This window comes from Triturus cristatus, chromosome 3_1, assembly GCF_964204655.1.
Source record: "Triturus cristatus chromosome 3_1, aTriCri1.1, whole genome shotgun sequence".
Taxonomy (NCBI): domain Eukaryota; kingdom Metazoa; phylum Chordata; class Amphibia; order Caudata; family Salamandridae; genus Triturus; species Triturus cristatus.
This window is the reverse complement of record NC_140583.1, coordinates 1101835935-1101908023: the sequence shown is the minus strand read 5'-3', so window position 1 is coordinate 1101908023 and position 72089 is coordinate 1101835935.

Here is a 72089-nt window from a genome sequence, read left to right as displayed (position 1 = left end):
TTTCCATAGCCCACATTTAAATCAAATGTATTCCTGACAGTCTATGGCAGGACTGATCATTACCCGATATGCATTTTATCCAGGTAAGTGATGGGAGATGCAGGGGTCACAGCCTACCTGTTTCTCCAAATCAAGCTATTAAGTTGGTTGAAGCCTGTGCTTACCTAAAGGCCCAGGATAGTTTATTGGGCTTTATGTAAAGGCTGACCTGTAAAAAGCATCAAAGTAACCTTGGAAAACAAATATAGGCAAAATGGTAGATCATGTTGGTGTTAGGCTGAAGTAAAGAGAGCAGTTTTTATTATTGTATGCAGCAAACCTTTTCTTGTCTGCCTTTCTGCTGAAGACACAGCTTTTAGCCTTGTTCTTTCTAAGCCATAGGGTAATCTACCTCATTAATCCAAACTTTGTCATCAGATGTTGGCAGTACTTGAAAAACCAACCATGTGGTCTTGCTATAATTGTAGGGCTATGACCCTCAATACTCCACTTTGACTGCTATTGACATAAGTCCCTATGGTTCGACTCCATCTTATGTAGCACCTGACTATTTTTTGGCCTATGGAGGTTACCGTCTTTCTTAACTTAGACAATATAGGTAACCATGCTCACTGATTTATGCAAAATCATTGTCATGTCTGCCGATGGACGCAGATATCACCTGGCCTTCTCTTTCTAGGAGCTATGATACCGTCAAGTTCTTTAATTGATGACATGGATGCACCATCTATTGAGATATTCATCTGGGTCAAATGTCTTCCCGTCTCCATGTCAAGGTTAAATAAGAACACATACAGACAAATAACCACAATAATATGGGCTGAACTGACATCCTTTTGCTTTAGATCTTCAAAAGGAAATGTCTGGGACGCATACCTTGATGCACATAATCTATGTCAGAAATTCCTAAACTTGTGTCGGAAATTCTAATTTCTGAGAAGATTTAGAATTTAATAACGGCCACTTGCCAGAAGACGTCCTTCACCTAGATTATCACCCAAGATTCTGCCAGAGATGGTCTCACCTGTTGCCAGAACACTTCGCACCTCGCAGATGCTACATTTCACTTGCATCCTGAAGCTGATAAAGTCAAGTTCATGAGGAAGTCCAACCGATTGCTACAGCAGCATGTGTTTGCCCTATATGGGAAACACTGTTTTCATGCCTCCATTGATAAAGACAGCCTTTGATGCCAACAAGGTATGCAGTGCTCCCTAAGAAACTTTAGACTGCAAGTTGATCTACCGTCCATGCTCTCATAGTCTAGCGCATTGAAGTAGACGTTAGGGTGTTAGGTTTCAGATGACATTTAAACAGTGTTAGAAAGGATAGTTCTATTCTTGTTATTAATAATGTTCCTGGTTGCTGTTGTTATAATATTCTGTGTAGTTGTTTTAGATGTACTAAGAAACAGATTGTTTTCTGTTTTCTTTAGTAATAAATACTTTTAACTAAAAGTGTTTATTCTTCTTAGTGCAGTGTGTGTGTGTGAAACTGTGAATAAAGAAATAAGTTGATTGCTGTTTCCACAGTGCCCTTGATCCATTTATGGGATTATTAGTAACCTAAAAGCAATACTTCTATGCCAATTACACATTCAATAGGATACTACGGGCCACATTAACCTTATTTTCACAGTCATCATGTCATTGTGGGACATTGACCCAAGTTCGCCTGTGACACCCGTAGGTGGGAAGGTACCCTTTATAGAGTTTTGCTAAAGTCATAAATTACTCAAGACCATGACTAAGAAAGCAGAATATAAAGTCCTTTACCCCCTTTGGCATATTATGAAAAGGAAAACAATTTGTAATTGATAATTGAACCATTACTCACCTGTCAGACACCTAAGATCGCTTCTCAGGAGACCAAAAATTCAAAACAACCACACAGTTGTGTCATGTGCCCTTAGAATTCAGTATATAACTCACAAAAATAAATAATAAATATAATTCAAATCAGAAAACTCCTCAAGATCTGATTATTTTTATCCCAGCCGTCTAATAAATAATATTAATGCTCTACAATTCTACTTTATCCAGGACAAGGAGTCCAATTCTGCTTATCATGTGGTCTAGAAATAAAAAATATCATTCCAGTCAATCAAAACTGATTTATTCAATGTTCAATCCTATCAAGCACTTTCACCCTTGTATGATAAAAAAAAAATATTAAAACAGTGAATGCAATAATACATTAACCTAAATAACAATAGTTACGAACTCTACACATCGGGAAAACATAATAATGTACCTATTTAATATTTAGCACTATATTAAAACTTTTCTTTTACCCAGTCAGAAATAACTTTATTTCACCAACACGACAATGGCATAAAGAGTATTCTACAAACACATATACATAAATTTCCACTGTTATTAAGATATAAAATTACATTTATTAAAACAAGTTTTGTTAAAAGAGATAACAATTTGTTTGAAAAGTTGATCATAGACTAAGAGAAAACATTAGTTCATAAATACACTCACAAATATTGCACAATCCAACGCCTTAATTTGTATTTTAAGTATTAGAAAGACAATATGATCTCCTTTTACTCAAAGCAGATAAGAAGAATGAGGCCATAGAAAAGCATGTAAGGAGTCAGACTGTAACTGAAGATAGTATAGGGCCACACAACATTGTTAAAAAATAATTTTCTGAATAAGGGGGACAATGAATCTTTTTCTTTCATCACCATAGAATTTGCAGAAGTGCAAAAAATGGAGATCATTCTGAATGGATCGCTGGTCACAAGGAAAAAGTGGAAGTTTGGAGATCACCTAGGTTTTGGGTGGAAGACCTAACATAAGGGGGATATAATTTAAGTGTAATCTCATTAAAATATATCTATGTTGAAGATGTGGAACAAACGATAGATAGGTAGAGTTCACATTGATCATTGTTGTACGCGGGACAGCGTGATATAATCTGACTGTAGAAAGTTTAGAATTAGTATCGTGCCTCCTCACCTGTAAATGAGTCAGTAGATGGGTTTTCAGCTCTCTTTTAGAAATAGACCGACACATCTTCGGGTCCTCGTAAAGGTGGTGTAAATCATACGCCTGAAGGATGGATTTAACATATTTTAACCAACTAATATTGTTCGCACCATTTAATTTCAGAACTTCATTTACAATCTCTCTAGTCAACAAAAGGAAGTCCGGTTAGCGGAAGTCCTTCCTTGGTGCACTGGTTTCAGGGAAGTCGGGAGGGGTAGGTTCCCAGGCGTTCTCCAGGGAAGTCCAGGAGTCCAGGAAGTAGCAGGAAAGAACAAAATAAAGAAAAACAAACCAAGGGTCAGTGGTTGACGTCCACTATTCTAAACAGAGGGAGGGAGCGGGAGGGGTTCACCAAACGTAATTGGAGCGTGGAAACCAGAAGAGAAAATGTGGTGTCTACCCCACAAACTAACGGTTCCCTCCCCGTGCATTAGTAAGCCCCAGTAGACGCAGACGTACCTGCTCCAGCCACCCTCCTCCTGGAGCATGGCGGAGCGAAGCGCAGTGTTGATGTCCTTGTGTTGTCACAGCGTTTTCAGAGACCGCCTGGGCAACATCTGCTTCAGTGGTGATTGGATCGACTTCGGTCCTCTCCATCCACGGCGTCTTCCTCTCTCTGAGCACTCCTGTCACCATCTCTCCCCACCTTGCCGTGCCAGTTGCTTCCTCTTTCTCCTGACTGGTTGCCTCCGATTTGTTCCATGAGGCCGAAGTCACGCCTCCGATCTCCGCCCCATGACACCGCCAGGGATAGTTAAATGGGCTGTTCTCGTCATTTACCTGTAGCAGCAGGACATTGCTGTCAGTGAGTGTCCCCGAATCCTGCTCCCCGGGAGCCTCCCAACACACCCTCCCCCAGGATTGCTTCGATCGGGGGAAACAGGAAAATGGTACAGAAAGTCAGCATTGCCCTGTTTGGAGCCCTTACGGTGGCGGATCTCAAATAGGAAGGGCTGCAGGTCCAAAAACCACTGCAGCACCTGGTCGTTACAGCCTTTGTTCCGTTGCAGCCAAGTCAGCGGGGCATGGTCGGTATACAACACAAAGGGCCGGCCCTCAAGGTAATATCTTAGCTTCTCGATACTCCACTTAACTGCCAGGCATTCTTTCTCAATGGTGGGATAGACACGTTCTCTAGGGAAGAGTTTCCGGCTAATGTAGAGGATAGGCCGTTCTAGGCCCTTGTTATCATGTTGGGACAGTACTGCTCCAATGCCCACTCCGAAGGCATCCGTTTGGAGGATAAAGGGTTTCTGGAAGTCTGGTGTTAGTAGCACAGGCGAGGTTGTTAGGGCTGTTTTCAGGCCGACGAAGGCCGCTTGCTCAGGGACCCCGGGAGAGCGGATCTGTGAAGCAGTGGCTGATTTTTTTAACAGGTCTGTAAGTGGAGCAGCTAAGTCCACAAATTGGGGAATGAACCGTCTGTAATACCCCACCAACCCCAAAAAGGCTCGGAAGTCACGTCTGGTGGTGGGGAAAGGGGTTTCCCGTATGGCCTTCACTTTTTCTATCTGTGGTTCTATCAGACCTTTCCCCAGCATATACCCCAGATATTTCACTTTCTGATAGGCAAAACAGGATTATTTTGCATTGATATGCAATCCTGCGGCTCTGAGTTAATTGAAGATAGCCCCTAAATGGCTTAGGTGTTCTTCTCAGGTCCTACTATATACCAGTATGTCAAGGTATGCAGAGGCGTAGGCCAGATGTTGTGCTAAGAGGGTATCCATCAGTCTCTGGAAACTGGCTGGCGCCCAGTGCAAGCCCAAAAGGCAGGACGGTGAAGTGGAATACACCGTCAGGTGTGGAGAAGGCTGTTTTCTCCTGATCGTTGGGATTCAGGGGTAACTGCCAATAGCCCTTGGTGAGGTCGATAGTGGAGATGTACTGAGCCTCACCAAGGCGCTCAATCAGTACATCCACCTTGGGAAGGGGATAACCATCCTGCTTGGAACTATGGTTCACGGCTCGGAAGTCGATACAAAACCGGATACTGCCATCTGGTTTTGGTACCAACACAATTGGGGAGCACCAGTCACTACGGGAGAGAACTTTAACCCCAGACTTTCGCATCTGTTTCACCTCCTTCTGAAGAGCCAGTCGTCGGGCCTAGGGGACCCTGTAGGGTCGCTGTGTACTGTAACATCCTCTTGGGGGGGATGGAGTGCATTGCCAGATGGGCTGTCCCGGGTTGGTCCGAAAAGATATCCTGAAAGGAATGAAGCAGGGTGTGTATACCCTTTTTGTGATCCTTGGCCAGGTCATCGTTAATGACGGTGTCCTTAACAGTGGACAACCGGGTTTCCACCGTGGAAACCGTGTTGGCCTTCTTTGGTGGTGGTCCTAGCCACTTATTATGAAGATTGATGTGAAACATCTGAGTTTTAGTTGCGGAAAGACCCAGAATATAAGTGGTCTTGCCTACCCTCCGTATCACCGGAAAAGAGCCCTGACACTCTTATTTTAGTTTATGGGTGGATGAGGGAAGCAGTATCAACGCCCAGTCCCCAATTTTTAACTTTCTCAATCATTTCCCTTTGTCATAGGACTGTTTTTGTTTTGTTTGAGCCCTCTCCAGAGACTCATGAGCGAGGGTCCTCAATTTGTGAATGCGAGCTTTGACTTGGTTGGCGTATTCCAACAAAGCCTGGGCTTCCTGAATGCTATCCTTTTCCCAACTCTCTTTCGTGATGTCCAAGAGGGTACGGGGCTTCCTTCCAAAGAGAAGCTCAAATGGGGATACCCCTAAACAACTCTGTACTTGGCTTCTGATGACGAACAGGGCCAATGGAAGGAGCTGGTCCAAATTTTTTCCGTCCCTGGTAAGAAGCTTTTTCAGGGTGAGTTTGCGGTTGCCGTTGTAGCGCTCCACCAGACCGCCGGTCTGGGGATGGTACACGGACGTTTTTATATGTCTGATATTCAGTTGCTTACAGACCTGCCTCATAAGTCTTGAAACGAAGGGCGTTCCCTGATCCGTGATTATGTCCCGGATCCTGGAGAATACCTCTATGAGTCTCTGTGCTATGGTCGTGGTGTTGGCAGAGCGTAAGGGAAAGGCTTCGGGATACCGGGTTGAGTAGCCAACTAACATGAGGACAGATTGGAAACCCTTTGTTGACATGGGGAGGCGACCTATAATATCTATACCGACCCTATCAGAAGGTTTACCTATGATAGGGAATAGATTCAAGGGTGCCTTTGGAGGTGTATATGGGTTTTTCTTCTGACAAATCGGGCACTCCTGATAGTACTTCTGTACTTGGGCATATATCCCTGGCCAATAGAAACTGTGGAGTATGGAGCGTGATGTATTTTCGGCGCCACAATGCCCCGCAAGGAGATGAGAATGCGCAAAGAACAAGAATTGGTCCCTGAAGTCTGTGGGCACTAGCAGCTGGGTTTCGTCACCTTCCTTGCCCACGCGATATAAAAGGCCATTCTTTTCCACAAAACAAGGGTACTGCTCCCTCGGAGACAAAAGGGCGTCTTTGGCGCTCTGCCAGGCATGGCTGAGACTGCTGTGGTTGAGTTGGGCGGTTCTAAAGTGATTATCTATAGCCCACGGCTCAGAGACCAAAAGGCTGTTCTGTGGTATTTGGGTAGCCGGGCTGTTTTTCAGTATTTCAAACATCAAACCAGTAAAACACGGGTTATCTATACCTAAGATAAGAGGCTCAGGGAGAGATGGTAGGGCCCCTACATCAGCGGTAACTTCCAGACCCTGCTTGGTTTGGAGTCGGATTCTGGCTAGGGGGTAGTCCTTAATGTCACCATGTACCACCTAATGCTGACATGTTTCCCAGGGAGAAAAGAAGAGGGAGGAACAAGCTCCTGCTGTATAAGAGAGTGTCTACAGCCTGAGTCCAGGAGGGTGGATATGGGTTGATTATTTAAAAACAAACTCACATAGTATACAGGACCGGTCTCCTGGGCATACAGTATGGACAGGGGCAGATAACTGACGTCCCTGGGTTCGGCTTCTATTTTCTCCTTCCTCCTCCTGCAGAACCTGGCAATGTGTCCCCTCTCCCCACATTCGAAACATTGGGGACCTGTGGGAGGGGCCATTTCTGATCGACCCGGACTTGGTTTTGGAGGCTCAAGGGGAGGTTTGATTGTTTTCCTTTCACTTTTAGCGCCTTGGAGAGGTCTTGGGTTTTTCTCAGGCTCTCTCACAAAACTTCTATTCTGTGCCCATGCATAGGAAGTGGCCATTTCTACCTCATGTTTGAGAGTTAAGCCAGCATGCTGGCGTAGCCACCTCTGAGTCCCAAACAGTAGCGCCTCTAGGTATTGCTCGAGGTATATTTTTTCCATTATCTCTTCGCTCGTTGAATCCAGAGGCTTCAGCCAGCGGTCTGTAGCATCCTTTAGTTTATAAAAAAGAGTCTTTAGGGTGTCTCCTGCCACACCCCTTTCTTGCCTGAAGCGAAGACGGTGAGCTTCGTCATTGACCCCCAGACGGTCGAGTATGAATTGTTTAACGTGCCCAGAAGCGGCTGTCCCATCACGATTGGCTATTTGATAAGACGCCTAAATTTCACCCGTGAACAGGGGTGCCAGGTAGAAAGGCCAACGGTCAGCCAATGGTCAGCAGGCCAGGCACTGGCCCTGGCAGCCCGTTCGAAGTTCAAGAAAAAAGAAACAGGATCATCTCCGGGGACATATTTCTGTAATGGTATCACTGTTCCTGGCAAGGAAGGAGCTCTCCCTTATCCCAAGACCTGCAGGAGTTGTGTTTGTCCTTCCGCCAGCTTTGTGACGTTCTCTGCTTGGGTTTGTATAGCCGAGGTAAACACAGCCCTGTCTATCTCGGCTTGATTGGCGGACTTCTCCATGGCCCACTCCGGTTTACTCTCGGCCTCTCTCATCTGGGCGATCATTTGCTCCATCTTGCTTCAGAGGAGGGCTGCCCGCATTCTCCACCACTTTGTCAATCCCCAGAGAGGGGGGAGATAGTTGCCCCAAAGGAACGGCTTGTATGCTTGGAACTCGATTTTAAGAAATGGTTTATTAGCACCACTGTTTAGTCAAAAATAACAACAAAAAAAGAAAGTTTGGTTAGCGGAAGTCCTTTCTTGGTGCACCGGTTTAACGGAAGTCGAGAGGGGTAGGTTCCCAGACGTTCTCCAGTAAAGTCCATGCGTCTAGGAAGTTGCAGGAAAGAACAAAAAAAAAGAAAAACAAACCACGGGTCAGTGGTTGCCGTCCACTATTCTGAACAGAGGGAGGGGGCATGAGGGGTTCACCGAACATACTTGGAGTGTGGAGACCAGAAGAGAAAAAGTGGTGTCTACCCCACAAACTAACCGTTCTCTCCCCGTGTGTTAGTAAGCCCCAGTAGACGCAGAGGTACCTGCTCCAGCCACCCTCCTTTTGGAGCGTGGCGGGGCGAAGCGCAGTGTTTATATCCTTGCGTCGTCACAGCGTTTTCAGAGACCGTCTGGGCGGCGTCTGCTTCAGTGGTGATTGGGTCATCTTCGATCCTCTCCATCCACAGCGTCTTCCCCTCTCTGAGCCGTCTCTCCACACCTTGCCGTGTTGGTCGCTTCCTCTTTCTCCTGGGCGGTAGCTTCCTTTTAGTTACATGAGGCCGACGTCACGCCTCTGATCTCCGCCCTATGCCCCCGCCTGGGATAGTTAAAGGGGCTGTTCTCGTCCAGTACCTGTAGCAGCAGGACATTGCTGTCAGTGAGTGTCCCTGAATCCTGCTCCCCGGGAGCCTCCCGACACAGACTAAACCATTTCATTGGGAAATGAGCTTAGAGCAGCCGCTTTGAATCTACCCTCCCTATCGGCTTCACAATCCAATGCACCTTCACACTCCCTCCAAGCAGTGGCCAAAAATTATGCTAATTGTTTCTCTTTCAAGTTATATGACAACAACGACATCTCCAAAATCCTCTCGTCGACAAAGCCGAATAACCACTTCAACGATCCTCTCCGTGGGAAATTCTTGAAGACAACCAGCCTATTTGTTGTCCCCATCTGGACCACGATAATCAACGCCTCTCTGTCTCAAGGCTCCATACCAGACTGCCTAAAAACTGGGCAAGTCATCCCCATCATAAAAAAATCAACATCGAATGCTGCTGGCCCAAATAATTTCAGGACAGTATCCAATATTCCCTTATTAGCGAAAGTGCTAGAAAAATGTGTGCATCAACAACTGTGCCAACACATCTATAAATGTAATCTTCTGGACGGCTGGCAAACAGGTTTCAGATCGGACCATAGTACGGAAACTACACTATTTCATATAGTGGATGATGCCTTGCAAGCTCTAGACCAAGACAAAGCTTGTCTTTTAATTCTTCTGGACCTTTCATCTGCGTTTGACACCGTAAACCATGATAAACTGCTAGATTGACTCGGAAGCAGGATGGGCTTGTCGGGAACTGTCCTCAAATGGTTTAAATCTTTCTAGGAGAATAGATCACAAAGATTTTCAGTTAATCAAAAACTATCATCGCCATCCCATATTATGAATGGTGTACCGCAAGGATCAACTCTTTCCCCAACTCTTTTTAACCTCTACATGGAACCGCTGGCTGAGAGTCTACGACATGCCAACATCTTGTTTCATATGTATGCTGATGACACACAGATCCACATTAAAGTCTCGTCACTGGAGGAGAGCAAGTCAATGAATGAAGCGCTAAAGATGACTACTCAATGGCTAACAAGTTATTAACTTACACTAAACGAGCAAAAAACGGAATTCTTATTAATTTCCCCCACCATAATCTGTTCTGATATAAAGGAATGGACCACACTGATCACCACGCTTAACTGCTCCCCGACCTTATTGGACTCAGCCAAATCACTAGAAATCACGTTGGACAAGAACCTGAACATGCAAAGCCACATCAACTTGATGGCTACAAACGCCAGGTACCACCTGAGTTATCTTAGAAAACTGAAACCATTCCTAGAAATGTCAGACCTCAAAATGGTGGTTCAGGTGTTGGTCATCGCGAGGATCGAATACGGTTGCTCAACTTTATCTGGCCTGCCCAAGACCTCAACAGTGCATCTAAAAGCTTGTCTCAACGCAGCCGCAAGACTCATAACTGGATCTAGAAAATGTTATCACATCTTTCTACACTTCAAAGCTCTGAACTGGCTACCGTACGAAGTCAGAGTACAGCTGAAACTGGCCTGTATCACACATAAGGCTCTACACTCAAAAACACCGGCATACCTTGCCCAGAAAGTGATGATATCCAGAGGAGTCAGGTACTCCAGAGGCGCAAAAGATCTTGTGCTGAAACTGCCGCGCTTCCAGAAGAAGAAAACATACAACAGAGCTTACTCAGGCGCCGCACCCAGAATCTGGAACTCGCTACTGCCAAACATTAGAAGAATACCATTCTATTCAAAATTCAAGAAGGAAGCTGAGATCTTCCTAATGGGGAAATTCCTACCAAAACTCTTTTCTAAGAATCAACTAATTCATCGGTCGATCGAATCACCTTCCGTTCGCTACAGATTTATAATTCAGAGGGTCCCACAATGACTTCCTGAACCGATTCGTATTGGGATCTACACAGTCCTTTCCTGGGTCCCCTATCTCGTTAAGCTACTGAGACGAATCGCTCAGCTAAACTTTGAACTCTGAGTCTTTTGATGGTAAAAGATAATTTGTAATTTGACGTATTCGTTCAGTCGCAGATATTATTATAAGTCCTGAGAACTTTTACTGTCCACTGTTTTTATACTGTTTTATGTTATCTGCATGTGTAAGTTTATGTTGCTTGCTATCGGTCGCAATGGAAGTGCTATATCTCTGTTAAGTGCTTCGACACCCTAACGGGTCACGTTTGCGCTATTTAAAACAAAAAATAAATAAATACTTCAAAACTGGAGTAAACAAAACTAGGTCACTCTGTAATATCTTTCTTTTATAGTGTGTGAAAAAATGGAGGAGGGTGGGTCTGTAGAACAGTGTCATAGTTTGGTATAATGCTTTGTTATGTGTCTTCATCACAATGGGTACAATTAAAGGGTACACTTATAACGTGATTTAAATGTAGGCATCAAGCATCCACCACTGCAAAGGCATTCAAGTCCAGTGAGAAATGAAAAAGTTTCTTGCTGACGCATCTAGAATTTTCAATTCGATTAAGGACTCGGAGGCGAGGATTGTACTTTACTCTTTCTTTGCTGTTTATTAATAAAATTTCACAGCAGCCAATTAAAATGTATGAAACAAAAAACTAAATTTCCCAACATTCTCTTCATCAGTCTTACTCCAATCAGGCTCTGAATATGCCGATAAAACCTTGGAGCACCATTTTCGTTCCTCTTTTGACAGCAAACAGTTCATAACCTTGTCCCTTTGTAACGTCATAACAGTGAAACTCAACTGCACATTCGAGATCAACCAAGACAAGTATTTGCCATTATGTCCAGAACTATAACTGGAGACAGGGTCAGCCTGCCGGAGCTTTCCTCTGGTCTGAGCCTGCAAATGAGAATACGGGTAATTGCTGACCTAAAACTGATATTACCAACTATTGAGAGTTACGTACAGTCATGTTAAAATAATAAATTGACCATTGAGATAACATTAGTGTTCAATATAGGGTGGGTAAAACATCATTAACATTAATTCTACTTCATCAACAATGAGAACATGGTGGGATAATCCTCACCCAAGTCCTTAAGAGAATTGACATTTCCAGACTTGTTAGCTGGGAAAACTTTGATTCTATGTCAGGACTTTGGATTATGCTTTTTTAAATCTGGTCTAATACAAGTGAATCAACATCTTAAATCGGTATATAGTAAAATATTTTAAATGAAGAATCTGAAGCCCAATTGGCAGCTCTCATGATATCTTGTAACTGAGAGCCCAAGAGAAAAGACTTTGAGGCCACGGCCCCTCTGACAGAATGAGCCTCACATTTGATGTATCAATGCCCGCCTCCCCTAAAAGCCATTTTACCCATCTCACTAGGGTGGCTGAGGAGACAGCAGTAAATGGTTTTTGAAGGGAATTCAGTAACTGACCACCAAGTGACCTTAGGAATTCTCTGGTGGGGTCTTTCTGCTTCTTTAAACATTGAACTATGCACAAAGTGTGGATATCAAATCTGTTTTGAATCAGTTTTTGTCCTTCTGGATAATGTAAAAGAAACACCATTGGGAGTAAATACTATACCTGTTATATCCAGAGCCTTCACATCAGAAACTCCTCTGCATGATACCAAGCAGAGCCGCATAGTGAGTTTTGCAGAGAGTTGTTTTCAGGAGAGATCAGAATTAGCTGGCCGCCTTTGAAGGAACGACAGAACCACATTGACATCCCATAAAACTGCATACTTTGATCGCAGAGGATTGTTTAAACAATACCCTCACAAGACCCTGCTCACTAAGGGATGATCCCCGACAGGTCTGTTATTTGCTAAACCATGTCCTGTGAACATTGCTGAATGGTAATTATTAATGGAGAAATACTCCAACCCGGAAGATAAAAAACTTGCTAAAAAATTGATTATAAAGACAATGGGGCCCCCAACAGGTCCAGAAGAATATTTGGGATTTGGATGATCCAGGATGGGCAGTCGCAGGACATTTACTTGAGAACTGGAAATCATGGGTGGGATCTCCATAATGGGGTGATGAGGATGCGCTCTGCCTGATGGAGGCGAGCATGGGCTGACACCTTTGGAATCAAGAGGAAAGGAGGGAAGGCATAGTGTAGGGGACCATGCCAGTCCTGGAGAAAGGCGTCTGTCATGGTGGCCATAGGGTCTGGGCACCAAGAAAAGAACTTGGGAAGTTGATTGGATTGGCGAGAGGCAAAGATGCTCAAGTTGCAAGGACCCTACCAGTTCAGGAGAAGAAGGAACCTGGTAGGAAGGGTTTCCACGCACTGGTACTGAAGATGTCGGGAATTCCAGCCCACTACAGTGTTCTTGCATTCTGAGAGGTACTCTGCAAGGGCCATGATATGGTGTTGAAGACCGTAGTTCCAAAATTTCTTGGCAATCCCAAACTAGAGTTGAGATGTGCTAGAGTCTTGGTGGCAAAAGAGCCGATCAAGAGTTCCAGGCAATGTATGTGGAGATGGGATTCCTCTGGTTTCCAGTGCCTGCCGGTGGAAATGCTTCCACATCTGGCTCCCCAACCCCATTGGCTGACTTTGGATTCAATGACTCCATCTGGTTGGGAGCTGAAAATGGCCCTGCCGTTCCAGGCTGACAGGCTCAAGCCACCAATGCAGTTCTGTTCCGGTGTCCGGTGTGAGAAAGATTGTCTCTGAGTAGGGGAGGCCATGTTGTAAGTGTTGAATTTTGAGCCGTGGGGGGCTCGATAGTGTAAGGGAGCAGGAAATATGGCTTGTATTGAAGAACACAGAAGGTCTACAATCCTGGCTAGAACTCTCAGTGAGACTTTGTCCTTGGATAAGGCTGCTTGAATTTCTTTCTGGGACAATTTTATTTTGGACACAGATGAGAAAGAATGACTGATACCAAATCTAGCTGAACTCCCCAGATATTCTATGCACAGGAAGGGGCACAGTATGGATTTCATCTGATTGACTTGAAAACCCAGATCTTGAAGTAACTGGATGGTCCTATGGAGATAGGTCAACAGCATCTGACTGTCCTGCACAATCAAGAGGATGTCACCTAGGTGGATTATAAGCCGGACTCCTCTGGTGCGAAGCTGTTCCACGACAGGCTGCATTACCTTGGTGAAATATCATGGACTGAAGGACACACCAAAAGAACGGACCTTGAGGTGGAACCATTCACTCTCCCACTGTAACTGGAGGAATTTGCAATGAGGGGGAGAAATGGGAATGGAGAGACAAGCATCCTTCAGGTCGAGGCAGCCCATCCAAGCAAGGAGTTCTCTGAGTAGATGAAACCCTTCCATTTTGAAGTGCCGATATAAGGTCCAAGTATTGAATTCTTTCATTTTGATGACCAGTAGAGACCCTTGTCTCTTATTTGGGGACCATGAATATATATTGCTGCAAAACCCCAATGGGTCAGATTGGCAGAGGGAGATTGCCCCTTTCTGGACTAACTGAGCTAACTTGTGTCAAATAAATGCTCAATCTGGTACTGAAAAAAGGAGAGGGGTAAGAGAAATTGTTGATGAAGATTTCTCAAAATTTCTATCTTGAACCCTGAGATGGTGTCCAAGCCCATGGGTCTCGTGTAATGACTTCCACTTGTGGAAGAAGTGTTGTGTTTTTCCCTTTAGCTGAATGGAGGAAACAAGAATTAAGCTCACCTGTCGCATTGGAGGAATTGATGTAGTTTAGTTGTCCTCTTTGAGGGCCACAGTTATGGTGGTTGTAAATTCCAAAACCCCCAAAGGGGTAGAAGGATTATCGAGGTTCTGTATTGTAGGAGCAATTTCCGCCCTGGTAAGTTCTGGTAGGGGCTGAAGGATATGGGTGGCCGGTCAACCGCCCTCTGTATCAGCCAGCCCATCAAAAAAAATGTTGGTTACAAAATGCATTTTGCAAGGATAACTGTTCTTTATCTAGCACAGTGAAGATCTGCACAAATTTCCCTATATAGCAAACAAACTTGTTGCCAAAGCGGAGATTATTAGCTTTTGCGCAGTTTGAATTAAAATTGACCTGCAGTGTTCCTTCGAGAGTGCAGAATAAGCATTTCCCAGAATGCATAGAGCCCTCTGAATCATCCCTGCCAGAGTGTCTGGGTCAATGGGGCAATTGGACTCTTTGGCGAAGATCGCCAACTCTAAGATATTACAGAGTGGGCCAGTGAGGTTGACTAGTTTATCTGACAGATTTTCCATGATCTGTCAATCCTCTTCTTGGGATCCTTCAAGGATCTCTTCAGGAATGACCCCAGGTTGGGATCCAACTCCGGGGAATCTGTGACTCTGTCCATAATATCCGGGAGGGGACACTCAGATTGCAACCTATTGGGGACATCCTTGTCATAGTCTTCATAGATGCGGCCATGGACATAGTCAGCGACTGGTGTAAAAGGAGTCCAGGCTGAGGAACGGAGGTGGGCGATAGCATTCGGGTCAAAGTCCAGAGGGGTGGAAGGGGGAGGAGCAGAGTAAGGGCAGGGACGCAAGCCATCTCGTTGGGCTTTAGCTCATTTAAGAGGAGGCGAAAGAGAGTCTTCTGTGTCCGAGGGGGCATCTGAGTCAGGAGGGAGGGAAGTGAGGGCGTAGTGTTGCAGGTGGCTTGTGAAGGGCTAAAGGGCGGCCACTAAGGCCCTGTAGACTGATTGTATCACAAAGGCATCCAAGGCCTCCCCCAAATTGTCTTCAAAGAAGCCCTGCTCTTCAGGAGCCTCAAAATCTTGCTCATCAACAAAATATTGGTGACCTTCCATACCTAGGAAAGGGTAAACACAGCAGCTGACCAGAAAGGCTGATGGAAGCAGCTTAGGGGGAGGGCAGCCGAGGTCAATGACAACAAGAACACTACAGGTGGGCAGCAGAAGGCACCATAGGTGACAAAAAGCCCCTCAGGTAAAGCTTGTAGTAGAAGTGGGTATCTTGCCCAGGCAAGCATAGGGAAGCATTAGACAGGCCCTCTGACAACTTTCCTGCAGCACAGAGGGGCAGGCTCTCTTCTTGTGAGGCAGCGTGACTTGCACCACCCGGTCTCACAAGGCTATCCCACCACTCAGAAAGCACGTGGGCAGCGACCTAGAAAGAGGACCAAGGTCCAGGGCTACAAGTGATCTGCTTGCCACCTCCAGAGCACCCACGTCAGGTGCTGACAAGTGGTGTTAAGCTAAAAGGGCGTTTTTAAAGCGTGCGTGGTAGAAAAGCACAATGCAAAGTAACATATGGATGTGAAACGGTACTTATCTTTCTGACGGAGTAGGTAAGAAAGAGGAATGAAAAAGGCGCTCCAAGAACTTATTGCAATATTCAGGGCCTAATTTGTGAAACACTGATGATGTCACATTAAGAGAATGTTGGGAAATTTAGTTTTTTGTTTCATACATTTTAATTGGCTGCTGTAAAGTTTTATTAATAAACAGCGAAGAAAGAGTGACGCATAATCAGTAGCCTCTGGTCCTGACACGAGATTCCGAGGACAGACCAGGCTAGTTGAGCCCCGAGTGAGTAGCAAACTACGTGAAGAGTGTCCCCTGAGGCAGGTCTCAAGCCATAGCAGGCTACAGGTCCCCCCTGCTTCCCACTACTTCATTGCCCAGTGACCACCACTGTTTTCAGCCCAAGGTTTTAGCCAGGATGCTGCAGGCCTCAAACCACCAGTTCATCGCTGCCACCACCTCAAGCCAGGCGGTGCCCTGCTTTGACAGCATCATCATCATTCCTTCCCCGTTTCAAGTTTCAGTGGGGTTGGAGCTGTAACTGCGGGAAAACTAACCTCCTCGTCCCTGATGCCACTTTCTCTCATTGTTTTCACCAATATCTTGCTGCTCTTCCCTGCAGCCCTACCTTTTCCACTAGGACCCAAGGAGTTTTGTGCCCCAGGAAAAAGGTGAGGAGACGCAGAGTGGAATGCTTGGAAGAAGGCAAGCCCAAAGGCAGATCCAAAGCATCTCCACCAGTTTCATAGCAGATTTTTCACAAGCCACCACCCAATGCTCTCCTCTGAATCCTAGGGGGAAGAGGTGAGCCAGAGCAGCAGAGCACTCACACTCATGCAAGCTGGGAGGAGCAGTTACACGTGTTCCCTGGATCCTCATTTGTGTGGCAGTTTTTCCATCTTTAGAGAGCAGCACCAGCATTTTAGCAGAGTAAGGTGTGGAGTCCACAGAGGTAGGGAGACTGTGTGACCTTTTTCAATTTGCCCATTTGTGTCTTTGCACCCTTGCACTTCCTGTGCCTTTGTGCTATGAAGACTGACTCTAAGTAGCAGCAAGTCCTGGATGTTAGATCTGGTGATGAACGGTTGAGCCCACAGAAGATCAGCACAGAAGCGGTCAGACTAGGTGCGGCTTACACTACAGGCCGGGCTCACCCACGGCTCTAGAAGACTCGGACACTGTTCTCTTGTTTGCTGTTTTATAAAAGTACACAGCGCAGGTTTTGATTGTCTGCAACACTCTGGTGCGAGGAAGTCTTTCAGAGCCACATAGGAGAGATACATGTTGCAATAAGGAAGCTTTGCTCTGGAAGAATGATCCCTATAGGAGCCTGTAAAAAGACCAAATCTATTTCCTTTTGGAATAGGGACACTCATCTAAATGTGGTAAAGGCCCTTAACCCCATCTTTGCCTTCGTTCTAAAGAAGGATACTTGGATTTGTGGTGGCAACTTAAAGTTGATTAAGCAGGAGGCTTCTTCAGCCTGCTCCATTGCAAGGAGCCCCACACAGTCGGCCTTTCTTACCCTACCAGCACAGATGCAAGAAATTCTGGTCCAGTCAGCTGATAGTGAGAATTCTATTCATCCTAATGAGGACTTTACATTACCTGATGCTGATATTGAGTTTATAAATAAACAGAGGAGCAACTTCTTCCTGCTACCCTCTGTGTAACATGCAAATATCAGCACTAAAGCCCTTCAGCAGTTACCTGAGCTAGTGAGATATTGCCATCTTCTCCAGAGACCTCGACTGCCCCTTATTTAGAGCTAATTGTCAACTCATCTTGGAATCTTCCGGTACAGTGTATTCAATTGTATTTATTTATTTTGTGTTTTATATGGCGCAAACGTGACCCGTTAGGGTGTCAGAGCACTTAACAGAGATATAGCGGTCCCAAATGCGATCGATAGCAATCAACATAAACTTACGCATGCAGATAATATAAAACAGTATAAAAACAGTGGACAGTAAAAGTTCTCAGGACTTACAATAATATCTGAGACTGAACAAATATGTCAAATTACAAATTATCTTTTACCATCAAAAGACTCAGAGTTCAAAGTTTAGCTGAGCGATTCGTCTCAGTAGTTTAAGGATAGTTTGAATCTCCTAAGTGCCTGGAAAGAATGCTGTCATCCATTCTCACCCTTTAAGAAAATTCTGTAAATAATGCAGACCACATCAAGATTCTCTTTTAGCAATTTTTAAGGTATTGGTGGAAGCAAAAATCGAGTTGTGCAGTTGGTAATAAAATGGAGGGACGGAGGCAGCCCCCCAGATTGCAGGCAAAGGCTTCATCTCATTCTCCCCAGCAACCGTGGTCCGTGCAGGTAACAGCGGTGGAGCCGTGTAAGGGGGGATTTCGAGGAACTATGCAGAGGGGAAATTAATTATTTATATAATTTTCCTTGGCATCGTGCCTCGAAATATCCCCTTACATGGCCCCACCACGGTTACTTGCACAGACCGCGGCTGCTCCCAGGCAAAGATATCGCTCAAGGACCATGTGATTGAAATTGGTAAACCCTAATGTAAGAAGTCGCAAAGGAATATTAACAATCCTAGGAGACAGTATGGTCCTATTTATTCCTTAAAAAAATCTTTTTGACTCTAGCAGATATAGACACCCTGGAGGTCGTCCGCTGATCTTGGCTCGACCTCTTTGAAATTTTCAAGAACATAGAGTCTGGCACGAGGGTAATTTTGATGCCCCAGTGTAAAGTGGAATAAAATTGTGAGCAGAGAATCTCCAAAAAACGTTCAAGAAGGCTTCCCTTTCAGGACATGAGGGGGCGATTGTTGAGTTGGATGGCGGGGATAACAAAAGACAAAGGTGCCCCAAATGAGCAGAAGCTTTAGGATGTATAACCTTTAAAGGAGGAATATTATATCACCCTGTATGCAGCCGTAAGGGCTGAAGACTGTAACTCTAAAAATAGTCTCTATGCCTCAGACGTTTCGTCAGCTGGTCTCAGTCCTTTAGCAAAACCCTTTCTCCACGTCACGGAAGATAATGTAATCCACAGAAAGGTTTGTGGGAGAAAAAGTCCCTCTCATCCATGTCTATGGCCATATATACTCTCAAATTTTTGACAATGTTTGATCGTAATATAATTTTGATTCGTTCTTTTCAATTATCATGTTTTGCTGACAATGAGGGTCTTAAGATTGTTCAAAGCAACGATGTCTCTTTTGTAAACATCTTGGGGCATATTTACAATAACTGGCGCATCCCTGCATATCAGCAGGGATGCGCCAGTTATTGTGCGCCACAGCTCCGCTACCATGGATGCGCCGCATTTACAATGCGGCGCACCATGGGGCAAAAACGGCACAGATGCTTGACGCATCTGTGCCGTAAAAGTGGCGCATTGCTGGAGTTGCGTCGCAAGCGCGACACAGCTACAGCAATGTTCTGGGGGGCCCTATCTTGTTAATGGTGCGTCAATCCTTACACCTGCTTCAGGCAGGCACAGGATTTTGACGCAGCATCGTCCTAAAAGTGACTGAGTGAAATCTTGTAGATTTCACCCAGCCACTTTTAGGAGGCGTTCCTGCGCCGGAACGCCCCCCCTGCGCAGGAACTCCTACATGTGGCGCAGGGCTTTACAACATGATGCATCTCCCAGATGCGTCACGTTGTAAGTACCCCGCACCATGGCGCAGGATTTGCGCCGCCGCTGCGTCACAAAAGTGACGCAAAGGCGGCACAAATGAGGCGCAAGGGGCTTGTAAGTCTGCCCCCTTGTATTCTAATATCGTGAACAAATTGAGAGCTCTATTCCACTCTAGGGTGGTTGCAAATTTGATTCTTCAAATTAGTGATTATTTTATATGCAGGAGGATTGATGTAACTCCAGTATTATGGGAAAATAAAAGATACGAGTTCCACCTTGAATATTTGAATTGCTCCTTATGTGAAAGCCTCCTCTTGGTTAGGAAAAAGATATATGGTGAGAGCCTAAAACACTTACTGGAGACAGGTCTCGGGGTTAGTTAGATACTAAGGAGCAAAGGCCGCATCCTGTAGTAGAGGTAACTTTCCAAGTGGGTTGTTGCCTTTTCAGGGATGGAAAGGTTTGTGTAGCCAATTATCCAGTCATCTCAGCACAGTTCCTGTTTTGCCAATATCGGTAAAAGGTAACTCCAAACGGAAGAGCCTTAGAACGTAGATTGTTCCGGAACAAGAAGTAGGTTCATTGGGAGCTGTGCCTCTCTTTATGATAAGCAATGACGATTTTACAGAGCTATGATTGTAAAAGTTAATATACTATAATCATCTTTAATGTTTTGTAGTACAATAAAAAGCCTCCATTCAACAAGTGTATTTGCAATGGAACATACTGCATGGCAACCTTGTCGCTTTGGCAAGATTCACACATTATGCTGATGCACACACTCAATGTCCATGAAGAGTATAAAAGTTATCAAGATAACACAAAATTCAATAGGGCTCCTGATCTTTTAGTCTTCTTTTATTTCAAAGTCTTCCATTCCCAACGCATTTTGTCGCTATGGTAAACAACCTTGCGACTTCCTCAGGGCTGGAAGTAACAAATAACCACAATTGTAATGCCAATAATGTAAAAGAGTTCAAAATAACAACTTAAGATGAGCCCAAAGAAAACCTCATGCATGAGGACTACATATTGTGCTCATAACAAAAGGATAAACAAACTAAAAAATACAGTTTCACTGCTAAGTATAAGGACATGCACCTCTTCCACTAACCTGTGGTTCCTATTTGGATAATATCAAGGAATATAGCAAGGTGTCCCTCATGTTAATGTGTATATGTCATACCATAATCCTGTAGTGAGTGCCAGGCTAATAATTTGGAATATTATCATGCCACCATTAGTATCTAATGTGCGCCAAACACATATATAAATTAGTTGATCAGTACCTGAACTTCAATTAGGTCAAATATCTGAAATCAAATAAAATGAATAGCAACAGGATAAGTTATGGAGCACATGGGGCAAGGTTTCTCAATACGCAAAAAGTCACCTCTCATTTAAAGACCGAACCATCATACCTCTCGTATTCATGTATGAGTTCCAACTGTGATGTAACTCCACGTTTTAATAGAAGATATTCTCTGCAAAAAATATATGCAATATAATCAATCCCTAATATAACTGTTTATCTTTCTAGGATATTTTGTAACTCCACTATGTGTATCCATCATGAACGAACTCTTACCTCATCTGTTCTTAACGTATTTCAAAGTATATTTCTCCACAAAAAAGTCAAATTTTTTCTATTAGTTAGGTGCACCGCAAAAAATCAAAAGTGGTAGCTCACACGTCCCTGAAGTACGGGGACTTGCGAGTAGGTGTACGATGTCAGTATATAAATCAAGCAAATCAAAATTGTGCTCATTGCTAAGAATGCATTTGGACTCGTAGAGTCAACGTACCTTTTAGGTTCTCAGCACCCGATTACAGGTGAAGCAGCGGCGGTATGATATTACCAGCGCTAACAATATATACCATCATAGACAGCGACGACGCCTACGGCAAGAGGCATGCATATGTCGCCTCACCCAGCCGGCGCCCTAAATGGGCGCCATCTTGAAACGATAAAGGGCTTACTATTAATATTGTGTAAAAGTTTCTTCACGCAAATAATATACACCAAAATTACCCGAACACAACATAGGAATTCAAATCTCCGTTTGTTAAATATGCAATAACAAACGTAATAGCTGTTATGTGTAATACTGCTAAATTATCGAGCGATCTGTTTCGTTCAGCGCCATCTTGGAGGAATGACATATTACGACGAGTTAAAAAAAAAACAAAAGAAAAAAAACAGTGAGGCCTATAACTAAACAATAGAAATGCATACTTTATCACTTCAAAATATATCTGCACTATCAGTATATTGGGCTTATAATTGTCTCATTTAAGTAATAGCCCAGTGTGAACAAAGAAGCCATCTATAGGCGCAAATTCCTACCCTTTTCAAGACTCATAAGCACCATTTGAAAATATTAATTATCTCATAAATTACTGGCTAAATCCACCCAAATGTGCTTCATACTCCAACCCTATAGTCAGCAAACTCTTCAATTATTAAGCATTTATACAATGATTCAACCTGTACTTTACCAATAAAGCATATCATGGTAGCCAGAGGATTCGATACATCTCTGCAGATTAATCCCCTAAGAAATATTGAAGTTCCTGGTCATAATTAAGACCATCTACATGGCCTGCAAGCGCATGATCCACATTGCCTCATGCCACCGCAACTTTAATTACCTGTTACCTCCTCGAGTCCAGTCTAACATGTTCGATACCAAAGAACTGAAAGGTTTTTGTTGGGCCTTGTGCCATGCAATTATAAACATGCTCTGCAATAGATTATCTGATATCGTTGTATTTCACTGCTCATATGTTCACTTACACGGTCTGTCAAAGCCCTAATTGTGCTGCCCACATATATTTTGCCACATTTGCAAGTAGTAATATATACAACATATTTAGTGTAGCAACTGATATTCATCATTATATTGTAGACTTTGCCATTTTTATCTGTAAAGTATTTTGTCTTATCTTTCGCATATCTACACATGCCACAATGGCCACATTTGAAGAAATTTCGGTCGTTTTGGCACTATGATGCTTCTTAAGGAGTATCATTTTGATGACTCACAAATGGACTGAATTTCCTGAAGCTTCTCAGTTTCTCAGAACTTTTCTGCAGTGGTTTGCAGAGTAAATGATGTTGAGTGCTGGTAAAGAGGCCTTACACATACTCGGCTGAACATGTTTGTACTGTCACATTTGTAGCTCTGTCCAGTGGCTGGCAAGGACAACGTCTAATAATATATTATGTAGCTATGTAGAGGTTACTTTGTTAGGAACCGTTTAATGCAACTTATAGAAAGAAAGGGCAGGTGTGGAAAGTTAGTCGAGAAGAAATACCATAAGATTGACAAGATGAGCGAGATTTTGAACGATGTCAGTCTGTCAGTCATTGTCTCAAAGTTTGCAGCAAGCAGAAACTGAGCCCTCCAATTTCAAGACCGAAATGGTTTCTGGTTTATGGTATCCCCAGACACTACTTTCATAGAGATAGATAGTGGTGAGAGTGGGAAAGGTCAAGGGCAGAGAAACTTCAAAAAGGAAAAAAGGAAGAAGTACGGTACTATTTTCTCAAGAAAATAATGATCAGTTGGTTAATCTTTGTTCGATTAAACTTGTTCACAAATGCTCAATCCTGATTTAGAATACCCACTGATTTTGTATGTTTTTAACTAGTTTATTTTTCCACATGTCCACACACCTTAATGTTAGCTCATCCCTGCGTGTTGCGGTTTGTTTGAAGTGCATTACTCACGCACCTTGACTGAGTATGTTCTCTCCGCAACTGGCTCAATGCTGCTGTCTGTAATGTGACTTTACTGATGTGCACTGCTTGTATGATTTTTAACAGAAGGTATTTTACCATATGCCCATATGTCTCAAGACCTCTAACAGTGGCATAGCTTGGGGGGGGAGGGGGGGTTCAGCCCCTGACGGCACTCATTTTGGGGGCGGCAGAATTGAGCAAGTCGTGTCTGTCGACTACCACCAACCCCCGTGAACAAGTTGTCCGTTGGCCGCCAACCCCCCTCCCCGGAACAAGTTGTTTGCCAATTCCCCCGCTCTTACCCTGCACCGGGCAGCAAACTTAGGGGCCGCCCCGGGTGGCAGTAGGTCCAGCTATGCCACTGGCCTATAAATAATGTCTGCCAGATTTTGATTCATTGGATAGCATGACAAACCCTCTACAGCCCTATCTCTTTTAGGACTTTTTAGAGGCTTTTGATTTTTCCTGGTTTTATTCACTCTTACCAGGAGTTGACTTTGTCTTTAGAGTGCCTTGCGACAATTGCAAATGTTGTTATTGCTCACTGTTTGTTTTAACATGTATTGTTTGTAACTGCACTGTACAATTTTATGGTTCTACTGAGACAAATAAAGTTTATTGAATTTAAATTTACTCACTTATTCATTCTCTCTCTTATTCAGACTCTAGGTCCAGGCTGTTCCTTGTTTCAATAAAGGAACTGACTATTGCTTGAGTCACAAGTATAAGGATAGCTGTTGAAGAAAAATGAGATCAGATTTTGCATACCTAATGCCATGGCTTTGTAAAATAGCCAGTAGCTACAGTTCATGAATAAATTCATATATTTCATGTAAAAACACAGCTAGAAATGGAGTTATGATTCCGACTAAAACGCATGAAACCACAGATATCGCCAGTTATGGTTTATGGCACAAACAACTCATAACTCATGTCACCTGCATTGTTTTACTCTTGCTAGACTGCTGTTTTTATGGGTGTTGTTGGTAAATGGTTGCCTTGAGCATAGCGGGTGACATGAGTTATTGAATATGCTATGTACACCAAAAACTATAACTGGTGATTTTAGTAGTTTTGCTTGAGCCAGAACCATACCTCGGTTTCTAACTGTTTTTTTCATTGAATTTCTAGAGTTTTTAAATGATACATTTCTAAATTCCACCCCTAGTACACACATCCTTTGACTGTATGCTGCGGGGCTTGCTCGTAGTATCTGGCCTGAGTTCTGTGCAGCATGAAAAAAGGTAAAGGGGGGGTTAATAAAATATGCTTTTTTCTATGTAGGCATCAAAGGAAATTTTGCCAGCTGCTACAGCAAAAAAACACTTAATAGATTTTCGGAAAACATTGTTTGAAATTGGAACTTTATTTAAAAAGTGTGCTTTTTGGAGGTGGGTGTAACTCTGTTAGTAGTTTGTGAGATATTGGCATTTGAAAGATATTGGTGTTTGAAAGGTGCCAAGTACCTTGAAAGGGTTAGCACTTTTGTATATCTCGACAGTTCAAAAGGCATTCACTTTGCATGTTCTGCATGCTGAGTTTACTCTTTGTATTTTTTAATTCATGCAGAACCATCCCAGGCACAAAAGTGTTCATTTCCTAATATCATTTTAACTGTGGCACACATCTGCAGACAATTTGGCAGAAGTAGGAAGGATTCATGTTCTATTAATATGTCAAGTTTTGAACCAGTCCTTCTAGTAGAGTGGTGCTAAAGTAGGGACAATGTATGAAATCTGGTGGCAGTTAGAAATTTACACTGAGAGCAGGTATTTCAGGGATCATACAGATCCAATGGGGGTGGGTACATTTAAAGGGAGAGCAGAAATGTTTGATTTCCTATTAACCGTGCACCCTTTTGATGAATTTGCATGTCATTTGTCAGAAGAGTAGCTTGTTTAGCTTGCTCTTGGGATCCTCTATTTCATGCATGCCCTGGTGGACCCAGCAGCGAACCACCCAATACACAAAACCAAAGGCAATTTGCCATCTGCATTGATGGCTGTTCAGTGTCACCCATGGGACTTGGTCAGAAGGACTGGTCCTGTGGCTATCCTGAATTTTGCCCAAGGGAAGTGAAGTTCGATACAGCGAGAATCCACTGCATTTGTTTTCTAGAAAAAAAGCTTTTTTCTAGAGACCCCTCACCCACCAGGGTTGCCCCTAGGTGGCATTCTTCATCATTGGGGTTCATCCCAATCCTCAACAGCTTGAGGCGTGCTGCAACTCAGCGATTACGCAGTAGCACTTCCTGGTTTACTATCGAAAAATGAAGTGGAGGGGAGTGGACAAAGTGAGGTTAAAAATGCCTAACTAGTGGGCCACTATTTTATTCCCGCCCCTAGTTGGCAAGGTTAAAATCAGGGGTGAATTCTGCAAGAAATAGACAGTAATGAGTCTAGTTATCTCAGTAAAGTGGTGTCAACATGTTTCGAGCCATTACCCTATTTGCTCTTCCGCAGGACTACATGGAAACCAGCCCCGTTTAGTCCCACTTCTAATAAGTACATTGATAAGGACACACTCGCACACACATAATATGCATGCACTCAAAAATACATATGGTTTGAAAGGAATTATCCTATATCTGTAAAAGAAAGGAAAAACATTAGAGGATAATAGACTTTTCAGCACCGCTGGCAGGTCACAATGGTCAACCTTAACCATGTCTATAAACCACCCGTATGCTGTGGGTGCGCAATAATTGTAACCAGTGATCACTCATTTAAGCATGGAAAAATTCTCGCCACACTCTGTGGTTAGTGGAGATAAGCAACACTCGTGGTACAATACAAGACAAAACAGAACACTTAACATTAAGGAAATACTTCCATAAACATACTTGGAGAACGCTATACTTGAGCGTCATGGTCAAAACCAGGGCCGAGGGGCCCGTAGTCAAACCCTGACGGAAGAGAAAAGGGAAAGAATATCCCTAATGAGGAAAAACAGACTGCTGTTTGGCTGTGCAATTCGAGTAAACACGGCGTCGGCCGTTTGGGCTATACTTCCGTTTGGAAAATACCCTCATGAAATGGTGTCCGCTGCGTGGGGAAAAAATATCGCGTAGGGAAAGCCCCAGTTACCTAATTCTTCAAAGACTGGCTTGGCTCAATCACCTACTTTCTGCCCTGGGGAGAGCATCTTGGCTTGATGTTGCTTCGGTCCCTTCTTATCTGATCTGTTCGCACTTGGGTGACATGCACTGGAACTGAGCCATGCGTCAGCCCGGCTGACTAGAATGCTCCGTAATTTCAAAATGTCCAACGTTATTGGCATAACAAGTGCCGTTTTGGAGGATTAGTTGATGCCTGCTCGGTTGCAGGCAACTTTTAAAGAGACTTCTAAGGAAAGGACCTAGTGATTGCTTTAAGTTGGGTTGATATGCTAAAAAAAAGAGATGTTCCTAATCACATCACCGAAAGGTCATAGAATTGGAAAGGATGAGACCTGGTCTTAATATGGAAAAGGAACATTGGAGTTCCATATAAACCAAGGATAATGAGAAAGTTGAAACAAAAGCAAATACTAAGAAATAATAACAGAATAAAATTAAAAAATGAAATAAAATTTAAAAAAGTAAGAAATAAAAAGTAAGAAATAAAGCTAGATACACCCGGTTGCTTCTGGGTTTACCAGCTTTAAGTTCGATATTATAGTTGTTTTCTCTCAGAATGTCTCAGTAATGTATGTATTTAGGTTGTTTATTTTATTTTTCTTCTGGGATTATAGGTAGAGGTTCCTGATTCTAAATCAGAATTTGTGGTGATGGTAGACTGTTGTAGAGGCCCCATGGAATGTTGTAGTTCAGTCCTTGGGTATCCGTTTGAAGTTTGAAGACCCAGTGTTGTTCTTTTTCGAAGAGTCGTTGTTCCAAGTTCTCTCCAGTTTTTATGTGTTCCAGGATCACCCATTTCAGATCCTTGGGTGTATGTTTTTGTTCAACGAACTGCGATAACATCTTTGTGTAATGCATTGGCATCAGACGTTACTGTGGTGCTCGCAGATTCTAATACTCACTTTACGTGTGGTCATGCCCACATAATGTAGATTGCAGGGGCATGTGATAAGATAGACCACTCCAGTTGTGTTACAATTAGTTAGGTAGTGCAGTTCCCTACTCATTCCATTGTTAAAGGACACTGTCTTGCTAATAGTTGGGAGGTGGCAGATGCTGCAGTTCCCACAGGGGTAGTGGCCTGTTTGTGGGGCGCCCATCGTAGTTTGATTGTTTCCTTTGGTTTCTTTCAGTTTAGGCGGGTGTGAACAAGTATGTCCCTCTAGCTCTTCCCTATCCTGTGGGAAAAATCGGGTTCGGGATGTTTGAGTTGTCGACTGTTGAGGATTCGCCAATGTTTGCCTATTATTTTAGCAACTCGATCCGAGGCTACGTTGAAGGTTATAATGTAGATAGGTCTTTTGTCTTCCTCTTTGTTATGTTGTGGACGTACCTCCAAAAGGGAATGTCTGTGGTTGTTACTCGCTGTAAGTTTGTCACATAACTTTGTAGCCTGCGTTCTAAAGTAATCCATTTCCGTGCAGTTTCTTCTTATTCTAAGAAACTGGCCAAACAGGAGATTTTCTTTCAAGTGCCTCGGATGAAAGCTGTCATACAGCAATAAGCAGTTCTTAGCTGTCAGTTTTTCGTGAGTCGTAGTCTTGAGGATCCTGTCGGCAGCGATGATGTTGAGATCAAGGAATACTAGCTTGTATCTGTTCGTAGTTTAGGTGAACTTCAGAAAGATGTCTTGGGTATTGAGCCATCTTATGAATTCTTCGGCTGTTGATTCTTCATCCTCCCAGATCACCAAAATATCATCGATTTACATTTTCCATTGTTGTATGTGTTGGAAGAATGGGTTGGTTTCTGCAAGAATTTAATGGGATTCCAAATGATGTACATACAACCCTGCCATGCCTGGGGCAAAAGTGCTTACCATGCTAGTCCTGTGTTGTTGCCGGAATAGCATGTCCTCGAAGAAGTTTTCTGGTAGAGCCAGTTTGCAAAATTCTAGAACCAGGTGTCTTGGTGTATGATAGGACCAATTTTATTCAAAGAGAACCTCTTCGATGATGTCCAAAGTTTCTCTGTGTGGGAGGCTTGTATATAGCCTCTCCATGTCTAGTCCGATGAGAATGTTGGTATCTGGAATGAATTGTGGGTCCTGGAGTAAGCACAGGACAGCTTTAGTATCCCTTAGGTATGTATTAGTCCCTTATATCAGGGATCGCAGAAAGGCATCTGTGACTTTTGAAAGTGGTTCCAACACTGAACCTATGCCTGATACAGTCAGTTGACAGGAAGGGTTTTCCAATGATTTGTGGATTTTAGGGATTGTATAAAAGTATGGGATTCTGGGATTGGTATTAATAAGGAAATCCCCTTCCTTTTTGGTAATCCAAACATATAATACTGCTTTTTCCACCATACTGGTTATCTGTATTCTTATGCGCTCCTTGGGATCATCTCTAATCTGCTGGTAGTTTCTTTCATCATCCAAGAGTCTCAAACATTCCCTGCGGTATGCTTCCCTGGTTTGTAGGACAATATGCCTCCCTGTTTGTCTGCTGGTTTTATCACTACACTGGTGTCGTTCGATAGTTACCGGATGGTAATTTGTTCCTCCTTAGTGGTGTTGTGGAAGGTTTTGATTGTCCTGGGGTCAATCTCCCCTACTTCCTTTAAGACTGCCTTCTTGAAGGCTAGGAGTTCCACTGGTAAGTTTGAAGATGGTGGTGTGAAAGTGGATTTTGGATGTAATCCTGTGTCCCCACTACTGGCATCAAGGGTTTGATTACCCGCAGAGAAGACTTGCAGTTTGATTTTCCGGATGAACTTATTGATCTCACAGCTTAACCTAAATTTATCCAGGCTTGATGTAGGTACCAATCCTAGGCCTTTCTCCAAAACTCTAAGGTGAATAGGTGATAAGATTTTATCTGTCAAATTAACCACTAAACTGGTCGGTTGCTCGTTCCTGGGTTGTCGGTGGCATCCATGCTCCTCGTTATCATCCTCGTCTGTTCTAGTGGGTTTGACCACTGGACTTGCTAACCCTTCTTCATTCATCATCTTTGCGATCTTTTTCCCCGCCCTAAAAAAGGCATTGGTTGTCCTAAGTAGGCTGGGTGTTGAGTTTAGGTTGGATTCCAGTATTCATACTGCTGTTGTTGGAATGGTGGTGGACCATAATAGAAGGGGGCTGCAAAAGGTCCTTGGAAAGGTGGCCAACCTCATCCTTGACCCCCTTGATGTCACATTCATCTGCCGAACTGTCTCCTGTTTTTGTTGTTACCTCTCCTGTTACTGCTGGAGTCTGTACTGTCAGATCAGGTGTCAGATCCATCTGTGTCTGTATTGTATCTGAGGTTCCTTCCTGATGCGTTGTAGTCTTCTCTTATGTAAGGATACACTTTCCCATGTGAAAAGCTCTTGACATCCTTCTTACATTTTTGAAATTTTGTGTCCTTCAGTGTATCTTCAAAATCCCGCATTGTTTTATTTAATTCCTCCAGTCTCTTCTTTAGTTCTGTCACTGAGCTAAAGAAGAGACCTTCACCTATAATCCCAGATGAAAAATGAAATAAACAGCCTAAGTACATATATTACTGAGACATTCTCAGAGAAACCAACTGTAATACCGAACTTGAAGCTGGTTAACCCAGGACAACCGGGTGTATCCAGCTTTATTTATTACTTTTTATTTTGTATTTTGTATTTATTTATTTATTTATTTATTATTTCTTAGTATTTGCTTTTGTTTCAATTTTTTCATTAGCCTTGGTTTATATGGGACTCCAATGGTCCTTTCCTGTATTAATGCCAGATCTCATCCTTTCTGATTCTATGACCTTTTGGTGATTTGATTAGGAACATCTCTGTTTTTTTAGCATAACGACCCGATTTAAAGCAATCACTAAGTCCTTTCCTTAGAAGTCTCTTTAAAAGTTGCCTGCAACCAAGCACGCATCACCTAATCCACTCGCCTGTTATTCCTCGAAAATGGCACGCTAAGTATGCCAATAACGATGGCCATTTTGAAATTACGGAGCGTTTTAGTCAGTCGGGTTGACACACAGCTCAGTTCAAGTGCAAAAAGATCAGATAAGAAGGGACCGGAGCAAAATCACACCAAGATTCGGTCCCCAGGCAGAAAGTAGGTGATTGAGCCAAGGCGGTCTTTGAAGAAGTAAGTTACAGGGGCTTTCCTTATGCAATATTTTTCCCCACACGGTGGACACCGTTTAACAAGGGGTATTTTCCACACGGAAGTATAGCCCACATGGCGGACGCCATGTTTACTCGAATTGCACAGCCAAACAGCAGTCTGTTTTTCCTCATTGGTGATATTCTTTCCTTTTTCTCGTCCATCAGGGTTTGACTAAAGCCCCTCGACCCTGTTTTGACTATGACGCTCAAATATAAAGTTCTCTAAATATGTTTATGGAAGTATTTCCTTAATGTTAAGTGTTCTGTTCTGTCTTGCATTGTCCCAGGAGTGTTGTTTATCTCTACTAACCACAGAGTGTGGTGAGAATCTTTCCACGCTTAAATGAGTGATCACTGCTTACAATTATTGCACATCCACAGCTTACGGGTGATTTATCGATATGGTTAAGGTTGGCCATTGTGACTTCCCAGCTGCACTGACAGGTCTATTATCTTCCAATGTTTTTCCTTTCTTTTACTGATATAGGATAATTCCTTACAAGCCGTATGTATTTTTGAGTGCATGCACATTATGTATGTACGAGTGTGTCCTTATCAAAGTACTTATTTGGAATGGCACTAAACAGGGCTGTTTCCCATGTAGTCCTGCGGAAGAGCCAATAGGGGAATGGCTTGAAACATGTTGACCCCACTTTACTCAGATAACTAGACTCATTACTGTCTATATTTTCTAATATTCACCCCTGATTTTAACCTTGCCAACTAGGGGCGGGAATAAAATAGTAGCCCACTAGTTAGGCATTTTTAACCTCACTTTGTCCACTCCCCTCCACTTCATTTTGTGATAGTAAACCAGTAAGTGCTCTTGCGTAATCGCTGAGTCGCAGCACACCTCTATCCATAGAGGATTGGGATGAACCCCAATGAAGAAGCATGCTATCTAGGGGCAACCCTGGTGGGTGAGTGGTCTCTAGAAAAAAAGCTTTTTTTCTAGAAAACAAATGCAGTGGATTCTTGCTGTATCCGAACATCACTTCCTTTGGGCAGCTTTTCTTTCAAAGTACTCAAATATTTGTGTGACATGTTCTAATAAAGGAGGATAAACCTAGCTGCTGCCTCTAATCCCCCCTTCTTATTTTTCAGGTTACCTATCCTGAATTATGCACAGCCTTTCTCTATGCAGAGCAGTGATTGACCCCCAATGATTGTTGCCCCAGGCCTTGTGGCTGGACCCTGCTGTGCACAGTGAAAGTCTGCATACAGCAGGTGTTTTCTACCTACGGTGGTGGAGGAGAAGGGTAGAGGACCTCACTGGAGGCCTGGCCCTGCAGCCAAACCCTTCCCTGCACACAACAAAAAGCCATGCTCAGTGGAGATTCTCTACCTGTGGGAATGGGCTTTTTACTTAAGGTCCTGCACAGAATGGGTACTTGAGAGGTTGATGTTATGTTACGTTATTTAGGCTTCTAAATCGCGCTTTTACCCAAGGGTGTCCTGGCGCTGTGCACTGTCTAACTGGTAACCCTCTGCATCTGAACTAATCTGTGAACAATGCAGTACATTACAAAACAAATATTAAATATAATGAAAAATTCACATTTTAAAGTTAGATAAGGCTCACCACACATAAAACTGAAAAAGCCCTGAAATTCGCAACTGCTGGTATTCAAAGCACAATGCTCCCAACTCCTTTCTTCGCCATGCTCTGTACATCCTTTTGTCAAAGGCATATCAACAAATAAAAGGCTGACTACCAAATGTAAAATATAGCTATATTTCCTCTACCACGTTTTGGTTTCCACCATCCTCAGTAAGCAGTAGATTGTACTACCAGGGAAAAGCAGTTCCTGAAACGTTGTTGTTCTTTAGTGAATGCACCTGTTTGAGTCACTTCCTTCTTGGATATTACATTTCTCTATAACTCATATCCTTTTGTCTCAAGATTTTTGCTCAGGCTTTATTTTATTTTTTTTGGGTTTTATCTATCTATCTATCTATCTATCTATCTATCTATCTATCTATCTATCTATCTATCTATCTATCTATCTATCTATCTATCTATCTATCTATCTATCTATCTATCTATCTATCTAGATGGATGGATAGATAGATAGATAGATAGATAGATAGATAGATAGATAGATAGATAGATAGATAGATAGATAGATAGATAGATAGATAGATAGATAGATAGATAGATAGATAGATAGATAGATAGATAGATAGATAGATAGATAGATAGATAGATAGATAGATAGATAGATAATGTTTAGGACTGCAATTCATAACTCACACAATAGACATACAAAGCCCGCACACCAAATGCAGCACTCATGACCTCACCCTTGATGACAGATGCAATTATAAATGCTTACAAATGAGATCACATGCCATATTACCCTTAACACAATCTTCCTTGTAATGTTCAGGAAATTGACACTTTCTGCACTGATGCTACTTGTAAAGTGCAGATTCAGGTCATTGACTTCTATTCAATTCAAAAGCTCCTGAGCTTCCTGGACATTACAGTTTATATTAAGTACAAAAAAATTGGAAACCAAGCTGTTTAGAAAACTGACAGCTGGTAATACGTTGCTGCACACAACTAGCTTCCATCCCACACATCTGAATAGAAGCATTGCCTATGGAGAAAGTTGGAGAACACTGCGTAACTGCAGTAAAGTAGAGGAGGAAGATAGTGCAATAAAAGCCTTGAAAGCTAGATTGAGAGCAAGGGGTTACCCAGCTAGCTGCATAGAAGAAGCGGTGTCCAATGCCAGAAAAGGATGAAGATAACAGATATTATTTAAGAAAAAGACACAAAAACACCTTGTAGGTGACTCTCACTTCAGATTAATTATGACATATAACAGACAACAAGCAAGTACACCTGCTAATCTGAATATATACTTGCACCTTATCAGGAGGGGGTTGATCTCAGCGCGCTTCCATTCGTAGGGAAACGAGGCGTTTGGAGGGAGTGGTTGATGGTGTGGCGAAGCATGGGGCGATGGTGTCGGTGGCTCTGTTGAAGTGGGGGCAGGGGGCCGTGGGGGGCCCAGAGTGGATTGACTTCATCGTCTTCAGTGTGTCTTCGGTAGTAAGGGCTGTCCAGCTGTCGATCGTTGGCTTCAAGGTGTCGGGTGGATGTTGAGGGTTCTGTGTGTTGGCTGTCTTCGTCGAAATTGTCGTAAATGTTCTTGATTTTGTGGTGGAAGAAGGTGCTGAGTTTGTCGCAGAGGTCTTGTGAGGGAGGGATGTCTGTCGAATCGCTGATGGGTTGAGCGAACTCTTTGATGATGCTGAAGAGTTTTTTGCTGGTGTGTGCGTGCATGGAGATTCTGTCTTTGATCACTTTCTTTCTTGTATTTCTGACGAGTTGGTGGTGGGCGTTGGTGGCAGCTCTGAAGTTGTTGTGGGCTTCTGTAGATTTGGAGTTCCTCCAGGTCTTTTCGAGGCGGCAGCATGTGTGTCTGGACTCTTGGAGTTCGGTGGTGAATGCACTGGCTTTCCTGGCGTGTGTGTTGTTCTTCTTGAGGGGGGCTATGGTGTTGGCGCAGTCAGAGATCCATCTGTGCAAAGTTCAGGCTGCGGTGTTGGGGTCGTTGTTGTACATGATGGTTGGGGTGGAGTTGCCGAGTGAGGTGCTGACCTGGTCGTTGGTGATTTTAGTCCAATTTTGGTGTGGGAGCAGGTGCTGGGTTCTGTGGACGGTGGGTGTTCTGAAGGAGAAATGGATACGGCGGTGGTCTGTCCACGGGAGCTCGGTGGTGTGGCTGAAAGTGATGGAGTTTCCTGTGGTGAAGATGGGGTCGAGAGTGTGTCTTGCTGAGTGCGTGGGCTTGGTCACAATTTCGAGGAGTCCTATGTTGTGGAGGTTGTCTGGCAGGGATGTGGTGTTGTGGTCATGTTGGTTGTCAAGGTGGAAGTTGAGGTCTCCCAGCAAGGTGTAGTTGGTGGACGCATTGGCCTGCTGGGCGATGTTGTCCATGATGGAGTTGGTGAATAGTCCGCAGGGTAAAGGGGGGTTGGTAGATGAAGGTTCCCCGCAGGGTGGTGGTAGGGCTGGCCTGTCTCTTGAAATGTAGGGGAGTGTACTCAGCCGGAGGGTGGATTTGTGGATGAGGGCGAATCCACCCCCCCGGGCGGGTGGGTCAGTCCTTCCGGAAGATCTGGTATCCTTGGGGAATGGCGATGGCGATGTCAGGTCCCGAGGTGGTGTTCGTCCACGTTTCAGTGAAGAATGCGACGTCCAGGGTGGTGCTTTTGAGGAGGTCCCAGATTTCGGTGTGGTGTTTGTGGAGGGATCAGACTTTGAGGAGGATGCAATGCAGGGTCTTTGGTGCGGTCGCGTTGTTGCAGGCGGGTTGTGCTGGATCTGTGGTCTTGACGATGCTGCAGGAGTAGTTGCAGCGGTGACAGCTGAAGGGTCTGCGGGTGTCGGCTGGTGAAGCTAGCTTGCAGTTATTGTTGCAACCTGGATAGAGTGTGTAGAGTGCAGCTGGGTTGTAGGGTTGGCAGTTCGGAGGTCCAGGGTTCCTGGCGGTGATCGCGGTTGGGTAGCGGCCTTAATTAGGTAGGGGTCAGGGAGGGCTGGACAGCAGGGAGGCGGGAGCGGGGAGGGGAAACTGGCTTGGGCTAGTCGTGCTGGGGGAGGGGCTGCGGGTGCAGCAGCGGCAGGAAAAGAAACAGGAGAGAGGTGTGCAGAAAGAAGTGAAAAGTGAATGGAGGTTGTAAAGTGATAGAAAGAGAGTGACAATAAAAGGATCAAAAAATGAAGGTGAAAGGAAAAGGAAAAAGCAAGCAGTAAAACGAAGCAAGAGAGAGAGTGAGAGGATGAGGCGCAGGAATAGCCTGCAGGTGAAGGAGGGCCTCGAACACCAGTACTGAGAGTGCAGGTCTCTGGAGGGCCTCAATTAATGGTGGAACTGCGAGGGTAGGAGAGCAACTTCACAGACAATAAGCCAGTGGTCTTACCGTTACTAAATGTGTAACCGCTTTATATAGCATGGTATTTTTGAATCTCAAATGAAATGAACAAAGATTAATCATGTCAATGTATTATCATTTTGGTGGGACAAGTTAATGATGAACCTAGAATCATGCATTAATCTGTTAAAATATTGAAAAGAGAAGAAAGACTTTGATGACGTTGAAACAAAAACTACCAGTCTTTTTGTCATCTATAATTTTCATGTCACAACTGTAACAAACAAAAAATGGTTGAAATTGTGCCTTGCCATAGGTGAGCAAGGCTGTTTACAACTGAAACAAATACGATGGTGGGCAGACATTAATAAATACAGCAAACAACCACACGCAGCGTCGTCATCCTTTGTGTGAAGCTAAATTGGACATTTCACCGACCGTGTTTTGCTGGGTCCAAAGAGGCAACGCACCCTTCGTTCTGATGTGCGGCGGCAGTAAGCAAAAACAGATTAGAAACAGAATATAAATGTAGATATATATATATATATGAAACAACCAACACGTGAAAACGTGTAAATCGAAGAGCACTCCAGCAAAATCCAGGGACAATGTTCTTTAAAGCATGAATGCTTTATTCAGCAAGTTCCCCCCCCGGTTGTTCCCCCGAAACGCTGACAGACGCGTTTCGCCGACTGGCTTTTTCAATGTCAGTTTCCATTACGTAAAAACGGCACATTTAAACTTCAATCACATGTCACATGACAAAAAATATATACAAGCATAGAAGATGGACTAGCAGCTACATTGTCCGTAAATTCATGGCGGCCATCTTCTAACAGCAAATATAAACAAGTAAAGTGCCTTGCGTTCATACAAATAGTGTGTGTGAAAATTAAAATTACAAGTTGGACAACAGTATAAAGTGACAGATGGCTCATTTGGTGTTTATATGTCAAACTGTTTAAGGTAGGAGACGCCCGAATGCGGATTGGTAAAAAAAAAATATATATATATATATATATATATATATATATATATATAATATATATATATATATTTATATATTTATATATTAGCTATTGACGTTCGTCAATAGGTAGTTATAGTCAGGACCTCGTTTCCATTCAAAAAGCGTCTTTTCTTTTGGCAATATCTTTGGCGCCGTTGACTAATCTTTGCAAAATTTTCAAAACTAATGGTTCCCTCAAGTCAGCTCCTGTCTTAAATGTTTTGTGGTGATTCATTCGAGCAGGGGCCGAGAAAAAAGGGGGGTCCCTAAACGCATTTTCTCCCTCTTAATTTCGATAGGGCACTTTAGACAAAGCTACAACCCGAACTGCTGAACGGAATTATACCAAATTTGGCAAACAGGTAGGTCTTGGTTCAGAAAGCGTACCCTCCTGAGCACAAGCTTCATTTTGATTGGCTGCCAACATTCCATACCTAGAAGAGTTGGCAGCCATCTTGTGACTCAGTAAAACCGAGTCACAAGGAAAAGGGTAAAAAAATGCTTAAAAAACAAGATAAGGGGGCAGGGTATAAACACCCTGAACCCTAGGCCTCAAGGGGTCCCACAGGGTTTCCCAGGCCCAAAAAAACAGAATTTAAAAAAAAGAAATTTCGGCCAGAGTTGCGCTGGGTGCGCGAATCCGTTAAAATGTTATTTTTTTTAAAAGAAGCATGGACTCCCACGCTTCATTTTCCTTAAGCCCCCGGGTGGGCCAGGTACCTGGGGCAATTTAATATTGGTATGTGGGGGCCCACGGGGGCCCCTGCAGCACCGGGGACCGCCACCTCCCTGGGGCTTTTCAGAAAAAAATGTGTGGGGTGCTCCTGGGGGCATCTGTAATTATGTGCCCCCCATAATTATGTGCTCCTGGGGGCATCTGTAATTATGGGCCCCCCATCTCCCCTGGGCTTAAATATAAAAAAGAGAGTGTGGGGGCTCCTGCCCCTCCCCACACTGCCCCGGGGACCACCACCTCCCCGGGGCAAACTTTAATCTCGGGTTGGGGTCCGTTGTGGAACCCAGCCCTGGGGACCACCACAACCTCCCTGGGGCTTTTCATACGCAGGGAGGGGGGTCGTCCGCCCCCTCCTGGAGCTCTCTATGGCCCTGAGGACCACCACCTCCCAAGTCCAGCTCCGGCAATATCACGGGGGGCCCACCCCCGGGACATTTCAGTTTGTAATGACAGGGCAGGAGCCGTGAAGCGAAGCAGATTGCATGTCAGCAGCTCCCCTTGTCCAAAAGCAATTCCGGCTCCCGCAGGAGGTGGGGAGCTGGCTAGGAGAGCAGACGCATTGGTGCTCCCCCGCAGTCCCCAATGTAAGGACAGGCCCCGGGGGATGGGATCCCCGGGGCCATAATTGGCCTCAGGAGGGGGCCACACAGCCCGCCTAAAAGAAAAATAATAATTATGTCTGGCCAGGCCCTGGGGCCAATATTATATTGGCCCAGGGAAGGAGGGCAGCACGGCCCCTTTCCTGTTATATTTTTAAAAAACAGTTTTTTTAAAAAAGGCTCAGGCCCTGGGTGATGGGGTACACAGTGCACAAAAATTACTAAGGGAAGGGGAGCCACACAGTCCCCATCTAAAAAAATAAATAAAAGAGGGGCCGGTATCTCGCTGGAGGCCCCCCTCCCTGCACCACTCTGCAAACACGCCTCCTGGTGCATTCTGGGTTGGGGGATTAAGTCCCCTAGAATCTTAAGAGTCCTTAGGGGCCAATTCGCCCACCAGGTACCTCTTGTAAGCCGCACACAGTGAGATTGCTGAGAGGTGGTCCGAGACTACGTCCCTTTTAACAACACTGCAAACGCACCTCTTGGTGCACTGCTGGTGGGGCGACATCACTCTACAAACGCACCTCTTGGTGCACTGTTGGTGGGGTGATGAGGTCCTTTTGTGTCCTGAGGACCTCAGGTCTGAAGCGGACTTCATCCCCCGAGCAGCAGTGCACCAGGAGGTGTGTTTTCAGAGTGGTGAAAAAAGGGGGCGTGGCCTCTGACCACTCTCAGCAATCCCACTATCTGTGGCATACTGGAGGTATCAGATAGGCTAGTTGGCTCCTAAGAACCCGCGCATTCGCAGAGTGGTGGGGATAGGGGGCTCGGCCTGCTATGAGAACGTAGCAATGTTGCTGTGTGGAACCTACTGGCGGTAATAGGAGGGGTAGTTGGCCCCCAAGGTTGTCCTTGGGGACCAACTACCCCTCCTGTTACCTCCACTAAGTCCCACACAGTGGGAGTGCTAAGAGGTCTTCAGAGGCCACTACCTGCCTTTCTCCACCACTCTGCAAATGCGCCTCCTGGCACAGTACTGGTTGAGGGATGAAGTCTACTTTACTCCTGAGGGACTTTGGGGGCCACGATGCCCTCCTGGTACCTCCTGTAAGTCCTATCCAGCAGAATTCCCAAGCGCTGGTTGGAGGCCCAGCCCCCTTTTTCCACCACTCTGCAATCGCGACTACCAGTTAAATAAGTATTTGTAATGTAATAGGTCTTGCATTTGTAAGAGTTAGACCTATTGGTGTTGTAAATGTAAAAGTTTTTTACGAATGCTTTCTGGAGTGAAGTGGTTGTAGGTTGTGTGTAGTGGAATTATGTGGTATGTTGTGCAGTGAAATTATATGGATAGAAAGTATGTGGTATTTAGTGTATAGGAATTATGTAGAGTGGGATTATGTGCTATGAAGAGTAATTATGTGGTATGGTAATCTGTATTGTGAAGTGGTAACCTCAGGTTTAGTCTTCCTCATTTTCACAGAAGCTAAACTGTGAACTCAATGAGACAAAAAAAAGAAGAAATCACTGAAGAGCACTTCTGGTACTAGCCACAGGTATGAGCAGGGCCACCAGGATTATACAACTGTTTGGCTGCACCGACGTTCTCGCACAATTATACATTTTCCACACTTGCCACATAATCCATCATCTGCTGCCTAATCTGCAGAGTTGATTACAAAAAGACTTGTTTCTATCTCAAACATTACCAAAACTGCAGCGACAAGTGTTACAGCATGGTGGAAGGTCCTTTGCAAACCTAGAATCGTCACAAGTTACTTATTGCTAAATGTGGGTGTTAAATTGGTACTAATGGTGTGCAAGCCACTCTTCCTTCTTTCTGCGCCTCTCTTGCCTCTTTCTGCATTTCTGTTGCTTCTTTTTGTACCTTTCTTCTTTCTGCACCTCTCTTGCCTCTTTCTGCAAATCTCTTCTACTTTCTTCACCTCTTTTGCTTCTTTCTGCACCTCTGTTGCCTCTTTCCGTACCTCACTTGCTTCTTCATGTACCCCTTACCTCTTTCTGCACCTCTCTTGCCTCTTTATGCACCCCTCTTTCTGCAACCCTCCTCCCTCTTTCTGCTCCTCTGTTCCTTCTTTCCACACTTCTTTTTTTCTTTCTGCACCTCTTTTGCTTCTTTCTGCACCACTCTTGCCTCTTTCTCCACCCCTCTTCCCCCTTTCTGTATTTCTGTTGCTTCTTTCTGCACTTCTCTTGTCTCTTTCTCCACCACTCTTCCTTCTTTCTGCACTTCTGTTGCTTCTTTCTGTACCTCTCTTGCTTCTTTCTGCACCCCTTTTGCCTCTTTCACACCACTCTTTCCGCACCCATCTTGCCTCTTTCTGCCCCTCTGTTCCCTGTTTCTCCACTTCTTTTGCCTCTTTCTGCATCCCTCTTCCCAATTTCTGCACCCCTCTTGCCTCTTTCTGCACCTATATTCCTTCTTTCTGCACTTCTTCTGTGCCTGTCTGCAGCTCTCTTGCTTCTTTTTGCACCACCTTGCCTCTTTCTCCACCTATCCACTCTCTTTCTGCACCCCTGTTACCTCTTTCTGCACCTCTGTTCCTTCTTTCTGCACTTCTTTTGTTTCCTTCTTTCTGCACTTCTTTTGTTTCCTTCTTCACATCTCCTGCTTCTTTCTGCACCCCACATGCCTCTTTCTGCATCCCTTTTCCCTCTTTTTGCACCCCTCTTACCTGTTTCTGTACCTCTGTTGCTTCTTTCTGCACTCCTCTTGCTTCTTTCTGCACTCATTGTGCCTCTTTCAGCACCTCTGTTCCTTCTTTCTGCACTTCTTGTATTTCTTTCTGCACCTCTTGCTTCTTTCTGTACCCCTCTTGCCTCTTTCTGCACTTCTGTTCCTTGTTTCTACAAATCTTTTGTTTCTTTCTGCAGCTCTCATACTTCTTTCTGCACGCTTTTGCCTCTTTGAATGAATGAATATTAGCTTTATAGAGTGCAAACTTAGCTGTGGAAAGAAGTCAAGGGAACTGAGGTGCACATATGTCCCAGGCTTACAGAGTGGAGAGAGGAAAAAGCCAGGTCTTCAAGGCTTTACGAAAGAGAGAGTGAGAATCCAGAACCGAAATTGATAGAGGAAGGGAGTTCCAATGTTTAGCCACAGAAACAGAGAAGACTCTGCCTCCCAACCTAGCTTTCCTAAAACTTGGGACTATCAGCAAGTTCTTGCTAGCCGATCTTAACTGCTTGGTGGGGACATATCTCTGAAAAAGTTACTTAATGCCTTCTGACCCTGTATTGTTGAAAGCCTTATGAACCAGGCAGAGGGCTTTGAATACAATTCTCTGATCAAGCGAAAGCCAGTGCAGATTCCTGATAGTGGCTGAGACTGAGTGATATTTGGGAAAACCCATCACCAGCCTGGCAGCAACATTTTGCACTAGCTGAAGTCAATGCACAAGCCCCTTATTAATACCCAAATAAAGGGCATTACAATAGTCTATTCTAGACAACACAAGGGCCACAATGGCCTGTTTTAGGGCAGAAAAGGAAAGAAATTGGGAGATCTTTCTGAGAATCCTTATCATCCCAAAGCAGGTAGAAACTGTCCTATTGATTTGGGGGCCCAAAGAAAGGGAGTTGTCAATTATGATGCCCACATTTTTGGCACTGAGGCCAGGGCGGGGGCAAGGACCAAACGTGTCCGGCCACCAAGCGTCCGACCAAATGTCCTGATGGTTTCCAAAAATTAAAACCTCAGTTTTTCCCCGATTTCATCTTAAATAGTTGTCTACCATCCAGGAAGTCACTGCCTGCATACAGTTTTTAAAATTCACCGCTGATGCTTTCACACTGTCAGTGATAGAGACCATAATTGGAGTGTCATCAGCATAAGATAACACTTCTAACTAACGGTGGGTGGCAAATTCTGTTCCGCTCGCGGAACTTGAAAAATTTCAGCACTTTCGCTTTCCGCGCGTAACGCGAAAATGTCGAAACTTCCGCGATCCACGGTGGAACAGAAATATGCAAGGCAGGATTCATTCTGGCACGATGCTCCTGTTTCAAAAATTAAACCTCAACAGGAAGCACTTACAGATATAAATAAAGCAGGTGCCCGAGTTGAAGCTCAAATTCATTAACGCATTAATCAGCCAAAACAATTTGTGAGCTAGGTCGAGGCTGGGCAGGTGTGCTTTTCTCCCCATATCTACCGTCAAAAATTAGCTGTGATCCTTGATGGAGCTCTGTGCATCCATGACTTTCTCGAGCGCAATCCCCGTTTAGTTCCTGTGAACAGGAGCATCTTTCTCCTCATCTGCTGCTCTGATCGGTCTCTGACCTTTTAGAAACAAGAGGCATGTGAACTGCATGGAAGCCCTGCCCATTTGGCCCCGGCCCACACACCAGCGGTGTGCAACGTCTTCTAGCCCTTTCCCCCACTATGATGGACAGCTCACTTGAGGGACCAGGCGCCCGTTGGCGCGGTGGCAACGTTACAGACACACATGGTCACGGGAGACAACTCTTCTGGCCCTTTACGCAGCTGTAGTATAGGAAAAGCACTATACATTTACCCAACGAGGTAGCACTTACTGATTAGCCAGTAGAAAGTAATCCAGTTGAGTAGAAGTATTGCACAAAACGGTGGCATCTTTTTGGGTCAATATGCAGGGCAGGATTAATTCTGGCACGATGCTTCTGTCGCAAAAATTAAACCTCAACAGGAAGCACTAACAGATATAAATAAAGCAGGTGCCCGAGTTGAAGCTCAAATTCAGTAACGCATTAATCAGCACAAAACATTTGTGAGCACGGTTGAGGCTAGGCAGGTGTGCTTTTCTCCCCATATCTACCGTCAACAATTTGCTCTAATCCTTGATGGAGCTCTGTGCATCCATGAGTTTCTCGAGCGCAATCCCCGTGTAGTTCCTGACACCAGGAGGTTATGTCTCCTCATCTGCTGCTCTGATCGGTCTCTGGCCCTTTATAAACAAGAGGCATGTGAACTGCATGGAAGCCCCGCCCGTTTGGCCCCGGCCCACACACCAGTGGTGTGCAACGTCTTCCCGCCCTTTCCCTACTATTATGGACAGCTCACTCGAGGGACCCCGGTGCCCGTCGGAGCGGTGGCAAAGTTACAGACACACATGGTCACGGGAGACAACTCTTCTGGCCCTTTACGCAGCTGTAGTGTAGGAAAAGCATTCTACATTTGCCCAACGAGGTAGCACTTACTGCTTAGCTAGTAGAAAGTACTCCAGTTGAGTAGCGGTATTGCACAAAACTGTGACTTTTTGGGGGTAAATATGCAGAGTAGGATTCATTCTGGCACGATGCTCCTGTCACAAAAATTAAACCTCAACAGGAAGCACTTACAGATATAAATAAAGCAGGTGCCTGAGTTGAAGCTTGTTAGAAAGGGTAGACGGACCGGGAGGGTCGGCCGGGGTCAGGAGGAGAGGTCTCCGGGGAGAGCCGTCTCCAGCGATCGTACAGACAAGTAACTTCCCCCCCCCCACAGACAGATACCACACACGGATAAGGTTCAGGGTTCTTTATAAGCACTTCTTAGGGTACGGTTGAATGGTACAAGGAGGTCTGGACTCAGGGGTCCCCTCGATTCAAGTCTCTCAAAGCAGGGTAAGGGGTAGCGGGACAGTCTGTCTACCAGTCAGGTAGTTTGGATGAGATGATGATTAGCTCACAATCCTCGAGCTTAGTTGGTACGGGCCGCGGCAGCGCCAGCAGGTCCCGGTGGAGATGATCAGTACACGGGCCGCGGCAGCGCCAGCAGGTCCCAGTGGAGATGGTCGAGGTACGGTCCGTGGCAGCGCCAGCAGGTCCCAGTGGAGATGGTCGAGGTACGGTCCGCGGCAGCGCCAGCAGGTCCCGGTGAGGATGGTCGTTACAACGGGCCGCGGCAGCGCCAGCAGGTCCCGACGAGGATGGAGGTTGTAGAAGGCCGCGGCAGCGCCAGCAGGCAGGACGATGGTTCACAAGAGCGGGCTACGGCAGCGCCAGTAGTCCGTCAAGGCTGAGTTCTCTCGGTGTCTCTCGACTCCAGGATACAACTGCCTTCCTGCTCCGGAGTTGCCCCAGTTATAGGGCAACCGCCCTTTGATGTCCGGACCCTCGCACTTGGAGGTCGGAGGGCCCGGGATGAAGGTGTCCAGACACCCAGCAGGGGGTGGAGCCGGGGCCTGGGGGAGCTGGAGGCGATCGGCACCTGGCGGGGGACGAGCCCTTGACACTCCGTCCTCCCATTGACCTGCCAAGTGGTCCGCTCACCTCCCGGGTGGATGGTGGTGCCGGGATGTCGGGGCCGGCCAGGCCCGGGGTTAGGGTCGGGGCTAGGCCACGCGGCCTCGTGGTGCAGGGCCCAAGATGGCGGATGGAACCGGCCGGGGGAGCCGGTGGGGCTGGGCCCCGTGATGAGTAGAGGTCCGAGGGCAGAAGATCCGTCGTGAGACGGGGTACAGGTGCTTTTCGTGGGTTGGGCCTGGTGGGCCGGGGATCGGGCCCTGTCGTGCGGGGAGGAAGCAAGCCCTTCGTGTGGCCTGTCCAACATGCGTCCCCCCCAGCTGAAGGCGGGGAGAGTCACCCATCTCCTTGGGGACTCTCTTCGTCGAGGCGGAAAAAGCGGGACAGGCCATCCGCGTTGGCGTGGTCTTGGCCTGGTCGGTGCTCCACAGTGAAGTCCATTCCCTGCAGGGAAATGGACCAGCGCAAGAGTTTTGGGTTCTCCCCCCGCATCTGCATCAGCCACTGCAGGGGTCGATGGTCGGTTTGTACCCGGAAATGGGTACCGAAGAGATAGGGCCGGAGCTTTTTGAGGGCCCACACCACTGCGAAGGCCTCCCTCTCGATGGTGCTCCAGCGCTGTTCTCGGGCCAGGAGACGTCGACTGATGAAGGCCACCGGCTGGTCATGACCTTCGGGGTTTAACTGAGAAAGGACGGCTCCGATGCCGTGGTCGGAGGCGTCGGTCTGTACCACGAATTCCCGACTGTAATCGGGGGCCTGGAGCACAGGGGCGGTGCACAGGGCGGCCTTCAGCTTCTCGAAGGCCGCTTGACAATCGGGGGTCCAGTTAATCCGCTTCGGTTGGTTCTTGGACGTGAGACCCGTGAGGGGCCCCACGATGCTGCCGTAGTCCTTCACGAACCGTTGGTAGTAGCCGGTGAGCCCCAAGAAGGCTCGGACCTCGGTCTGGGTGACAGGGGGCTGCCAGGACTGGATGGCAGTAATCTTAAGTTGTAGCGGGGCCACCAGCCCGCTTCCCACTTGGTGCCCAAGGTAGGTCACAGACCCTTGGCCAATTTGGCACTTGCCGGCCTTAATTGTGAGGCCGGCCCGCTGGAGGGCCTGTAGGACCTCTTGGAGGTGACGGAGGTGGTCGGGCCAGTGGCGGCTGTATACAGCGATATCGTCCAGGTAGGCAGCGCTGAACTCTTCGAGCCCCGCCAAGACCTGGTTCACGAGGCGTTGAAACGTGGCGGGGGCATTTTTCATGCCGAAGGGCATGACCTTGAATTGGTAGTGGCCATCGGGGGTAGAGAAAGCTGACCGTTCCTGAGCCCTGGGTGTGAGGCCGATCTGCCAGTAGCCCGCTGTTAGGTCGAAGATACTGAGGTAGCGGGCGGCCCCCAGCCGGTCGATCAGCTCGTCTGCTCGGGGGATCGGATGAGCGTCGGTCCGGGTGACAGCGTTCAAGCCCCGGTAGTCGACGCAGAATCTCAGTTCAGGTGCGGTGCCGGGGGCAGCGGCTTTGGGGACCAACACAACCGGACTGGCCCAGGGACTGTCCGAGGGCTCGATGACCCCAATTGTGAGCATCTTGGCCACCTCCTCCTGTATGCAGGCCCGTACCCGATCTGGTACGCGGTAGGCCCGGTGTCGGACAGGGGGACTGTCCCCGGTGTCCACGTCGTGCAAACACCAAGGGGTGACCCCAGGGGTGAGGGAGAACAGGGTAGCAAACTGCAGCAGGAGGTTCCGGCAGCCCTGGCGTTGCTCCGAAGTGAGGGCGTCAGAGAGCCGGACCCCGTCCACGGAGCCGTCATTCTCCTGAGTCTTCAGAAGATCCGGGAGGGGTTCGGAGTCCTCCTCGGCCCCACTGTCCGTAGCCATCAGGAGGCTGAGTTCTGAGCGCACAAAGTGTGGTTTGAGTCGGTTGGTGTGGAGGACCCGAAGGGGGTTCCGGGAGGTCCCCAGGTCGATGAGGTAAGTGATGGGGCTTTTGCGCTCGACCACTTTGAAGGGCCCCGTCCACTTATCTTGCAAGGCACATGGTTCGGTGGGGGACATCACCCATACTTGTTGTCCAGGCTCGAACTCAACGGAGGAGGCATTGTGATCATACCACTTCTTCATGTCCTCCTGGCTGGCCTCGAGGTTCGCCTTGGCCATCTCTCTGAAGCGCCGGGTCTGGTTGCGTAGGGCCAGGAGGTATTTGAAGACGTCTGGAGGGGTCTTTAGGGGGGCCATCTCCCAACCTTCTTTTACTAGGCTGAGGGGCCCTCGCACAGGGTGCCCGTACAGGAGTTCGAAAGGGCTAAAACCGAGGGACTTCTGGGGAACTTCTCGGTAAGCGAAGAGGAGGCACGGGAGTAGTACATCCCACTGGCGACGGAGGGGCTCTTCCAATCCCCCAATCATCCCCTTGAGGGTGCGGTTAAAACGCTCCGCTAGTCCGTTCCCTTGGGGGTGATAGGGGGTCGTGAATCTGTAGGTGACCCCGCATTGTTGCCAGAGGGACTTCATGTACTTGGATATAAAGTTCGTGCCTCGGTCGCTGACGACTTCTCGGGGGAAGCCTACCCGGGAGAAGATCCCCATTAGGGCCCGGCCAACCACCGGAGCTGTCACGGTCCGTAGGGGCACCGCCTCGGGGTAGCGCGTGGCATGGTCTACCAGTACTAAGATGAACCTGTGTCCTTGTGCCGTGCGGGGGTCCAGAGGCCCCACGATGTCTATCCCCACCCTTTCGAACGGGGTGGTGACCACAGGGAAAGGTTGCAGAGGGGCTTTCAGCTTCCGACCACTCTTCCCGCTGGCTTGGCATGTGGGGCAGGATCGGCAGTGGTTCAGGACGTCGTTCCTCATTTTCGGCCAGAAAAAGTGGGTCACTAGGCGGCTGTACATTTTATCCTGGCCCAGGTGTCCAGCCAGGGGGACATCGTGGGCCAGGTTGAGCAGAAAGTCTCTGAAGCGGAGAGGTACCACCAGTACTCGACCGGCCCCCAGCTCGGCGATTCTTTGCTCGCTGTATAGCAGGTCGTTATCCCAGTAGACCCAGTGAGTTCCGGTGGAGTCCCCTGTGTTCTGGGCGCTGGCTTGTTGGCGGAGTCCCTCGAGGGAGGGACAGGTCTTTTGTTCCTGGCGAAACTGTTCTTGGGTGGGCCCCCCTTCTTGACGCCACTGAGCCAGGTCAGGAAGGTCCTGGGGTTGCGCGTCCCCTTCGGACGTCGAGTCTGGGAGGCTGGCCTCGTCGCTGTCTTCTACTGGGGCGACTGGGGGCGGGGGTGCTGGCCATTCTGGTTCTTCTGATCGAGGGACGGTACGGGCGGCCATGGACCGGGTGGTTATGCAGGCCCAGTCCGGGAGGCCCAGCATCCCCAGGTGCTCTCTTCTCTCGACGGTGGCCCACGGGGAACTCTCGAGGTCATTCCCCAGGAGGCAGTCCACGGGGGCATCGTCCCGGACCGTCACTTTTAACAGGCCGGAGACCCCTCCCCATTCGAATGGGACGCAGGCCATTTGACACATACTTTCAGAGTTGTCTGCCGAGCGGACGGGGCAGAGAATGTTCGGCAGGATCTGCTCGGGCTTCACCAGGTGACAGCGGACGGCCGTCACACTGGCGCCTGTGTCACGCAAGGCCTCGGCTCGTTGTCCATTAATGGTCACCCACTGACCGTATTTCCTGGTGTTAGCGGGTAGGGGAGCCCGCAGGACCATGTCTCTTCCCCCTAAGCACGCCAGGACCATGGCGGCCGGTTCCCACTCTTGCTGGGCCGGCTCATACTCCTCTGGTTCCTCCAATGATCGCTCTTCCCCCAGGGCGGCGGCAGCTACCTGGCGGGGCTTGGGTATTTGGTTCTGCGGGCAGCTCGGGTCATTGGCGTAGTGGCCGACTTGCTGGCATCGGTGGCACGTGACGTTGGCTCGGACCCCAGGACGCCACGGGGGGTTGCCCCGACCGGCCGGAGCCGGGGTGCTGGCCACGGGTGTTGCGGGCAAGGCGTCTCTCCCTCGCCCCTGGCCCCCTCCTCCTCCCCGAGGACGGTGCTGGCCTTGGTTGTTTCGGTTCTGCTCGTGTGGCCCCCTCCGGCCCACTCGGGTGCTTTCCCATCGGTCAGCTTCGGCGGCGAGCTGCCGGGGGTCAGTCAGCTTACTGTCGAGGAGGTGCTGCCTGAGCTCGACGAAGCAGTTGTTTGACAGGTGCTCCCATACCATCAGGTTAAAGAGTTGTTCGTAGGTGGTGACCTGGCTCCCCTTTATCCAACCCTCGAAGGCACGGCTGAAATAGTTCACGTATTCTACCCAAGTTGTACCTGGGATCCGGGTGCAATCTCTGAACCTCTGGCGGTAAATCTCGGGTGTGAGGCCGTAGCGGGTGAGGAGGGCAGCCTTCATGTGGTCGTAGGACGACATTTGGTGATCTGGGAGCTGCAGTAGGGCATCGCGACCCTCGTTGATAAACCTCCCCCAAAGTCCGGCTCCCCAATCACTCCGGTCGATCCGGTGGGAGGTCATGGCGATCTCGTAGGCTTTAAACCACTGTTGTATGTCGTCTTCTCGGACATACTCGCGGACAACATCCTTGGGGATGTGGACTTTTTTCTCGATGGGCCCCGGGGTGTGTGGTCGCTCAGGCACCCCCAGTTCTTTATTCTGTTTCCGAAGTTCTATCTCCGCCAGTTGGCGCTCGTGCTCGAGCGTTATTTTTTTCTCCTCCAGCTCTCTCTGTCTCTGCTTCTCTTCTCGTTCATCTCGGAGCCGCATGTGCTCGAGGTTGAGTTTCTGTTCAGCTAACTTGAGTTCCCCATCCATCTTGAGTCGTGCCATTTCCAACTCGTGCAATCTGGTTCTTTCTCTTTCTCGGACCTCCTCCTGCGAGAGGCCCGTTCCCCGCTCCTCGGGAGCCGTGGCGTTCCCCTCTGGTGTGATGCTGCTTTGGTCGGAGGGTCCGGCGACCCCAGTTTCTGTCCACGACTCTAGGGCGTGTTTTAGATCATCTTTGGTACTCAGGCCGGTGGTAGCAATGCCAAGTTCTATGCAGAATTGTCTCAGTTCGCGGTGGTTGTATTCCTCTATTTTATCCATTTGGAATTTCTCGGTGGAGTTGCTATCTTTGGCTGACATCGTGTTTTTGTCGTGGGGTGAGCTACTCTCTGTACGATTACGCGTTGATTCGGATCGCGCCGCTGGCCACCAATGTTAGAAAGGGTAGACGGACCGGGAGGGTCGGCCGGGGTCAGGAGGAGAGGTCTCCGGGGAGAGCCGTCTCCAGCGATCGTACAGACAAGTAACTTCCCCCCCCCCACAGACAGATACCACACACGGATAAGGTTCAGGGTTCTTTATAAGCACTTCTTAGGGTACGGTTGAATGGTACAAGGAGGTCTGGACTCAGGGGTCCCCTCGATTCAAGTCTCTCAAAGCAGGGTAAGGGGTAGCGGGACAGTCTGTCTACCAGTCAGGTAGTTTGGATGAGATGATGATTAGCTCACAATCCTCGAGCTTAGTTGGTACGGGCCGCGGCAGCGCCAGCAGGTCCCGGTGGAGATGATCAGTACACGGGCCGCGGCAGCGCCAGCAGGTCCCAGTGGAGATGGTCGAGGTACGGTCCGCGGCAGCGCCAGCAGGTCCCAGTGGAGATGGTCGAGGTACGGTCCGCGGCAGCGCCAGCAGGTCCCGGTGAGGATGGTCGTTACAACGGGCCGCGGCAGCGCCAGCAGGTCCCGACGAGGATGGAGGTTGTAGAAGGCCGCGGCAGCGCCAGCAGGCAGGACGATGGTTCACAAGAGCGGGCTACGGCAGCGCCAGTAGTCCGTCAAGGCTGAGTTCTCTCGGTGTCTCTCGACTCCAGGATACAACTGCCTTCCTGCTCCGGAGTTGCCCCAGTTATAGGGCAACCGCCCTTTGATGTCCGGACCCTCGCACTTGGAGGTCGGAGGGCCCGGGATGAAGGTGTCCAGACACCCAGCAGGGGGTGGAGCCGGGGCCTGGGGGAGCTGGAGGCGATCGGCACCTGGCGGGGGACGAGCCCTTGACACTCCGTCCTCCCATTGACCTGCCAAGTGGTCCGCTCACCTCCCGGGTGGATGGTGGTGCTGGGATGTCGGGGCCGGCCAGGCCCGGGGTTAGGGTCGGGGCTAGGCCACGCGGCCTCGTGGTGCAGGGCCCAAGATGGCGGATGGAACCGGCCGGGGGAGCCGGTGGGGCTGGGCCCCGTGATGAGTAGAGGTCCGAGGGCAGAAGATCCGTCGTGAGACGGGGTACAGGTGCTTTTCGTGGGTTGGGCCTGGTGGGCCGGGGCTCGGGCCCTGTCGTGCGGGGAGGAAGCAAGCCCTTCGTGTGGCCTGTCCAACAAAGCTCAAATTCAGTAAAACATTAATCAGCCCAAAATCTCCACCAGCACGCAAAATTTCACACCCAAACGATCTTATCACCCTGGTGAGAGAGGCTACATACATTTTAAAAAGGGTAGGACTCAATGAGGACCCCTGAGGAACTCCACAAAAAAACGGATTGGAAGCTGAGTAGAATTGACCCATTTTGACCCTTTGCAACCCGTCCATAAGAAATGAGGTGAGCAGATTCAGGGCAAGGCCCTTAATCCCAATTTGCCACTCCTTTGCCGTCTTTCTGCACCCCTGTTCCCCCTTTCTGCACCGCTGTTCCTTCTTCCTGCACTTCTTTTGTTTCTTTCTGCATGTCTCTTGCTTCTTTCTGCACCACTCTTGCTTCTTTCTGCACCCCTCTTCCCTATTTTTAATTTGCAACCCTCTTGAGTCTTTCTGCACATCTGTTGCTTCTTTATGCACTTCTCTTGCTTCTTTCTACACCTCTCTTGCTTCTTTCTGCACCACTTGTGCTTCTTTCTGCACCCCTCCTCCCTCTTTCTGCACCCCTCTTGCTCTTTCTGCACCTCTGTTCCTTTTTTCTGCACTTCTTTTGTTTCTTTTTGCAGCTCTCTTGCTTCTTTCTGCACCCCTGTTGCCTCTTTCTGCACCTATGTTCCTTCTTTCTGTACTTCTTTTGTTTCTTTCTGCATCTCCCTTGCTTCTTTCTGCATGCCTCTTGCTTCTTTTTGTATCCCTTGTGCTTCTTTTACACCCTACTTCTCTCTTTCTGCACCCCTCTTGCCTCTTTCTGCACCTCTGTTCCTTCTTTCTGTACCTCTTTTGTTTCTTTCTGCACCTCTCTTGTTTCTTTCTGTATCCCTCTTGCCTCTTTCTCCACCCCACGTCCCCCTTTCTGTACTCCTCTTTCTGCACCTCTGTTGCTTCATTCTGCACTTCTTTTGATTCCTTCTGTACCCCTCTTGCCTCTTTCTGCACCTCTGTTCCTTCTTTCTGCACTTCTTTTGATTCTTCCTGAACCTCTCGCTTCTTTCTGTACCCCTTTTGCCTCTTTCTGCACCCCGCTTCCCTCTTTCTGCACTTTTTTTATTTCTGTATCACTCTTGCCTCTTTCTCTACCCCACTTCCCGCTTTCTGCACTCCTCTTGCCTCTTCCTGCACCTCTGCTGCTTCTTTCCGCACTTCTTTTGTTTCTTTCTACAAACCTATTGCCCCTTTCTACACGTCTTGTTATATTCCGTATAGGTACCATGATATATGCACCTGTAATCTCATTACCCTTCACCTATATTCTCTCCCTACATTACTCTTGTCACTGTTTACAGGGACTGACCTTTTACATAGATATTCAACTACATTCAGAACGTGGGTTTTCCCTAGTTTGAAATCTCATACATTATGCATGAGGATTCTTGGAAGCACAGCAGGACTACCATCTCTCTCCTGTATAAAATCTATGTACAAAGTTCATGCCCAACGTCATCCTTAGGCCGACACAGTAATACAGCAAGTTAGGACTCCTGAGGAGTCCTGTGGCTAGATATACATCACATCTTGCTAAGATATGGTAGAGGAGACTGAGACTTGCCGGCCGACACACTGACCAGGGACGCTGAGGTTCCTTCATGCAGACACTCCAGCTCGCAGTGGTCTACCATTCCTCATGGGGTGTCCAGCTCAAGACCAGTGCAGGGTCCTATAGTCTCCCACTTCAGATATTGGGGTTGACTAAATCCTAGAGGGATTCTTGGCTTAACACCTACATACATGCTGGGTACACTTAGGTACATCTGGTTAGGGAGGCATCATAGGAGTACGCATCTTTTATCATGTGTTTTATATAATCATATGTATTCATGACTGTAGTAAGATGGTTGCGCTTTACCATCCATTTACCTTTATCGTACTGCTAATCATTTATATATTATACAGCTAACGGTTGTTGCAGCTCATCTATTCTACACCAGAATAACAACTGTTCAATAAATTCTTATTGAAAACGCCCAGCCTGTTTATTCTGTGTATCTCTCTGAGACAGACTAAGTAAGCATGAGGGACTGAGCGAAAGGTAGTATGTTGTTTCCACTGTCCTGAGGGATCAGGGTTGTCATGTTCGATGGTTGCCAGGAACTATTCTCTCCTTGGTAAGAGGAGATTCTAGTGCCAAAGTGAGCTAGTTGGTACAAGAAGGCCAACATACCTGGTGGGGGTGATCAGAGTTCGTCTGACACCAATTCTACAGTGAATGTTGTCCAAACACGCAGTTCCTGTATATTTGTTATAGGAACTACACAACACTCTTTTCCTTCTTTCTGCACTTCTTTTGTTTCTTTCTACACCTCTTGCTTCTTTCTGCACCCCTTTTGCCTCTTTTTGCACCCCTTGTACCTCTTTCTGCACCTCTGTCCCTTCTTCCGTTCTTCTTTTGTTTTTTCTGCAGCTCTCTTGCTTCTTTCTGCACCCCTTGACTTTTTCCCTACCTCTCTTCCCTCTTTTTGTACCTCTCTTGCCTCTTTCTGAACCTTTCTTCCCTCTTTTTGCATCCCTCTTGCCTCTTTCTGCGCTTCTGTTGCTTATATCTGCACTGCTCTTGCTTCTTTCTGCACCTCTTTGCTTCTTTCTGTACCACTCTTGCTTCTTTCTGCACCCCTCTTCCCTCTTTCTGCACCCCTCTTGCCTCTTTCTGCACCTCTGTTCCTTCTTTCTGCTCATCTTTTGCTCCTTTCTGTACCTCTCTTGCTTCTTTCTGTACCCTCTTGCTTCTTTCTGCACCCTCTTGCCTCTTTCTGCACCTCCGTTGCTTCTTTCCGCACTTCTTTTGTTCCTTTCTGCACCTCTGTTGTTTCTTTCTGTCTCCATCTTGCCTCTTTCTCCACCACACTTCCCCCTTTCTGCATCTCTGTTGCTTCTTTATGCACTTCTATAGCTTCTTTCTGTACCTCTCTTGTTTCTTTCTGCACCCCTTGTGCCTCTTTCTGTACCCCCTTCCTTCTTTCTGCACTCCTCTTGCCTCTTTCTGCACCTTTGTTCCTTCTTTCTGCACTTCTTTTGTTTCTTTCTACACCTCTCATTTCTTTCTGCACCCCTTATGCGTCTTTCTGTACCCCTCTTGCCACTTTCTGCACCTCTGTTCTTTCTTTCTCTACTTCTTTTGTTTCTTTCTGCAGCTCCCTTGCTTCTTTTTGCTGTCCTTTGCCTCTTTTTCCACCCCTCTTCCCTCTTTCTTCACCCCTGTTGCCTCTTTCTGCACCTCTGTTCATTCTTTATGTACTTCTTTTGTTTCTTGCTGCACATCTCTTGCTTCTTTCTGCAGCCCTTGTGCCTCTTTCTGCACCCCTCTTCTCTCTTTTTGCACCCCTCTTGCCTCTTTCTGCACTACCCTTGCTTCTTTCTGCACTACCCTTGCTTCTTTCTGAACCTCTTTTGCTTCTTTCTATACCACTTGTGCTTCTTTCTGTACCTCTGTTCCTTCTTTCTGCTCTTTATTTGTTTCTTTTTGCACCTCCATTGCTTCGTTCTACACCCCTCTTGCAAATATCTCCACCCCTGTTCCCCCTTTTTGCATCTCTGTTGCTTCTTTCTGTACCCCTCTTGCCTCTTTCTCTACCCCTCATCCCTCTTTTTGCACCTCTGTTGCTTCCTTCTGCACTTCCCTTGCTTCTTTCTGCACCTCTGTCCCTTCTTTCTGCAATACCTGTGCCTCTTTCTGCACCCCTTTTCCCCTCTTTCTGTTCCCCTCTTGCCTCTTTCTGCACCTCTGTTCCTTCTTTCTGTACTTCTTTTGTTTCTTTCTACAACTCTCTTGCTTCTTTCTGTATCCCTCATGCCTCTATCTCCCCCCATTTTGCTCTTTCTGCATCTCTGTTGCTTCTTTATGCACATCTCTTGCTTCTTTCTGAACCGCTCTTGCTTCTTTCTGCACCCCTCGTGCCTCTTTCTGCACCCCTCTTCACTCTTTCTGCACTCCTCTTGCCTCATTCTGCACCTCTTTTGCTTCTTTCTGCACTTCTTTTGTTTCTTTCTGCACCTCTCTTGCTTTTTTCTGCATTCCTCTTGCCTCTTTCTCCACCCCTCTTCTCCTTTTTTAGGTCTCGCCTGACCCAGCGCATGCGCTGGTCTGACGAGACTTATTGAGAGGGCTCCAAAAAGTGCTACCAGGCAGCCTAGAGCTACAGTGCATGTGCGCGGGCTTACGAGCAGAGGTGCCATATGGCTTTCCTCTCGCTCTCCCACATGCGCTTCGCTCTGCCTCTGTCTTGCTCGCCCCTCTCCTCCCCCCACGCATCTCGCGGCCGCGCGTCTTGCGAAATCGCAGCCAATGCTTGTTCCTTTCAGAAAACATGTCGGCCTGAAGCTCTCAATGAACCACCGTGCCTCCTTAAATATGTTCAAGTCATGTATACACCACACCTTTCCCAATTTAGGAAGTAGATGCTCTCATCTGTACCCTAAATAAATGGGTAGTTTGCAATTTACTTTTATTTTCGCCCTGCTACAAAACCTCCCAGTCCGATGCAAGCCAACATACTGCTAACAGGGCCACGGTGTTGCAGCTCGCTGTGAAGGGATCCCACGCTCAGCCTGGCAGCCTGCACGCCACTCCCTCCGCTAACGTCCGCCGCTAGTGTCATGCCCAAGAAGAAGCAAGAGTGCCAGTCAGATCACTGCCAACCCAGGCAGTGGAATTTTTCACTCTAGAGCGCGGGTCACGAGCCCGAATTCCCACTGCGCACCGGCTATGTCTTCTCTATCACAAAGAACATTGCCCTTGACTGGACCTGCCAACGAGCACAGGAAAAGACATCTGACCGGGTCCAAAGCTCACAATGCACTTTAAAGCGAATGGCCACGTCACTAGCATTGGCAGTGCTTAAAGGGCAGGGTTGTGCAACTTGTGTGTGTTTCAGGACACTGTGACTCTTTCAAGGAGTCTGTCCTTTGACTTCCCTTACCAAAACTACAAAAGGAAGATTAGCAAATAGCCCATAAAGTGTGACATCTGTTCAGAGCGGGATGACAGAAACACACCACTAGTTTCTTGGGTTGAGGTTATTTTTTGCAAAAACGTAATCATGCAAATTAATACAGCGCGAACGTAGCACGAAGGCGTTAGTGCGCTTTACAGACAAGAGGACAAGGTATCAAGCGATTGTAAATCACAGCAGCTTTGAAAAACTATATTAAATAAAAGATGAGAACGCCAGATGATTGCATTTCCCATCCTGGGCTTTAGTGTGGAAAACAAAAGCATTCCACTCTACCACACTCCACAAATTCAGCCTTAAGATGTGAAAAACGAGGCAGGTATGAACATAACAGGCGCGCAACACTCATTGGACTCAAAGGGCTTCAGCCCACCCCCCCCACCCAGTCTTGTGTGTCAGCCCAGGATGAGACAGCCTCCCGGGCGCGCACACAGCCGCACCCGAGCACTTCACAGGTCTTTAAAGGACCATTTGCATGTTAATGAGGCCTTGCTGTTGTTTCACCCCTTCTAAGAGCCCCTGCAGCTCCACTCTGCCTATTGCTTAAAAGATTCAGCCCCACCACCGAAATATTTTCTTAGCCCCCCCACCCCCCCCCCCCGAAATTTGGCTCTAGTTGCGCCTCTGGAACATACATATCATCAGCACACCGTGAAAGCACCTTCTTGAAAACTGCAGTAGCATGGTAAACTACAGCCGCAGACCGGAGTTACAGGGATCAAAATACCGGCTTTAGGTTATATTTCGTATTTTTGTACCGACTAGAGCATTAAAATACCGGTGGTGCCGGTAGAAAACCGGACAGGTGGCAACCCTAACTGGGAATGACGTCCCCTACATTTTAGTACAAAGAGGAACCATGCATCTTCACACTTGCATTAGAAAATTGCTCCAGGGTGACATTTATTGTAAAGTTATCTGAGCTTGGCAGCAAAGGAAAGCAGAGGGTGCATTGGACTATAGCAAACAGGCCGTCGTGATTCTCCAGCGCTTCCTGGCATTTCCCGATCTACACAAGAAACAGTGTTGCAGACCGACTAGCAGGCCCATCACAGACTGCTGTCAAATGCAAGAGACTTGTGGAGTATAGGCCGCAGTGTATTGTGCATAAAAAACATACCATCTCAAGTCACTGGTCAAAGACGGTAACATCATGTCAGGCAAACTTTGCTTCGTGATTTCACAGATACCAAACAGGATGAGGATCATTTCACTTATTCTCCCACCCTGCAGATTCCTGACTTCATCTCATTAATCCCAACGGGTAAGAGTGGGGCTTTGCAGGCTGGGGTGGCAGCTAAGGTGAACGTCGGGTAAGCGAAACAGGTACATAGTATGGTCAGTGACTCATGGAGTTATTTTGAGGATTTAATTCCATACATACTGCCCCTTAAATTAAAACTCCAGTCTCTAGAAGAGTCATAGAGTTGACAAAACTGAGTTATGCAGTATAATGTATCATCTTTTATAGACAGGCAGTTGGAGTATCCTGCAATCTTTCACTGAGTATGGTCTCAAAACTACTTTGGATAGAACAAAATGTGAAATTTCAATGTGACTCTGCAATGACTTGTAGAACCTGGTTGCCCCCATATCTTTGAGACACAACTTATACTGTGCCTTTGTTAGCTTTTGGGGGAGAATGTTGTATTGTTGGATCAGGCTTGTCTGTACCAAATTTGATACAGCCTTTTTTGAGGTATGCAGTTGTCTAAAAATACATACACCTTTAGACACTGTATCAGGTATTTGAATATGGGACTCGTTCGCCCTACTGCGCATTTTTAACCAGAGTTATCACCTTATTTGGTGAACATATGCTTTTCTTTAAGCTCTTTTTGTCTGCAATTCCACCACCATAAAGGAGCACAAAAGAAGAAAAAAAATGTTTGTATATCCTTATGTTTAGGGATGACAACGGTAGAAACTAACCATAATTATGGTGGGGCGCACTGAGTGTAAAATTCCATTGGTATGCTATACTCTTTCACATAGGGTTAACCCAGTTCAATATGGCGGTCTCATAGTCCTTTTTCTACCTCTTTTTTGTTTCCAAATTTTGGATGTATACGCCAACATATATATCCTGCCTCTGTGAATTTTATTTTAGGAAACAGATAGTACACAAACTTTGGTGACTTTTACATAAAAATTGTGCACAAAAGACATTCACGAAGAATGCTTTCAGTAAATTGTGGTCTATTATTTGAGGTTCGGATCGTGCGATACCACTGTAAATGGACCAAGGAATATATTTTTAGCAGGGATCTTTTAATTTGAGATCATTGCACGAGTTGTACTTATACTGTTGCTTTGAACAACCACATGGTTCCTGTGAAAAAACTGATTGTGCAAAACAGCGGCTGCAAAAATGGAGAATATTTTGGTAATTGGGATTTTAGGTTTAATTAAAAAATTCACAGACGTTTATAAACATTTTTTAACAGAACCGCGATATGACCATTCGCTATCAAGCATTGACCCTCTTTGATTTATACCTTTAATGTACATTGTCCAGTCTAGAAATAGTTTCAAATCCACGTTAAGATGGCGGATGCATAAATGATCTTTCGAGACAGGTCAGTTTCAAAATTGGCTACAGGTGTTTTACCTAGCCGGCTATTTAGACAACGCATTTGGTGTTTACAAAATGTTACGATCGCGGCTACGTGGCGGGAGCGGTTCTTATATCGAACAAGTAAGTTCGGGAGGGGAGGATTCTTCTCTTCTTACTACTTCTTCTTACCCTATACTTCATAGGCTCTTCAAACATGCTAACAACATTGACATATGTTCGCTCATTTCCTGTATTAGGGTATTCTTTACTTTAATGCTCGTGTCTGTAGTTACATTGGTTTCCAATGGGATAGGGGGTCTTGACAAATAGTTGGAGGGTTCCCAAATAAAAGATTCTTGCCCCCTTTTTAGGTCTCGCCTGACCCAGCGCATGCGCTGATCTGGCAAGACTTTTAGTAAGGGCTTCAAAAAATGCTACCAGGGACGGCATGCAGCTTGCGTGCATGTGTGTGGGTGCGCGCTTAAGAGCAGAGGCGCCATATGGCTTTCATCTCGCTCTCCCGTGCGCCTCACTCTGCCTCTCTGTCTTGCTCGCCCCTCCCCCTCCACAGAGCGCGTCTCGCGGTCACGCGTCTTGCGAAATCGCCGACTCGCGGACGAGCGTCTTGCAAAATTGCGGCCAATGCTTGTTCCTTTTGAAAAGCATGTCGGACTGAAGGTCTCAATGCACTATGCAGCCTGCAGCTTATGTTCATTGCTCCCAATTTTAAATGTGCAGCATTATGGCCCTTGTGTTTCCATTCGCACAGTTGCCTCTTTTTCTGTGGCTTCTTTCCGCCTCCCTTTCAGACTTGCTACAGTGGGTGCTGCTCTAGCGTGCATTCAGATGTAATGTTCTTAGCAAAGTTAAGAAATAGAAGAAGGCACAGGCAGGTTTTGAAGGGAAGGCGCGATAAAAGAGCAGCAGGCTGTTCCCATCTGGTCTCTTTGAACATCCCCTATCGGAGGGATTTCCAGGCTTAGACTCGGGGCACATCTGTCGGATCATTATGCACGAGGGATCTCCTGCTGTTTCCTTCTCATGCTTCACCTATGCGCCATCATTCAAAGATCATTTTAATAAAACGCATTGTAATAAAATACAAACATTTAGTAAAAAATACAAGAGCAGCGTGCCTGAATGCAGTGTAATTATTTCTACAGGATAAATCAGCTCAGACCAAAGCATTTATAAATTGCCTTGCTGCCAAAAGCAATACTGTGTTGTGAAGGGTTAAGAAGTGAAGGTTTAAGAAAAGAAAATATAAGCAGGTATAAGAGCGCATAAGTGTTTGTGCAGAGCACTTTTACAGCTAGCAAGGCTCTTTAGTGCTATCAGACATTTCAATATTTCAGCATTTCTAAACTGCTATAAGAAGCTATACTAGAAAAAGCAAACAATTTAAAGTTACATTTTAATTGTAATAACAATTTAAAGAAAACTTCAATAAAAATGCATCTGGCATGAGATGAAAAGACGCCTCAGGAAGTTGGTGTAAAGTAATAGCCGTCTCCATTTTTGACTGTATCTTCTGCATATAAAGTATCATAATTAAGACTTTTACATCTGTCCATCCTTTTACCTTAGGAACATTTTTTACCTGGCTTAAATACCTAAGCAACAAGCATTGGCATAGCCAATAGGTCTCGCCTTTGGGACATTATAAGTGTTTAACCATGCAACAGTTAATGTTGTTGCCCCAAGGATATTGTGCTGCATAACTAAATACTTATAAGGTCCCAAAAGCGAGACCTATTGGCTATGCCAATGCTTGTTTAATCTCTGTTGCTACTTTCTGTACTTCGCTTGCCTCTTCCTCCGCCCCTCATATGTCTTTCTGTCTGCACCCCTCATGCTTCTTTCTGCATTTCTCTTGCTTCTTTCTGCACCTCTGCCCCTTCTTTCTGCAACCCTTGTGTCTCTTTCTGCACCCCTCTTGCCTTTTCTGAACCTTTGTTCCTTCTTTCTGTGCTTTTTTTGTTTCTTTTTGGAGCTTCTTGCTTCTTTCTATGGCCCCTTGCCTTTCAGTTCTGCTCTGTCATTCAGTTGCACAGACAGACATGTCTTATGAATATAGCTGTTATAGAGCCCCTCAAATATATTATTGAATAGCATGTGCCCTGTATTATGGGCAGAGAGGAATACATACAACTTTTTGTACACATATTTACAGAGTATGCTGTTTGAAACACAGGTATTCAAGTTTTTCTCTGTTTATTTTTATGTAATATGTCGCTCGGTAAAAGCAGAGACACACATGCATACCTTCACAAACTTGGTCAGACTGATAACAGTGATATACTTAGGATTGCTGTTTTATATTTGGTAGGTAGGCCTAACATTCTTAGCAGTCGATTATTAGTGAACCTTCAAGAGAAAAGTGAGGTTTAAGACATCTTGGGAAATGATTAGTGATTAGGCTACTTTGTATGAGTCTGTTATAAGGTACACTCAAAGTAGGCCTCTTTCTTCACCACTGTTGGTTCTTTCTGCACTTATTTTACTTCTTTATACACCTTTCTTCCGCTTTCTGGACTTCTGTTGCCTCTTTCTGCATATCTCTTGCTTCTTTCTGTGCCTTTCTTCATCTTTCTCCACAGGTCCTACCTATTTAGACACATTTAGAAATTAGCATTTAAAAAACCTTAGAAATTCATTGAAAAAAACAGAGGTTTCAGGGACGTTACAGTTAGGAATTAGCAGTTTAAAAACCTTTGAAATTCACTGAAAAAACCATAGGTTTCAGGGACGTTATAGTTAGAAATTAGCATTTAAAAAACCTTTGAAATTCACTGAAAATACTACAGATTTCAGGGACGTTATAGTTAGTTGTACATTTCATTCGTACAGTACCAGAGAGAATTAGTTCAGCTAACTATTACTCTCTCCCCTGCAAGTATTGAAGAATGAGTGGGTGTATACGTGTCTGAATGAATGATTTAGTAGGCGTGTCACTGACTGTATAAGTGAGTGATTAATCATGTCTTACTGAATGCATGGGTTAGTGACTAAACTGTGTGAATGTCTGTATTGGTCTGTCATTTGGTGTGTAAGCTGCTGCATGGGTTGGTGAGTAGCTACATGAGTGTCTATATGGGTTATTGATTGGTTGTCTGAGTACATGTGTGGGTGCCTGAGTGTCTCTGTGGGTGGGTGGGGGGTGTCTGACTCTGTGCATAGATGTGTGACTAAGTGATTCACTGGGTGTATGGGTTCAAGAGTGTATCTGTGAAGGGTTGTATGGGTGGGTGAGTGTGTGAATGGGTGTGTTGGTGAATGAATGGATGTCTCAGTGGTGCATGGGTTAGTAACTACAAATGTGAAAGGCAGTATATGTGAGTGTTGGAGTATATATATGACTATATGTGAGAGTGACTGATTGTGATTATGAGAGTAGCTGTATGGATGAGTGTGTGCTTGTGTCAGTGATTGTAGAAGAGAGTAAGTGTTATAACTATGAATAAGTGAAGGTGTGTGTGTATAACTGTATACATGAGTAAATGGGAGTGTGATTGATTCTTTGCATGACTGAGTAGGTGTGTGTATAACTCGATGGGTGAGTGGCGGCGTGTGAGTGTGTATAAGGCTATGTGAGTGCATATAATAGTGGCTGTGTTGATGAGTGACTGCATGTATGAGTGACTGTATGGGTGAATGAGTGGATGTGTATGTAGACCTAGGAATCAGTGAGTGGGTATGTAGTAACTGGTATTGGTGTGTCTATGGTTTCGAAAATGGTAGTCTGCATTTTAGAGTGGGTGTATCAAAAAATATGTTAGGGTCTTAGGAGGTGCATCAGATAATGACTAACACGTGGATGATGTCATCAGTGATGTCATTTGAGATGTCATCAGTGATGTCATCAGTGATGTCACTGACCATGTCATGAATGATGTAATATGTGACAACATGAGCAGTGCATTGCGGGGGCGCGAGTGATAGTTAGCTCAACTAACTATAACGGACGAATTTCTCTGGTTTTGTATGAGTGAAATGTCCAACTAACTATAACGTCCTGAAATCTGTGTTTTTTGCAGTGAATTTCTATGGTTTTTTAAAGGCTAATTTCTAACTATAACGTCCCGGAAACCTATGTTTTTTTCAGTGTATTTCAAAGGTTTGTTAAATGATATTTTCTAACTATAACGTCCCTGAAACCTATGTTTTTTCAGTGAATTTCAAAGTTTTTTTAAATGATAATTTCTAACTATAACGTCGCTGAAACCTATGGTTTTTTCAGTGAATTTCTAAGGTTTTTTAAAATCTAAATTTCTAACTATGCCTACAGAGGTAGGACATGTGAAGAAAGAGGAAGAAAGGCACAGAAAGAAGCAAGAGAAATGCAGAAAGAGGCAACAGAAGTCCACAAAGATGAAGAAAAGTGCAGAAAGAAGTAAGAGATATGCAGAAAGAACTAAAAGAGGTGCAGAAAGAGGCATTGTTTCAAAGTCATCCTGTGCCCCCAACGTCTTACTGACTGGTACTGGTGGTAACTGACTCTGACTAACCAGGCCCGAAGACAGTGCTATGCTGACAGACACCTAGAATACAGTGAAAACATCTACATACACTAGGGTACACTATTGGTTGGGGTATCCGTGTGATTGGCATGACCTCTCCTGTAAGGCCCTAGCACATAATAGGGCAGGGGGATTAAAAGTACCTCTAACTCAGAGGTGCAGAAAGAGGCAAGAGATGTGCATAAACAGGCGTGAAAGGTGCAGAAACAGGGAACAGGGGTGCAGAAAGAGGCAAGTGAGATGCAGAAAGAAGTAAGAGCAGCGCAGAAAGAACCAACAGAGGTGCAAAAAGAGGCAAGAGGGGTGCACAAAAAGGTAGGAGGGGTGCACAAAAAGTGTTGCAGAAAGAGGCAGGAAGGGTGCTGAAAGAAGGAAGAGAAGTGCAGAAAGAGGCAAGAGAATTGCTGAAAGAAGCAACAGAGGTGTAGAAAGAAGCAAGAGCAGTGTAGAAAGAACCAACAGAGGTGCTGAAAAAAGTGTGAAGGGTGCAGAAAGAGCAAGAGAAGTGCAGAAAGAGGCAACAGAAGTACAGAAAGAGGCAAGAGAGGTACAGAAACAGGAAAGGTGCAGAAACAGGCTACAGGGGTTCAGAAAGAGGCAAGAGATGTGCAGAAAAAAGTAATACAGGTGCTGAGTGAGGCAAGTGAGGTGCAGAAACAGGCAGGAAAGGTGCAGAAACAGGGAAAAGGGGAGCATAATGAGGCAACAGAGGTGCAGAAAGAGAAAAGAGGGGTGCAGAAAGGGGCAACAAATCTGCAGAAAAAAGCAACAGAGGTGCTGAAAGACGCAAGTGAGGTGCAGAAAGAGGCAAGAGATCTGCAGACAAAAAGCAACAGAGGTGCTGAAAGAGGAAAGTGAGGTGCAGAAAGAAGCAAGCGAGGTGCAGAAAGAGTCAATAGAAGTGCAGAAAGAAGCAACAGAGGTGCTCAAAGAGGGAAGAGTGATGCAGAAAGAGGCAAGAGTAGTGCAGAAAGAACCAAGAGAAGTGCAGAAAGAAGCAACAGAGGTGCAAAAGAAGGCACAAGGGCTGCAGAAAGAAGGAAGAGAAGTGCAGAAAGAAGCAACAGAGGTGCTGAAAGAGGCACGAAGGGTGCAGAAAGAGGCAACAGAGGTACAGAAAGAAGCAACAGAAGTGCAAAAGGAGGCAAGAGGATGCAAAAAGAGGCAAGAACACTGCAGAAAGAACCAAGATAAGTGCAGAAAGAAGCAGCAGAGTTGCAAAAGGAGGCACGAGTGCTGCAGAAAGAGGGAAGAGAGGAGTAGAAAGAGGCAAGAGAGTTGCACAAATAGGGAAGAGGGGTCCCGAAAGAGGCAGAAGGGGTCAAAAAGAAGCAACAGAGATGCCAAAAGAGGCAAGCAAGGTGCAGAAAGAAGCAAGTGAAGTGCAGAAAGAGGCAACAGAGATGCAGAAAGATGCAAGAGAGGTGCAGAAACAAGCAAGCGAAGTGCAGAAAGAGGCAAGAGAGTTGCAGAAAGAAGCAACAGAGGTTTAGAAAGAAGCAAGAGAAGTGCAGAAAGAGACAAGTGAGGTGCAGAAAGAAGCAAGAGCTGTGCAGAAATAACCAACAGAGGTGCAAAAAGAAGCAAGAGGGGTGCACAAAGAGGTAGGAGAGGTGCACAAAGAGGCAAGAGAGATACAGAAAGATGCAGGAGGGATTCAAAAAGAAGGAAGAGAAGTGCAGAAAGAATCAAGAGAATTGCTGAAAGAAGCAACAGATGTGTAGAAAGAAGCAAGAGAAGTACAGAAAGAGGCAAGTGAGGTGCAGAAAGATCAAGAGCAGTGCAGAAAGAACCAACAGAGGTCCTGAAAGAGGCAACATGGGTGCAGAAGGAGGCACAAGAGGTGCAGAAACAAGGAAGAAGAGTGCAGAAAGAAGCAACAGAGGTGCTGAAAGGGTGACGAGGGGTGCATAACAAATGAAGAGAAGTGCCGAAAGAAGCAACAGATGTGCTGAAAGGGTCACAAGGGGTGCAGAAATAATGAAGAGAAGTGCAGAAAGAAGCAACAGATGTGCTGAAAGAGGCACAAAGGGTGCAGAAAGAGGCAAGAGAAGTGCAGAGAGAAGCAACAGAGGTACAGAAAGAAGCAAGAGTGCTGCAGAAAGAGGGAGGAGACGTGTAGAAAGAATTAACAGAGGTGCTGAAAGAGGCAAGAGAGGTGCAGGAAGAAGCAAGTGAAGTACAGAAAAAGGCAACAGAGGTACAGAAATAAGCAAGAGCAGTGCAGAAAGAACCAACAGAGGAGCAAACAGAGGCAATAGGGGTGCAAAAAAGGTAGGAGAGGTACACAATGAGGCAAGAGAGTTACACAAAGAGGCAGGAGGGGTGCAATACAAAATTAAGAGAAGTGCAGAAAGAGGCAACAGAATTGCTGAAAGACGCAACAGAAATGTAGAAAGAAGCAAGAGAAAGGCAGAAATAGGTAAGTGAGGTAGAGAAAGAAGCAAGAGCAGTGCAGAAAGAACCAACAGAGATGAAAAAAGAGGCAAGAGGGGTGAAGAACAGGGTAGTAGGGATGCACAAAGAGGCAAGAGAAGTACAGAAAGAGGCAGGAGGGGTACAGAAAGAAGGAACAAAAGTGCAGAAAGAGGCAAGAGCACTGCAGAAAGAACCGGCAGAGGTGCTGAAAGAGGCAAGTGAGGTGCAGAAAGAGGCCGTAGATCTGCAGAAAAAAGCAACAGAGGTGCTGAAAGATGCAAGTGAGGTGCAGAGAGAAGCAAGAGAGGCGCATAAAGAAGGAAGAAAAGAGCAGAAGAAGTAAAAGAGGTATAGAAAGAGGCAAAAAGGGTGCAGAAAGGCGTAGAAAGGATACAGAAAAGGCAAGAGATATGCTGAAAGAGCAAAGAAGAGTACTGAAAGAGGCAAGAGGGGTACAGAAAGAAGCAAATGAGGTGCAGAAAGAGGCAACAGACGTGCAGAAAGAGGGAAGAGAGGTGCAGAAAGTAGAAGAGATTTGCAGAAGTAGGCAAGAGAAGTGCAGAAAAAGAAAGAAATGTGCAGAAAGAAGCAACAGAAATGCAGAAAGAGGTAAGAGAGGCACAGCAGGAAGCAAGAGTGGCTTGCAAACCATTAGTAGCAATTTAACACCTACATTTAGCAATAAGTAACAGGTGACCATTCTAGGTTTGCAAAGGGCCTTCCACCAGGCTGTAACACTTGTTGCTGCATTTTTGGGAACGTTTGAGATAGAGACAAGGCTTTTTTTGTTCAAATCTGCAGATGAGGGAGCAGGTGATGAATTATGTGGCTAAGGCAGAAAATGTATAACAGTGCGAAAGTCAGTGCAGCCACACAGTCGCATAATTCCAGTGGCCCTGCTCATACCTCTGACTAGGTCCACAAGTGCTCCTCAGTGATTCCTATTTTTTGTCTCACTGAGTTCATAGTTGAGCTTCTATGGAAACGAGGAAGAATAAACCTGAGGTTACCACTCCACAACACAGACTACCATACCACATAATTACTCTCCATAACACATAACCCCAATCTACATAATTCCTATACACTAAATACCACATACTTTCTATCCACATAATTTCACTGCACAACATACCACATAATTCCACTACCCACAATGTACATCCACTCCGCTCCCAAAAACATTACAAAAAACTTTTACATTTACAACGCTAATAGCTCAAACTGTCGCAAATGCGAAAACTATTAAATTGCAAACACTTCTTTAACTAGTAGTCGTGTTTGAAGAGTGGTGGAGAAAGGGTGCTGGGCCTCCGACCAGCGCTCAGGAATTCCACTGCGTAGGATTTACAGGAGGTACCAGAAGGGCTTCTTGGCCCCCAAGTCCCTCAGGAGTAAAGTGGACTTCATCCTCATCCCATAGTCTCCCAGGAGGCACATTTGCGGAGTGGTGGAGAAAGGGGGCATAATCTCCGAAGACGTCTTAGCAATCCTATTGTGTGGGACTTACTGGAGGTAACAAGAGGGGTACTTCCTTGGGAGCAAACTACCCCTCCTATTACCTCCAGTAAGTCCCACACAGCTGGATTGCTAAGTTCTCATAACAGGCCACGTCCCCTTTGCCCATATATAAAGTCCACTTGTGTCCTCAGGTCCTCAGGACACAAGTGGACCTCACCGCCCCAGTATTCAAGGGAACTTAATTCACCAACTGAGAGCACCAGGGGGTGCATTTGCAGAGTCATGCAGGGAGGGGGCAGGGCCTCCGGCGAGTTGCCGGTTTCTTTTTTCTTACATTTTTCATTTTATGGGAGGGGGGCCGTGTGGCCTCCTTCCTTGGGCAACTTTTGGCCTCGGGGACACCATCCCCTGGGACTTGGCAGCCTTTTTGTTTTTTATAAAAATGTTGGGGATGTAGCCGCTTGGCCCCCCTCCAGAGGCCAATTATGGCCCTGGGAACACCACTCCACAGGACCTGGCCAGCCTTATTTTTTAATTGTTTTTTGGGAGGGGGTGCCGTGTGGCCCCCCTCCTCAGACAAATTATGGCCCCGGTGACCCCATCCCCCAGAGCCGGCCTTTCTGTTTTTATTTTTGTTTTTAATTACAGCGGAGGGGGCCATGTGGCCCCCCTCCCGGGCCACTTCTGGCCCAGGGATCCTAACCCCCGGGGCCTAGCCTCACCGTTGGGGAAAGTGCCAAAGCCCCCACGGTCCCAGCCAGCTTCCTGCAGGAGCCGGGATTGCTTTTGCACAAGCAATCTGCTTTGGTTTTTGGAAGCAACAGCAGGTTTCTTGCTCTCGCGGCCAAAAACCAAAGCAGAGTTTGCTATGACAGGGGGGGAGTCGTGCTCCTGCCCTGCCATAGCAAACAGCAATGTCCCAGGGTGGGTACCCCGGGACACTGCAGAAGCCGGCCCTGGGCGGTGGCGGTCCCCAGGGCCATCAAGGGCTCCTGGAGGGGGGCCCCCCTCCCTTCATTTCCATAGCACTGGGGAGGTGGTGGTCCCCGGGGCTGGGCATCCGTAACAGACACCCGAATTTGAATATTTATAGCCCTGTGGAGGTCACGGTCCCCGGGGTTTGGGGGGCTGGGAGGCCCCCTCACCCTTATTTAATTAAAGACCTGGGGAGGTGGTGGTCGCTGGGGCTGTGAGGGGGCAGCGTGCCCCTGGCGCATAAATTATGAAGCCCTGGGCAAGTGGCAGTCTCCTGGGCTGTGGGGCCCCCAAACCTTAATTTAGAATTGCCCCCAGGACCAGGCCCACCCGGGGGCTTTTTAACAAACAAAGCGCGGGAGACCTCGCTTCATTTTTTAATAATTTCGGCTGGATTTGCGCACCCAGCCCAAATTTGGATGGGCCGGGGGTCCTTGTGGTAGAAGCATCCCACAGGGCTCTCCTGCATCTATTTTATGAAGCCCCCGGGTGGGCCAAATCCCAGTGGCAGTGTTTATTAATTATGCAGGGGGCTGTCCACCTCCCTGGGGCAAACAATAAAATGATGCGGGTGTGCCCACATGGCCCCCCTGCAGCCCAGGGAACTGCCACCTCCTAGGGTCTATGTGTAGAATTAGTATGAGGGAGACCCATATGGCCTCCCCTGCAGCCCCGTGGACTGCCACTTCCCCGGGGCATTCTTTACAATGAATGTGGGGGTTGTCCCCATGCCCGGGAGAACACTACCTTCCCAGATCAAATGTTGGAATAATGCAAAGGGGCCCGCTAGGCCCCCTTGCAGCCCTGATGACTGCCTCTTCCATGGGGCGAAACATGATATAAATGTGGAGTGGCCACCTGCCCCCGCAGCACCGGGGACCACCACTACCGCGGACTTCAATGTAATATTAATGCAGTTAGGGGGCTCCACCCCCCCACAGCCAATGGGGCCGCCACCTCCAGGGGCTAAATATGAAATGAATGTGGGGGGAACAAGCTCCCCTGCAGCCCCACAGACGTCACCTCCCTAGGACTCAAGTGAAAAAAATGCGGTGGACCAGTGGGGCACCATTGCAGCCCCGGGGACCACCACCTACCCAGGGCAAATGCAAACAATTACACTGGGCAGCCTTGTGGCCCCTCTAGCAGCCCCAGGGACAACCACCTCCCCGGGGCTGTGTCCTGCACTGGAGGGGGCCCACATTGCCCTGCTCCTGGAGCCATAGATTTGCCTGGGGACAGCCGCCCCTCAGCCGGCTGCTGCTTTGTCCCGGGGTGCCCACCGCCAGGACATAGCTGTTTGTTATGACTTGGCAGGAGCTTCACCGTTCTGCCAACCATAGTAAACTGTGCTCTGCTTTGAGCAAGCAAGAGCTCTTTGTTCTTGCTTGCTCAAAGTAGAACATAATTGCTTTGACAGAGAGGGAGCAGCATGCTAGCAGCTCCCTCCGTGTCATAGCAATGTTGGCTGCCACAGTAGGTGGGGAGCCATCATGGTCCGTGGGGGCTGTAAGGCTCCCCTTGTCAGCCTCAACACTAGAAAGTGGGTGCCCTGTGTGGAACAAGGGCACCACACTAGAGTCCGAGCCGGGGGATAGGGTCCCAGGTTGCCAAAATCGGCCTGGGAGGAGTCCCTCCCAATATTTAAAAAAAAATATTGTCCTGACCCCAAGGGATGGGGTCCCTGGAGCCCAAATCAGGCCGGTAGGGGGGCCACTTGGCCCCCCCCTTTTAGTTTAACAAACGCCGAAAATTAAAAAGGTCGGGCCTGGGGAATGGGGCCCAGAGGGGAGCCAATTGGCCCTCCTCACCTATTCAAAATAGGTCTGGCCCTGGGGGATGGGTTCAACCGTGTTGAAAAATATAAACATTTTTAAAGGGACCGGCAGGTCGCCGGAGGCCCTCCCCCTTTCTTCGCCACTCTGCAAACGTGCCTCCTGGCCCGCTGCTGGTTGGCGGATGAAGCCCCCTTGGCTCCAAAGGGTCTGTGGGGGACAACAAGCTGTCCTGATACCTGCAATAAGTACCACAGAGCATGATTGCCGAGAGGACTTCAGAGGTCGTGTCCCCTTTCTCTACCACTCTGCAACTGCTCCTCTTGGTGCACTACTGGTTGGGGGATGCAGTCCTCTTGGATGTTGAGGGTCTTGGGAGGCCCAGGATCACTCCAGTACGACCAACACAGCAGGATTCCTGAGAGCTGATATTAGGCCCGCCCCCTTTCTCCACCACTGTGCAAATGTGACTACAAGTTAAAACAAGCATTTACAATGCAATAGGTCTCGCATTTCTTTGAGAGCTAGAGCTATTGGTGCTGTAATGGAAATGCTTTTTACTTATGTGAGAGTGAGTGCCTGGGTGTGAAAGCGATAGAAAGTGAAAGAGAGATGGTATATAGAGAAACAGTTATTTCCATACTTAAGTGAGAGGTAGAGTGAAGAGAGAAAGAATGAGAAAGAGTGAATGAGAGTTACAGTACGGTAGAATTATAGAGAGAAGGATTTTAGAGGTAGGGGAGGAGAAAGAACTATAGACGAAAAGATGACAGGAGAAGAAATGGTCTTGTGTTATCCCTGAATGAATTCAAACTTCTGCCCTGCTTGCTACGTGAATATGTTTGCAGCAGGCACACAACCTACTGATCTACTCAAGAGTTTGCGACCAGCAAACTGCACTAGTGTTCTGCAAACATGCTGGAACCCCTGTGCTATTTTACTAGGACAAAAACATGCAAAAGACAGTTCACACGCTGTGTCCTTCAGCAGGCCATTTAACACTCTACGATCTTTTATGACTATACAATCCTGTGACCGACAGATTGCACACAGGTACATGATTACAGAACTGAGCTATACTGCAAGGCTTGTACAACCAGGCATGCATTTAGTAGGGGTGGGTGGAATTTGCGTAATCGCGTTACGCAAATCTTCGCAAAATAATCACAAATCTCTGCAAACACGCGGAAATATCGCGAAGACGCGGAAGTGCTTGTCCCGCCTCTTCGTGATGTTTTTCGCGTGATCGCATTGGAAATGTGTTGCCAACTTGCCCATTCGGTCACTAATGGGCGCGGCCATCTTGTTTTCACTTTCCCCGCCCGCTCGCGATGCTATTTCCTGTTCCGGGTCGCGCAATGCATGCTCGCGCCCGTTCGCGATAAGTATTTCCTGTTCAGGAACGCGCATTACGTGTTCGCGATGCTTTCTGAGTGCTCGGGGGAAAATATCGTGCAAACTTGCCCATGCGGTCGCAATGGGCGCGGCCATCTTGTTTTTCACTCTATTGCTATGGTTCTGGGGCCTGCTTTTCAATCCTCCCTCTATCTTTTCAATCCTTTGTTTCTGGAAACTTTTTTTGACCTTTTTTATTTATTATCTCTCTCTCTATTTTCCTCATTCTATATTTTTTGTTTTTGTCTACTTTTTGTGTGTTTTTTAACTATTTTTTCACTCTTTTTCTATTACCTGCTTTTTTCATTTCTTTTACATTTTTAATTTTTTCCTTTTCTTTCCCGCACCCCGCCTACCCCAGAACCATGGCAAAGGGCCACATGGCTCATCGCAGCCAGAGCCGCGACTGCCTTCCTTGCGGTAGGCGGCACCCACAAGGGGTGCAGGCACGGGCCTTATTTGGGGAGGTGGAGTTGGCCGCACTGTTTTTTTTGTGCAGCGCCACCTCCCCTTAACCCTGGCAGCAGGCGGCAAGCCTGGGTCCGGGTACGGGCTGCGGGAGCATCGGCAGCGGTGGGGAAAGGTGCGCCGGGCAGTGTTTCGCTGCTCTGGTGTCCGGCGCACCCAGAACCAGTTGACGCACCGGTGGTCCGATATCCTGGACCGGGAGCAGGACCTGCTGGACCTGCTAGGAGTGGAGGTCCCGGGTCTTGGTGAGTAGCTATTTAATTATTACTACTTTGTGTCTGTTCTTCTGCTCTGTGTTATATATTGCGAATATATTTTTTTTCCGACCAGCTTGGATGCTGCTACTTACATTACACGTAAATTACGTTTAAAAGTCTTCTGTGATTGTTATGCCACAGGTGCTCTGCACTACTAATCTTACTTATTTGCAACTTTGCGTTTGAGCTCGTTTTGCGTGATTATGTAAGAGTTTATTTTAGAGAACTTAAGTTAGGTAATGCTAGTGACTCTAGTCCTTCCTTTGTCCTGTCACTAAGAGATGGGGTGGATTGATACTTAGGTTTAGTTACTTATTATGAGTTTGTAATTTTTTAGTGATCTGCGCGACACCCCCTCTGTTACGTCACGTGCTGCTGAGTGCTGCTAGTGCTTACCCCAGTCCTTAGTAGAACCTTTTGTAGTTTGTTCAGTGAGTGGTAATAGGCTTAGCACTAGTAGAACATAAGCATCAATCAACCAACAATTTGGTGTATGCAAAAAGGTAGGCATGTGTCCTCCATTTATGCATTTTTGAGGACTAAAAGAAGTGGAAATACTTACTTAATGTACAATTGGCATGCCTGGAATAGGTGGGCTAGGTCAGGTGGTATATACTACTTAGGCTTAGTTAGTATTCTAGAATCAGAATGGAACTCTGGATTAGTTTTGATAAATAATAACTAGTCGGTCCGCGAATCCCCCGATACTACTTGACGACCAGATTAGATAGGTCAATTTTATTGCAATTGTTGTTTACATAAATGTTTTTTGGACAGTCTATTAAAAATATTTTATTTGTTTCACACCAATCATCAATGTTTGTCTCTTTTTTTCTTATATCTTTCATGATCAGCACCCAGGGGCAAGAAGACAGGGTCAGAGTCGGCGGGAGCAGTTGAACACCAGGGACAGGAGGACCAGGACGAGGGCTCTTCTGCTGGCCCCAGTAAGTCTTACTGTTTTTAATATTAATAATTCTTATTCACTAACTTTTACTGCACCGTATTTTTTCTGAACTATTGTTTCCGTTTCCTAATGCTATTTTTCACTAACAATTAGCATTCGATCTAGACTATCTGTTTCTAAATTCTTGTTATCCCTGCCTCTAACTGCCTCTGCTATGACTCTCTGTACTACTACTATTAGTCTGTCTGTAGCTAAGCTTGC